Here is a 72089-nt window from a genome sequence, read left to right as displayed (position 1 = left end):
CGTCCCACTTCCAAGTGCTTCGCGCACATGTTGTTGATAGTAGTATCATATCAATCCTATTAACATGTTGGTCGATGTCACATTCTTTATTATTTGAATTCCAAATAATTTTTTTAATAAACAAAAGTAATTATGTAATAATAATATTATCTAAATAAATAAAATTAATTTTTTAATTTGTATTAAAATTAATTATTTTTTAATTTTTTTATATTTTTTTGCCAAACCTAAAATTTGAAAATATTGTAATTTGCTAAAAGTAATAGTAATATTCTGGGATTCAAAAAATCTAATAATTATTAATTTTAATTTTTAAAAATTAAAAAATATATAAAATTCTAAATTTTAGGAAAAAAACTAAAATGTTCCTGCTTTCATATTTTCATTTGGATTTTTGAGAATCTAAAAATTGGCTAACCGAGTAAATCCAGGTGAATTCGGATGTAACTTTTTCCCACGATGATTTTGATATATTATACGTTATATTCCGACGTCGTATGCAAAAGTTAATGCAGTTTTACCATTTTTGAAACTTTTTTTTGCAAAAAATGTCAAAATTTGAATTTCTTAATTTCTCCAAATAGTATATTGCATAACATATAAGAATCTGAAAACATTTTATTTTTTGAATTTTCTATCATTTCCATTTGTATTTTACAAAGCAAAAAAGGCTATCCACCGGGGGGGGGGGTGTGGAGGTGCGTGGAGGGCAGGAAAACCTTTAGTACCGGTTCGTGACACGAACCGGTACTAAAGGTCTACCCTTTAGTACCGGTACGTGACACGAACCGGTACTAAAGGTTCACGAACCCTTTAGTACCGGTTCGTGTCACGAACCGGTATTAAAGGTCCTTTGGAACCGGTACTAAAGGCATGGGCAGTTGAACCGGTACTAATGCACCCTTTAGTACCGGTTCGTAAGGAAACCGGTACTAAAGCCCTAGACGGAAGCCCCTTTTTCTACTAATGCCAGTTCAGTGGTCGATCAGCAACTATGTTCCTCGAAAATGAAACAAGGTTTGGTAGAAATTTGTACTGTTAGAAACTATTGTTTAACTTCTCAAAAGAACAAATAATCTATTGTTATAATGTATTACTTATTATGCTGTAGTATAATCAAATGTTTTCCTTCTTTAACGTGTGAAAAGGAGTAACCACCTTTGGTACTTGTGACATATCTAATTATGACCATTGCATGATTTATCCATCAAATATGTGCCGTGCAGATAATGAAACTCGATTGGCTGTTAGTCCGTCTGGAGTACATGTATCTTCTATTTCTTTTGAAGACCGGTTTGCAGATATTGCATCGCTAAGTAGCGCCCGACGTAAGCGACAACATGGCACTAGCTGGTACTCACGCTTAACTCCTGAACAAATAGAAGCATACTTACAAAGTAATCGTGAGTATTTTTTTTAATATGTTCATTCAATATTGTAGATGTGGATATTTTTTTCCTAACTATTCAGTCAAAGTTAGTAAGATTTGACTTTTGAATTTGAACTTTTGCAATAGTATAAGAAGGGGTATCAGTAGGAATTCACACGTTACCATTATTGTGAATAAAAGGTAGTAGCTACTCACTTTTCATGCACTTGTTCTTCTTGCTCTTCTATATCCTTTTCTTGGGGGTGCATGAGCATCCCCAAGCTTAGACTTTTGTCATTTTCTACCTACAAAATATTATTACTCTCTTGGGCAGCAAGAGATAGATTTTTATAGCACAAAACATAAGCATTATCACTGAAATTTTATGTGCAATTAAGGAGAAAAGAGCTTCTATATTAGAGTTTAGCAGTAAAAGCAAAATTTTCAGATTTTACATCAATAAAAGAGTCCATCTCATTGGCAGCCATATAAGCAACAAATTGCTCTATTTATTTCATCCCTAAATGAGCATGATTCATCTTATGGTAGGTTGCAATTATGTGTTCTATGTAAAAGCCATATTGAAACTGAAAATTTATATCATGAAATCTAAGCAACCTTTCATCTATATCATGCAAAACTCTCAATATTTTTTTCATGTATTCCCCTTCTTCGGATTCTTGATATTTTGATATTAACTTACATCTTTCGTCCATAGAGGTTCTAAGAAGCCCGTCTATAGTTAACCACACTATTTTTATGGGTTTAACTTTTGTGCAACCATAAACGAACTATCTGACAATTTCCATAAACAATTCACTACTGAAAACTAGACATAGAGACACAATAGATAATGGAACACTACTGGAAAAAGGCTTATAGCGCAACCGCACTCATGATGCAAAACCGAATGTCCGCCGGTGGTAAACCGAACCGCTGACGATTCCATCATCGGTTTGTCGTTTTCTGGTCTCTGTGTCGTCTACCCATGATGCTCAAAATAAAAATACTTTATTGGTTTGGTTCGGGGTTCCTGGGGCCCTGAAAAAAAACCCAGTAACAAAGCACTATTTGCAGCAGACACACTAATACTAGCAGCAGGCAGCAGCTAGATCATCGACAAAGAAGAAATCCAACTGTTTCTTTCCCTGCTCAAGAACATTTGTTCTGAACAAAGGCAGAAAGATGATGACATGATACGGAGGGAATCATGGATCTTGATATTACACCGTGAAAATTCCATTGCCACGTCGTTGATCACAGATATATTGGCCATCAAAAAATAAAATCAGAGGCAATCAGAACCAAGATGACCAGAAGCCGGCAACCCAGAAAATCAGAGCCAACCATATCACAGTGTCCTCATCTTGTCATCACAAATTCTTTGAAAAAAAATCACACCATGGTGCTTTTGATGCTCAACAAGGAGAAACGGGGTGCACGCATGATGTCGTGCTCTCCTGTGAAATATACACTTGATTACGCGTAATGCAGCTCGCTGGCAATGAAATCCTGACTTGCCACATTCGTCTCCCCCATTAACCAAGTTCCCTTTTTTCTCTCACACCGATCTCCCTATTAATACTGCCCCTGCAATGCACTAGTAGCAGCAAGACGCCATTAGCAAGCGATTGACCACCAGAGATACTCTTCCTTGGGAACTGAGTTGTGACACACAATGGCGGGTACGACGGTATCTCGCGCTCTCCTCCTGCTCCTCGGCGTCGTCCTCACGGTGCAGCTGTGCGGGTGCACGGCGTACGTTGGTCGCGGCGACGGGTTCAGCGTGGAGTTCATCCACCGGGACGATGTCAGGTCGCCGTACCACGACCCGTCCCTCACCGCGCACGAACGCTTGCTCGGCGCCGTCCGGCGGTCCACGGCCCGCGCCGCGGTGCTCGCGCCCTCCCACGTCCGCGGCGATGACGACGCCCCCGCCCCTTCCACCGACGGCGCCGTCAGCGAGGTCACCTCCAAGCCTTTCGAGTACCTGATGGAAGTCACCGTCGGCACGCCGTCCACCAGGATGCTCGCCATCGCCGACACCGGCAGCGACCTCATCTGGCTCAACTGCACTGACGACAAGGACGCGCCGCCGCCGACCGGCGTGTTCTACCCGGCTAACTCGACGACGTTCGGCCTCGTGGACTGCGATTCCGGCGCGTGCCGCGCTCTCAACGACGCCTCCTGCACCAAATCCAACCATTGCAGGTACCTCTACTCCTACGGAGATGGCTCCCGGACCAGCGGCCTCCTGTCCACGGAGACCTTCACCTTCGACGACGGCGTAGCGAGGCACAGTGACGAGGCCGCCTCGTTGCGGGTGGCCAACGTCAACTTCGGCTGCTCCACTCAAAACGCCGGCACGTTCCCGGCGGACGGCCTCGTCGGCCTCGGCGGCGGCGAGCTCTCCCTCGTCACGCAGCTCGGCAACGACACCTCCATCGGCAGGAAGTTCTCCTACTGCCTCGTCCCCTACGGCTTGAACGCCTCATCAGCGCTCAACTTCGGCGCCCGCGCTGACGTCACGGAGCCGGGCGCGGCCACCACGCGGCTTGTCCGCTCCGAGATCGACACCTACTACACCGTCAAGCTCGAGTCCATCAAGATAGGCAACTCCTCCTTCAAGCCGCACGGGTCCTCCCGCATCATCGTCGACTCAGGCACGACGCTGACGTACCTCGACAAGGAGGTTCTTGACACGCTGGTGGAGGATCTGACCAAGCGGATCAAGCTCCCCAAGGCGGAATCGCCGGAGAAGCTGCTGCAGCTGTGCTTCGATATCAGCCATGTGCGTGAAGGGCAGGTCGAGGCGTCGCTACCGGACGTGACGCTGCAGCTTGGCGGCGGCGCGGCGGTGACGTTGAAGGCGGAGAACTCGTTCGTGGTGGTGCAGGAGGGGACGATGTGCTTGGCGATGGCGGCGGCGTCGCAGCAGAACCCGGTGTCTATCCTCGGAAACATCGCGCAGCAGAACATGCACGTCGGGTACGACCTCGACAAGCGCACCGTGACCTTCGCCCCAGCCGACTGCGCGAGGTCCTACGCCTCCGTTCCTGCACCTTCGCCTTCGCCGCAGTAGAGGATAAATATCTGAATATCTGATCACCATTCACTAGTAGAAACAAGGGCTTTTATCCTGTCCTCGAAAGTGCTTTTGCACCGGATTTGGCACGAACCGGTGCTAAAGAGGTCATTAGCACCGGTTCGTGCGTTCTGCACGTCCAGGGGGCATTAGCACCGGTTCGTGCGGGACCTTTTGCACCGGTTCGTAACACGAACCGGTGCAAAAGGGTTGGCGTCAGCCACGAACTCTTTTGCACCGGTTCGTGTTACGAACCGGTGCAAAAGGTCTACCCTTTTGCACCGGTTCGTAACACGAACCGGTGCAAAAGGTTTTTCTGCTCCCCACGCACCTCCACCCCCCCCCCGTGGATCGCCTTTTTTAACACTGTAAAATAGAAAAGAAAATGATAGATTATTCAAAAAATAAAATCTTTTGAGATTCATGTATGTTATGCAACCTACTATTAGGGAAAATTAACAAATTTGAATTTTCACATTTATTGCAAAAAATGTTTGAAAAATGGTAAAACAGCATTAACTTTTGCATACGACGTCGAAAAAAAACGTATAATATATCAAAATCATCGTGGGAAAAATTTACATCCGAATTCACCAGGGTTTACCCGGTTAGCTAATTTTTAGATTTTGAAAATTCCAAATGAAAATATGAAAGCAGGAAGATTTTAGTTTTTTTCCAGAAATTTAGGATTTTATATATTTTTTTTATTTTTTAAAATTAAAATTAATAATTGCATCCTGCATAAAGATTGCTATTACTTTTAGCAAATTATAAGATTTTCAAATTTTTAGGTTTTAGGTTTGGCAAAAAATATTAAAAATTAAAAAATTGAAAATAATTAAAAATAATAAAAAATTATAAACTTAATGTTTATTTATTTATTCAAGATTAGTATTACAACATTACTTTGGTTTATTAAAATAATTATTTGAAATTCGAACAATAAAGAAATATGACATCAATCGACATGTTAATAGGATTGATATGATACTACTATCACATACATGCGCGCGAAGCACTTGGATGCGGGATGGAAAGGAACTTGGAAGTTAAGCGTGCTAGTGCTAGAGTAGTGGGAGGATGGGTGACCGAGCGGGAAGTTTGAGCACGAGTAAGTAATTGGACTAGAGATAAGGGTAGTTAGAGACTAAACTTGTGAAGTAACTAAAATATTAGAAATTCCGAAAAAAGAAAAAAAAGGAATAGAAAATAATTTGAAAAAAAATGTTTTTCTGCCGCGGCAGCGTTTTGGAACGTTTTTCTGCCGCGGCAGACCCTTTAGCACCGGTTCGTATTACGAACCGGTGCTAAAGGTCCTCCCGCTCGGACGCCCGGGAGCCGCCACGTGGTGCCCCCTTTAGCACCGGTTCGCAACTGAACCGGTGCAAAAGGGGGGGGCCTTTTGCACCGGATGCTTTGCACCGGTTGTGCATCCGGTGCATATGGGCCTTATCAACCGGTGCAAAAGCATCATTTTCCACTAGTGATTAGTTGTTCAAGATGGTGTAAATGAATATAAACGTGTTTCTTCCGTCATTCTTTGCATTAATCCCAGCGGAAAATGCTCTGTCCATTTCATATTAGTTATCGCCAATACTAAATGAAGAACAACTAAAACAAGTAAACATGTCCCTTCGGGGACATCCGATAAAAAACAAGTAAACATGTGAAGCTGGCCTCCGGAGGTCAGTCAGCGCAACGGTGGCCGAGAGCCCCCTCAAAAGCCTGCTAATGGACTAAGACCTGGTCACTGGGCCTACAAGCTAAACTAATCGTGTGGGCATTCTTTTGTGATTTCTGTAATTCACTTCCGGGCTAGCCTTTTCGAGTTTTCTTTTTTTGACATTAGCCTTTTCAAGTTAATAGAATAGAATTGAGGAAAGTTGCACAAAGGGCATGTTTTTCTGAAACAAAACGGATTGTCAAAACAAGATCCTTCCCTCCTTTCAAGATTATAACATGATTACGAATTTGAAGATTTAACTTTTGCCATAGTTTTAAGAAACTACTTCCCCGAGGGTGACTACTAGAAGAAAGCGTTGATGATGAGTGGTCCGATGTTTGCCGGCTGTAAAATGGTCTGGAACTTGCCAAACATTGGCTTTGCCAACTGTCGTAAAGAAAGCACACAACAGAGATTGAGAACTTGGTAAAAGCCGGGAAAAAACATGACAAACATTTGAACTCGGCAAAATATGGAACAAACACAGGACAAAGAACTGGGACATGGCAAACTAGAAAAATCACAAGGCATAGAAATGAGGCACGTGGCCACGTCGCCCGCGGTTCACTGCGTCGTCACTACCACAACCTTTGTCGAGTGTCACGTAAACGTACAGTCCGGCAAAGGTTATGCCGACTGTTTTAGCAAAAACACTTGGGAAAGAATTAATCTCCCAAATTTTTCCTAACCTGAGTGAGTTTTCCCTCCAATTTTTTGCCGAGAGTGTATGTTGGAATACAATCGGCAAACACCCTTTCCATTTTCCTTCCACCTTTTTGTGTGTCGAAATTTCTTCCCGCCCTTTCCTTCATGTCTTCATTTCGCGCCATCTTTTGGCCTATATATAGCCCACCTCCGAGACTTAAAATTCACAACTAACTCAGCAATGTATTTTCTCCCCTCCCCTCTTAGTTATTTTTGTTCGTCGTGTACAAATCATACAGATGAGGCTAAAGGAATTTGATATCCAACAAGCATGGCCTTCGTGGGGGTGATGGATTCTGTGATCATAGACAACTTGAACCTAATCCGTAAAACTTGATGTCAATCTGTGATAAGGATCCCTTCTCAGGGTGTCGAGGGGGTGATCCTAGGTGATAGGTTCAGGTGATGATGAAGATTCGGTGGATTCAACATGATGATATTAGAGCTAGAATTGTTAACGCTCTGTTATCCCCTTTTGAAAATGGTCTGAATAGACGAGCTTCGCTCCCTCCCACTACGGGAAAAAAGCCCAGTGCCGTGCAGGGCTCTTTGTCGTGTGCTGCCAGCGCCCTTTGCCGTGCGAAGCTTCTTTGCCGTGCGCCTCGCGCATGGCAATGAATTCTTTGCCGTGCAGCTTTGGGTCGATGCATGGCAAACAATGGGCTCACGGCAAAGCGCCAGCTCAGCGCTCGGCAAAGGCAGCAGCCCACGGCAAAGAATAAAAAACGCACGGCAAAGTAATCTGCACGGCAATGAGAAAGCCAAGGCGCACGAAAAAAAACGGGCACGGCAAAGAAGCCTTTGCCGTGCATACCATCCCTTTGCCGTGTGTTTTTGCACGGCACAGAGGGCAGTTTTATTTCTTTTCCTTCTTTTGTAGTATTTATATTTATATTCATACTTATATTTGTTGTAAAATTAGTTTTTACTTTTTGTAGACTATTTGTTAGTGTTACTTAATACAATCTGTATACCGATAAAACAAGTAATCTACATCTTCATCGACCCTCGCCCCCAACATATCGTGGTTTCGGAGCAAATTAACGGGGTTCGGTGAATCTACTAAGTGTTATCGCCCCCACATATTTGGTACAATTTCTTGCAGCTTTACACCTTAGACCACACTTCCAAAAATATTCTAGGTCCACATGCAAGTTTCGCTGGGATTCAACTGCTCCGGAGGTCTCCCCCCCCCACCCCCCCCCAAAACAGCGGTCTATGGGCCCCGGCGGTCTACCCCCCTAGATTTCGCCTGAAAGAGAGGAATGTCACACATGGGAGCAATGCCTTACACCATTTTGTGAATCACACCTTCCACCACACTTCCACACATATCCTAGGTCCACATGCAAGTTTTGGTGGCATTCCGGTGATCCGGCGATCGTTCCCCCCCCCGAAAACGGCGGCCTGCGTGCCTCGGGGGGTCTACCCCCATAGATTTCACCGCGCGAGGTTCCACCAACATACTTTTTGATAGGTTTGGTTTTGGTTAGTCCATATACACATGGAAATCAAGGCTTGGCACACTTTGGCGCATTAAAGCCACCGGTATACCCGCAGCGGGACACTTCAGCCTACAAGTCGAAGAATCTTCCAAGTGTTATCGCCTGAAAGAGAGGAATGTCACACATGGGAGCAATGCCTTGTACCATTTGGTGAATCACTCCTTCCACCACACTTTCACACATATCCTAGGTCCACATGCAAGTTTTGGTGGCATTCCGGTGCTCCGGCGGTCATTCCCCCCGAAAACGGCGGTCTGCGTGCCTCGGGGGGTCTACCCCCTAGATTTAACTGCGCGAGGTACCACCAACATACTTTTTGATAGGTTTAGTTTTGGTTAGTCCATATGCACATGGAAAGCAAGGTTTGACACACTTTGGCACATTATAGCCACCGGTATACCCGAAGCGGGACACTTCAGCCTACAAGTCGAGGAATCTTCGAAGTGTTATCGCCTGAAAGAGATGAATGTCACACATGGGAGCAATGCCTTGCACCATTTGGTGAATCACACCTTCCACCACAGTTTCACACATATCCTAGGTCCACATGCAAGTTTTGGTGGCATTCCGGTGCTCCGGCGGTCGTTCCCCCCCCCCCCCCGAAAACGGCGGGCTGCGTGCCTCGGGGGGTCTACCCCCTTAGATTTCACCGCGCGAGGCTCCACCAACATACTTTTTGATAGGTTTGGCTTTGATTAGTCCATATGCACATGGAAAGCCAGGTTTGGCACACTTTGGCACATTATAGCCACCGGTATACCCGCAGCGGGACACTTCAGCCTACAAGTCGAGGAATCTTCCAACTGTTATCGCTTCAAAGAGAGGAATGCCACACATGGGAGCAATGCCTTGTACCATTTGGTGAATCACACCTTCCACCACACTTTCACACATATCCTAGGTCCACATGCAAGTTTTGGTGGCATTCCGGTGCTCCGGCAGTCGTTCCCCCCGAAAACGGCGGTTCGCGTGCCTCGGGGGGTCTACCCCCCTAGATTTCACCGCACGAGGTTCCACCAACATACTTTTTGATAGGTTTAGTTTTGATTAGTCCATATGCACATGGAAAGCCAGGTTTGGCACACTTTGGCACATTATAGCCACCGGTATACCCGCAGCGGGACACTTCAGCCTACAAGTAGAGAAATCTTCGAAGTGTTATCGCCTGAAAGATAGGAATGTCACACATGAGAGCAATGCCTTGCACCATTTGGTGAATCACACCTTCCACCACACTTTCACACATATACTAGGTCCACATGCAAGTTTTGGCGGCATTCCAGCGCTTCGGCGGTCGTTACCCCCCGAAAACGGCGGTCTGCGTGCCTCGGGGGGTCTACCCCCCTAGATTTCACCGCGCGAGGTTCCACCAACATACTTTTTGATAGGTTTGGTTTTGGTTAGTCCATATGCATATGGAAAGTAAGGTTTGGCACACTTTGGCACATTATAACCACCGGTATACCCGCAGCGGGACACTCCACCACACTTTCACACATATCCAAGGTCCACATGCAAGTTTTGGTGGCATTCTGGTGCTCCGGCGATCGTCCCCCCCCCCCCGCCGCCCCGAAAACGGCGGTCTGCCTGCCTCGGGGGGTCTACCCCCCTAGATTTCACCGCGCGAGGTTCCACCAACATACTTTTTGATAGGTTTGGTTTTGATTAGTCCATATGCACATGGAAAGCAAAGTTTGGCACACTTTTGCACATTATAGCCACCGGTATACCCGCAGCGAGACACTTCAGCCTACAAGTCGAGGAATCTTCCAAGTGTTATCGCTTGAAAGAGAGGAATGTCACACATGGGAGCAATGCCTTGCACCATTTGGTGAATCACACCTTGCACCACACTTTCACACATATCCTAGGTCAACATGCAAGTTTTGGTGGCATTCCGGTGCTCCGGCAGTCTTCCCCCTCCCCTGCCCCCGAAAACGGCGGTCTGCGTGCCTCGGGGGTCTACCCCCCTAGATCTCCCCGCGCGAGGTTCCACCAACATACTTTTTGATAGGTTTTGTTTTGGTTAGTCCATATGCACATGGAAATCCAGGTTTGGCGCACTTTGGCACATTATAGCCACCGGTATACCCGCAGCGGGATACTTCAGCCTTCAAGTCGAGGAATCTTCCAAGTGTTATCGCTCGTAAGAGAGGAATGTCACACATGGGAACAATGCCTTGGACCATTTGGTGAATCACACCTTCCACCACACTTCACACATATCCTAGGTCCACATGCAAGTTTTGGTGGCATTCCGGTGCTCCGGCGGTCGTTCCCCCCAAAAACAGCGGTCTCCGTGCCTCGGGGTCTACCCCCTAGATTTCACCGCGCGAGGTTCCACCAACATACTTTTTGATAGGTTTGGTTTTGGTTAGTCCATATGCACATGGAAAGCCAGGTTTGGCACACTTGGGCACATTATAGCCATTGGTATACCCGCAGCGGGACACTTCAGCCTACAAGTCGAGGAATCTTCCAACTGTTATCGCCTGAAAGAGAGGATTGTCACACATGGGAGCTATGCCTTGCACCATTTGGTGAATCACACCTTCCACCACACTTTCACACATATCCTAGGTCCACATGCAAGTTTTGGTGGCATTCCGGTGCTCCGCGGTCGTTCCCCCCCGAAAACGGCGGTCTGCGTGCCTCGGGAGGTCTACCCCCCTAGATTTCACCGCGCGAGGTTCCACCAACATACTTTTTGATAGGTTTGGTTTTGGTTAGTCCATATGCACATGGAAAGCAAGGTTTGGCACACTTTGGCACATTATAGCCACCGGTATACCCGCAGCGGGACAATTCAGCCTACAAGTCGAGGAATCTTCCAAGTGTTATCGCCTCGAAAGAGAGGATTGTCACACATGGGAGCAATGCCTTGCACCATTTGGTGAATCACACCTTCCACCACACTTTCACACGTATCCTAGGTCCACATGCAAGTTTTGGTGCCATTCCGGTGCTCCGGCGGTCGTTCCCCCCCCCCCCCCCAAAAACGGCGGTCTGCGTGCCTCGGGGGGTCTACCCCCCTAGATTTCACCGCGCGAGGTTCCACCAACATACTTTTTGATAGGTTTGGTTTTTGTTAGTCCATATGCACATGGAAATCAAGGTTTGACACACTTTGGCACATTATAGCCACCGGTATACCCGCCGCGGGACACTTCAGCCTACAAGTCGAGGAATCTTCCAAGTGTTATCGCCTGAAAGAGAGAAATGTCACACATGGGAGCTATGCCTTGCACCATTTGGTGAATCACACCTTCCACCACACTTTCACACATATCATAGGTCCACATGCAAGTTTTGGTGGCATTCCGGTGCTCCGGTGGTCGTTCCCCCCCCCCCCCCGAAAACGGTGGTCTGCGTGCCTCGGGGGGTCTACCCCCCTAGATTTCACCGCGCGAGGTTCCACCAACATACTTTTTGATAGGTTTGGTTTTGGTTAGTCCATATGCATATGGAAAGCAAGGTTTGGCACACTTTGGCAGATTATAGCCACCGGTATACCCGCAGCCGGACACTCCACCACACTTTCACACATATCCTAGGTCCACATGCAAGTTTTGGTGGCATTCCGGTGCTCCGGCGGTCTTCCCCCCCGAAACGGCGGCTCGCGTGCCTCGGGGGTCTACCCCTAGATTTCACCGCGCGAGGTTCCACCAACATACTTTTTGATAGGTTTGGTTTTGATTAGTCCATATGCACATGGAAAGGCCGGTTTGGCACACTTTGGCACATTATAGCCACCGGTATACCCGCAATGGGACACTTCGACCTACAAGTCGAGGAATCTTCCAAGTGTTATCGCTTGAAAGAGAGGAATGTCACACATGGGAGCAATGCCTTGTACCATTTGGTGAATCACACCTTGCACCACACTTTCACACATATCCTAGGTCCACATGCAAGTTTTGGTGGCATTCCGGTGCTCCGGCGGTCGTCCCCCCCCCCCGAAAACGGCGGTCCGCGTGCCTCGGAGGGTCTACCCCCTAGATTTCACCGCGCGAGGTTCCACAAACATACTTTTTGATAGGTTTAGTTTTGGTTAGTCCATATGCACATGGAAAGCAAGGTTTGGCACACTTTGGCACATTATAGCCACCGGTATACCCGAAGCGGGACACTTCAGCCTACAAGTCGAGAAATTTCCAAGTGTTATCGCCTGAAAGAGAGGAATGTCACACATGGGAGCAATGCCTTGCACCATTTGGTGAATCACACCTTCCACCACACTTTCACACATATCCTAGGTCCACATGCAAGTTTTGGTGGCGTTCCGGTGCTCCGGCGGTCGTTCCCCCCCCCCCCCGAAAACGGCGGTCTGCGTGCCTCGGGGGGTCTAGCCCCCTAGATTTCACCGCGCGAGGTTCCACCAACATACTTTTTGATAGGTTTGGTTTTTATTAGTCCATATGCACATGGAAAGCCAGGTTTGGCACACTTTGGCACATTATAGCCACCGGTATACCCGCAGCGGGACACTTCAGCCTACAAGTCGAGGAATCTTCCAAGTGTTATCGCCTCAAAGAGAGGAATGCCACACATGGGAGCAATGCCTTGTACCATTTGGTGAATCACACCTTCCACCACACTTTCACACATATCCTAGGTCCACATGCAAGTTTTGGTGGCATTCCGGTGCTCCGGCAGTCGTGCCCCCCCCGAAAACGGCGGTCTGCGTGCCTTGGGGGGTCTAACCCCTAGATTTCACCGCACGAGGTTCCACAAACATACTTTTGATAGGTTTGGTTTTGATTAGTCCATATGCACATGGAAAGCCAGGTTTAGCACACTTTGGCACATTATAGCCACCGGTATACCCGTAGCGGGACACTTCAGCCTACAAGTAGAGGAATCTTCCAAGTGTTATCGCCTGAAAGAGAGGAATGTCACACATGGGAGCAATGCCTTGCACCATTTGGTGAATCACACCTTCCACCACACTTTCACAAATATACTAGGTCCACATGCAAGTTTTGGTGGCATTCCGGTGCTTCGGCGGTCGCCCCCCCGAAAACGGCGGTCTGCGTGCCTCGGGGGGTCTACCCCCTAGATTTCACCGCGCGAGGTTCCACCAACATACTTTTTGATAGGTTTGGTTTTGGTTAGTCAATATGCATATGGAAAGCAAGGTTTGGCACACATTGGCACATTATAGCCACCGGTATACCCGCAGCGGGACACTCCACCACAGTTTCACACATATCCTAGGTCCACATGCAAGTTTTGGTGGCATTCTTGTGCTCCGGCGATCGTCCCCCCCCCCCCCGAAAACGGCGGTCGGCGTGCCTCGGGGGGTCTACCCCCCTAGATTTCACCGCGCGAGGTTCCACCAACATACTTTTTGATAGGTTTGGTTTTGATTAGTCCATATGCACATGGAAAGCCAGGTTTGGCACACTTTTGCACATTATAGCCACCGGTATACCCGCAGCGGGACACTTCAGCCTACAAGTCGAGGAATCTTCCAAGTGTTATCGCTTGAAAGAGAGGAATGTCACACATGGGAGCAATGCCTTGCACCATTTGGTGAATCACACCTTGCACCACACTTTCACACATATCCTAGGTCAACATGCAAGTTTTGGTGGCATTCCGGTGCTCCGGCGGTCTTCCCCTCTCCCCGCCCCGAAAACGGCGGTCTGCGTGCCTCGGGGGGTCTACCCCCTAGATCTCCCCGCGCGAGGTTCCACCAACATACGTTTTGATAGGTTTGGTTTTGGTTAGTCCATATGCACATGGAAATCCAGGTTTGGCACACTTTGGCACATTATAGCCACCGGTATACCCGCAGCGGGATACTTCAGCCTACAAGTCGAGGAATCTTCCAAGTGTTATCGCCTGTAAGAGAGGAATGTCACACATGGGAGCAATGCCTTGGACCATTTGGTGAATCACACCTTCCACCACACTTCACACATATCCTAGGTCCACATGCAAGTTTTGGTGGCATTCCGGTGCTCCGGCGGTCGTTCCCCCCGAAAACGGCGGTCTCCGTGCCTCGGGGGGTCTACCCCCCTAGATTTCACCGCGCGAGGTTCCACCAACATACTTTTTGATAGGTTTGGTTTTGGTTAGTCCATATGCACATGTAAAGCCAGGTTTGGCACAATTGGGCACATTATAGCCACCGGTATATCCGCAGCGGGACACTTCAGCCTACAAGTCGAGGAATCTTCCAAGTGTTATCGTCTGAAAAAGAGGATTGTCACACATGGGAGCTATGCCTTGCACCATTTGGTGAATCACACCTTCCACCACACTTTCACACATATCCTAGGTCCACATGCAAATTTTTGTGGCATTCCGGTGCTCCGGCGGTCGTTCCCCCCCGAAAACGGCGGTCTGCGTGCCTCGGGAGGTCTACCCCCTAGATTTCACCGCGCGAGGTTCCACCAACATAATTTTTGATAGGTTTGGTTTTGGTTAGTCCATATGCACATGGAAAGCAAGGTTTGGCACACTTTGGCACATTATAGCCACCGGTATACCCGCAGCGGGACAATTCAGCCTACAAGTCGAGGAATCTTCCAAGTGTTATCGCCTGAAAGAGAGGATTGTCACACATGGGAGCAATGCCTTGCACCATTTGGTGAATCACACCTTCCACCACACTTTCACACATATCCTAGGTCCACATGCAAGTTTTGGTGGTATTCCGGTGCTCCGGCGGCCCTCCCCCCCCGAAAACGGCGGTCGCGTGCCTCGGGGGGTCTACCCCCCTAGATTTCACCGCGCGAGGTTCCACCAACATACATTTTGATAGGTTTGGTTTTTGTTGGTCCATATGCACATGGAAAGCAAGGTTTGGCACACTTTGGCACGTTATAGCCACTAGTATACCCGCAGCGGGACACTTCAGCGTACAAGTCGAGGAATCTTCCAAGTGTTATCGCCTGAAAGAGAGGAATGTCACACATGGGGGCTATACCTTGCACCATTTGGTGAATCAAACCTTCCACCACCCTTTCACACATATCCTAGGTCCACATGCAAGTTTTGGTGGCATTCTGGTGCTCCGGCGGTCGTTCCCCCCCGAAAACGGTGGTCTGCGTGCCTCGGGGGGTCTACCCCCCTAGATTTCACCGTGCGAGGTTCCACCAACATACTTTTTGATAGGTTTGGTTTTGGTTAGTCCATATGCATATGGAAAGCAAGGTTTGGCACACTTTGGCACATTATAGCCACCGGTATACCCGCAGCGGGACACTCCACCACACTTTCAAACATATCCTAGGTCCACATGCAAGTTTTGGTGGCATTCCGGTGCTCCGGCGGTCGTCCCCCCCCCTCCCCCCGAAAACGGTGGTCTGCGTGCCTCGGGGGGGTCTACCCCCTAGATTTCACCGCGCGAGGTTCCACCAACATAATTTTTGATAGGTTTGGTTTTGATTAGTCCATATGCACATGGAAAGGCCGGTTTGGCACACTTTGGCACATTATAGCCACCGATATACCCGCAGCGGGACACTTCAGCCTACAAGTCGAGGAATCTTCCAAGTGTTATCGCTTGAAAGAGAGGAATGTCACACATGGGAGCTATGACTTGCACCATTTGGTGAATCACACCTTCCACCACACTTTCACACATATCCTAGGTCCACATGCAAGTTTGGTGGCATTCCGGTGCTCGGCGGTCGTCTCCCCGAAAACGGCGGTCTCCGTGCCTCGGGGTCCCCCTAGATTTCACCGCGCGAGGTTCCACCAACATACTTTTTGATAGGTTTGGTTTTGGTTAGTCCATATGCACATGGAAAGCAAGGTTTGGCACACTTTGGCACATTATAGCCACCGGTATACCCGCAGCGGGAAACTTCAGCCTACAAGTCGAGGAATCTTCCAAGTGTTATCGCCTGAAATAGAGGAATGTCACACATGGGAGCTATACCTTGCACCATTTGGTGAATCAAACCTTCCACCACACTTTCACACATATCCTAGGTCCACATGCAAGTTTTGGTGCCATTCCGGTGCTCCGGCGGTCGTTCCCCCCCGAAAACGGCGGTCTCCGTGCCTCGGGGGGTCTACCCCCGTAGATTTCACCGCGCGAGGTTCCACCAACATACTTTTTGATAGGTTTGGTTTTGGTTAGTCCATATGCACATGGAAAGCAAGGTTTGGCACACTTTGGCACATTATAGCCACCGGTATACCCGCAGCGGGACACTTCAGCCTACAAGTTGAGGAATCTTCCAAGTGTTATCGCTCGAAAGAGAGGAATGTCACACATGGGGGCTATACCTTGCACCATTTGGTGAATCAAACCTTCCACCACACTTTCACACATATCGTAGGTCCACATGCAAGTTTTGGTGGCATTCCGGTGCTCCAGCGGTCGTTCCCCCCCCCGCGAAAACGGCGGTATGCGTGCCTCGGGGGGTCTACCCCCCTAGATTTCACCGCGCCGGCGCACCATGATTCTGCCGCGCCGGTGGAAAACACCTTGCCGGCGCACCATGATTCTGCCGCGCCGGTGGAAAGTGATGCCGGCGCACCACTTTGTCGCCGCGCCGGCGATGATGGCACACTACCGGCCGCGCACCAGCAAGGAATGCTGCACCGGCGACAAAATGAATCCGTGTAGTTTCAAAATATCATTAAATAATACACATGTTAAAATACAGGTTTCATATAATTCTGAGATATATTTGAATCTTTAAATGGTGAAGAAAAAAATTATTGTACCAAAGCGCACGGCCAAGGTGATTTTGCACGGCAAAGAGCTCTTTGCCGTGTACGAGCGCACGGCAAAGGTGGAACACACGGCAAAGAGCTCTTTGCCGTGCACAGGCGCACGGCAAAGGTGGAGCACACGGCAAAGGGTTCTTTGCCGTGCACAGGCACACGGCAAAGGGTTCTTTGCCGTGCACAGGCACACGGCAAAGGACAGCCCCACGGCAAAGAGCCATCCTTATCTGCCAGCTCGACCGGCCACACAGGCTTTGAGCCACACACACACACACACACACACACCACGCACGCGCCCGCGTCTCCCTCGCCCCCGGCCTGCTGCCCCCCGCGCGCGCTGCCGCCTCGCCCTGCCCCCCATCGCGCCGCCGTCCCCGCCGTGCCTCCCGGCCACCGCCCCTCCCGCGCCTCGCAGCCTCCCCTCCTGCAAACCCACGCCCCCGACGCGCCTCCCGGCCACCTCCTCCCGTCGCGCCGCCACCGCCTCGCCGCCCCGCTCGCCGGCCCCTCCTCCCGGCTCGCCGACGCACCGGCAGCGTCCTCCTCCCACCTCGCCGCCCCGCGCCAGATCCCCTCCTCCGGCTCGCCGGCATATCGAGTATGTGCGCCCCGGCCCCGATTTCGTCCCTGCATATATGCATCTTAGTTTAGGACCCGGCCTGCAGCTTAGTTTAGGATTTAGTGTATTTAGGATTGATTGGATTTAGTGTAGTTTAGTTTACGATTTAGTGTAGGATTTGTAAAATTAGATTTAGTGTAGGATTTTTAAAAATAGGATTTAGTGTAGGATTTTTAAAAATAGGTTAAAAATAGGGCAATGTAGAAAAAAAAAGATAATGTGCTGCAAGCAAATTATAAGTAATAGTTGTCAAAAAAAATGTGTTCGCTTCCATTAGTAATTTATTTTCTCCATTTCAGGCGATGCTTCGAGGAGGACACGGGGGGCAGCGTCGTGAGGGTCTCTGAGGGGGCATCCTGGATCTTCTTCGAGGTGGTCACGGGGGGCGGCGTCGCGGGGGTCTTTGAGGGGCATCCCGGATCTTCTTCGCCGATTCGCTCACGCGTCAAGGGTAAAAATCTCGCCCCTATGTACCTAGGTTTTTTTTTGGGTCTAGATCACCAAGTATGTCGCATTACCTAGGCGTCTCTTCCCGACCGTAAGGGTTACGCGGATAAATATGCATTAGTGGTCTCGCATATTATGAACCGTAACTCTTACGGCATTTATCGGGACAGTCGGCGGATGCGTAGTTGGGTACGTTCTTCCATGCTCTACCCGACCCGAGTCAGGATTTCGGCAGCGCCTCCCCGTTGTTCTCGGGATGAACACCCCTCTCGGCTTTTTGGCGAGACGTGTATCGGGAGAACAGCGGGGAGGTGCTGCCGAAATTCTATCTCGGATCGGGGTAGAGCAGGGAGAACATACTCAATCTACGGATCCGGCGGCTGCTAGGAGCCCACCCAGTAGAGATTCAGGTTGATGCATGCGTAAAAAAGAAAAAAAATGCGGATCATGTTTGATATAAATTCTAAGTTCTTTTGTTTTTGTGCTGATTAGAGGATGGATAACCGTGACTGGTTGTACGATGGCAGAATCGATCCGTGGAAATATACTGAGGAATGGGGAGAAACGACCAAGCAGTTCGTGGACAGGGCGTTTGACATCCCTAGCAGACCCAGGACAGTTTTTTGCCCTTGTAGTAAGTGCGCTAACCAAAAAACACAGGATAGGGAGTCTTCACCTGATCAAGTCCGGGTTCAAACCGTCCTACAAGATTTGGACTTTTCATGGAGAAAAGGCGACGAAACGTGCTAGGAAGGAGGTGCGGCAGATTCAGCCTACGAGAGAATATGATATCGGGTTTGATAGGTGCCTAGAGAACTTGGCTAATGGTAATGTGCCTGAAAGCCCTCATGTAGAGGCGGAGACACCTAGGGATGCGGAGACAAGTGAGGAGCCGGAGGAAAACACAAAGAAGTATTACGAGGCTTTGTTTGCTTCGCGAAACCCCTACACGTAAATACATATGTTACCCAACTAGATGCCATCGCTCGCCTTTTGGCTTTTAAGTGCCACGAGGAATCCGTGCGGAGATGGGTTCGATGAACTTCGGTCCTCGTTGGCAGCATTCTGCCGAAAGGGCACCTCTTGCCGCAAAACTTCTACTATTCGAAAAAATTGCTCGGTGACCTCAAGATGTCATCTCAGCGGATACACGCTTGTCCAAAGGGATGCATGCTATTCAGAGAGGAGCATGCTAACACAAATTATTGCATCCATTGCAATAGCTCTAGGTACTTTGAGGTTGACACCAATGGTGATGGTCAGAAGAGGCAGACCACGGTTGCCAAGAATATGCTTTGAATCACTTCATTCATCTCATATGCTTTACAATAATGTTGATCAAGATTATGATGGTAGCATGTCACTTCAGAAATTATTGTTTTTATTTTTTACCTACTCGAGGGCGAGTAGGAACTAAGCTTGGGGATGTTTGATACGTCTCCAACGTATCTATAATTTTTGATGTTCCATGCTAGTTTTATGGCAATACCTACATGTTTTATATGAACTTTATATCATATTATGGCATTTATTGGACTAACCTATTAACAAGATGCCACAGTGCCGGTTCTGTTTATTATGTCCGTTTATTGCGGAAAAGGCCCAAAAACCAAAGTGCTCGGAAAAATCCAGAAAAATCACATAAATTCTATTCCGCCAGAATACTCACGGAGCCAGAAGGGCCAGGCCAGAGGAGGCCCAAGGCCTCCTCCCCATCAGCCGGCACGGCCAGGAGGGGGGCCGCCCCACCCTATGGTGTGGGCCCCTCGGGACTTCACCGACATCGCCCTTTCGCCTATAAATTCCCTCGCGACGGAAAACCCTTAATAAATCAATCATACTCCAGAAAGACTCCAGGGGCGCCGCCGCCATCGCGAAACTCCGTTTCGGGGGACAGATGTCTCTGTTCCGGCACGCCGCCGGGACGGGGAATTGCCCCCGGAGCCATCTCCATCGACACCACCGCCATCTTCATCGCCATTGCTGTCTCCCATGATGAGGAGGGAGTAGTACTCCCCCGAGGCTAAGGGCTCTACCGGTAGCTATGTGGTTCATCTCTCTCTCTCCCATGGTGTGATCTTTATGTGATCATGAGCTTTGTATGACTATTAATCTATGTGCTACTCTAGTGATGTTATTGAAGTAGTCTATTCCTCCTCCATGATGTAAATGTGACGATGGTGTGCATCATGTAGTACTTGGCATAGGTTATGATTGTAATCTCTTGTAGATTATGAAGTTAACTATTACTATGATAGTATTGATGTGATCTATTCCCTCTTTCATAGCTATTGGTGACAGTGTGTATGCTATGTTAGTACTCGGTCTAAATTGCAACGGTCTATTATGCACTCTAGAGGTTACTTTAATATGAACTCCGGATGTTGTGGAGCTTGCTTACTCCGGCTTGAGGGAGCTCTTGTAGCCCTACACAATGAATGATGTTTGTTATCCAACAAGAGAGTGTTTGAAAGTAGCGCAAGTGAGGAGAAGTTATTTATTTATTATGTGATCAATGTTGAGAGTGTCCACTAGTAAAAGTAGGATCCCTAGGCCTTGTTTCCAAATACTGCAAATATCGCTTATTTACTGTTTTACTGCATCTTTACTTCCTGCAATATTTACTTCAGATCGCAATTACCGTTTACCACCATCTATACCATCTGTGTTTTACTATCTCTTCGTCGAACTAGTGCACCTATACATCCGACAAGTGTATTAGGTGTGTTGGGGACACAAGACATTTCTTGTATCTTAATTGCAGGGTTGCTTGAGAGGAATATCTTTGACCTCTACCTCCCTGAGTTTGATAAACCTTGGGTGATCCACTTAAGGGAGACTTGTTGCTGTTCTACAAACCTCTGCTCTTGGAGGCCCAACACTGTCTACAGGAATAGAAGCGTGCGTAGACATCATGTCCCCAACACACCCAATACACTTGTCAGGTATATATGTGCACTAGTTCGGCGAAGAGATAGTGAAATACAAGTAATATGGGCGATTATAAGTGGTAATTGCAATCTGAAATAACAATAGCAGCAAGCAAACATGTAGCAGATTTGGTTGTAAACGGTGTTTCAATGCTTAGAAACAAGGCCTACGGATCTTACTTTTACTAGTGGACACTCTCAACAATAATATCATAATTGAATACATAAATATCATCTCTTCACTATGCTACCCTGAACCAATCTCCGGTTGGATAACAAACACCAATTCACCGCGTAGGACTACAAAAGCATTCCTTAAAGTCCGCGTAACAAATATAGGGACACCCCACGTTGTCACTTTGAGCATTCAAAGATAGTACTAACAAAAAACACAATTTCATAGAGACATCCAACTAAAATTATAACTCATGATAAGTATTTCTGTAAACTTTTGCCTAAGAGACACAGACGGTGCGCACATTGTCACCTTCACACCGTGGGACAAGGTGTCTCCAGAGATCACATAATAAAACCACTTGAGTAGCATAATAGATGAAGAGTAACATCTACTTATTCAACTAGATTACAAAGCTCATGATCACATAAAGATCACACCATGGGAGAGATAGACCACATAGCTACCGGTAAAGCCCTCAGCCTCGGGGGGAGAACTACTCCCTCCTCATCATGGGAGTTGGAAACAACGATGAAGATTGCGGTGGAGTCGATGAAAATGGCTCCGGTGGCAATTCCCCGTCCCGACAGGGTGCCGGAACAGGGACTTCGTCCCCCGAAATATATCTTCGATGGCGGCGGAGTTACGGAACTTTTCGTGGATGGAGGCTGTTTGATTTAGGGTTTTCGCATCGGAAGGCAATATATAGGTGGAAGGGCAAGGTCGGTGGGCGCCGGGGGGCCACACCACCCCTATGCGCGACCAGGTGGGGGCCCGTGCCTAGGCATGGTGTGGGCTCGGCTCTTCTCCGTCTCTGCTTTGGACTCCGTCTTCATGTCGGGAAAATAGGAGGTTTGGCTTTTGTTTTGTCCAATTACGAGAATATTTCATGTACAACTTTTCTGAACTACAAAAACAGCAGAAAACATGAATTGGTACTGTGGCATCTTGTTAATATGTTAGTTACAGAAAATGCATAAAAATGCCACGAAGTGTAAATAAAACATATAGTAATTGATGTAAAATAAGCATGGAGTGTAAAAAAATTATAAATACGTTTGCAACGTGTCATATTGTTGAACCAATGGATGTACCGAGGAATCCTGCACACCGCAATCGTTATCATGACCGGAATAGATACTTGCAAATGAGACCAATTTAGATAGAAGCTTATTTACAGAGGAATCGTGAGTACAAACGAGCTAAACAAGATAGCAATGAAATTAGTAGTAATGCACGGTTCACAACTTGGCAAACAAATGTGAACTACAATGACCACGCACACATGTTTAAGGAATCTTCTCAGGCGACAGAAGGTAGCTATCTTGTGGGCTCCTTGTTTAATAATTTAACAATTACTATCTATGCTTACAGAATATTTCTCTTCTTTTTCAGATTGTTGCATGCCCACACTAGTAGAGAAACCTTTAGTAGAGAAATCCCTCTTTAGTACCGGTTCCAAAGCCTCCCAATCTTTAGTACCGATTTCTTACAAACCGGTACTAAAGGTGCCTCCACGTGGGCACGGAGGAGCCCGCGGGGCTGAGACCTTTGGTACCGGTTCGTGTTACGAACCGGTACTAAAGGCTATTTCGTTTAATTTTTTTTATCCATTTTTTTAATTATTTTTCTCTCCCTTTTTTTATTTTTTCTCAGAATTTCTAATATTTTCGTTAGTCTCTAACTACACTTAATCTCTAGTCAAATTAATTACCCATGGTCAAACTTCCCGGTCGGTCATCCATCCTCACACTAATCCAACACTAGCACGCTTAACTTCTAAGTTCCTTTCCGTCCCACTTCCAAGTGCTTCGCGCACATGTTGTTGATAGTAGTATCATATCAATCCTATTAACATGTTGGTCGATGTCACATTCTTTATTATTTGAATTCCAAATAATTTTTTTAATAAACAAAAGTAATTATGTAATAATAATATTATCTAAATAAATAAAATTAATTTTTTAATTTGTATTACAATTAATTATTTTTTAATTTTTTTATATTTTTTTGCCAAACCTAAAATTTGAAAATATTGTAATTTGCTAAAAGTAATAGTAATATTCTGGGATTCAAAAATCTAATAATTATTAATTTTAATTTTTAAAAATTAAAAAATATATAAAATTCTAAATTTTAGGAAAAAAACTAAAATGTTCCTGCTTTCATATTTTCATTTGGATTTTTGAGAATCTAAAAATTGGCTAACCGGGTAAATCCAGGTGAATTCGGATGTAACTTTTTCCCACGATGATTTTGATATATTATACGTTATATTCCGACGTCGTATGCAAAAGTTAATGCAGTTTTACCATTTTTGAAACTTTTTTTTGCAAAAAATGTCAAAATTTGAATTTCTTAATTTCTCCAAATAGTATATTGCATAACATATAAGAATCTGAAAACATTTTATTTTTTGAATTTTCTATCATTTCCATTTGTATTTTACAAAGCAAAAAAGGCTATCCACCGGGGGGGGGGGTGTGGAGGTGCGTGGAGGGCAGGAAAACCTTTAGTACCGGTTCGTGACACGAACCGGTACTAAAGGTCTACCCTTTAGTACCGGTACGTGACACGAACCGGTACTAAAGGTTCACGAACCCTTTAGTACCGGTTCGTGTCACGAACCGGTATTAAAGGTCCTTTGGAACCGGTACTAAAGGCATGGGCAGTTGAACCGGTACTAATGCACCCTTTAGTACCGGTTCGTAAGGAAACCGGTACTAAAGCCCTAGACGGAAGCCCCTTTTTCTACTAATGCCAGTTCGGTGGTCGATCAGACAACTATGTTCCTCGAAAATGAAACAAGGTTTGGTAGAAATTTGTACTGTTAGAAACTATTGTTTAACTTCTCAAAAGAACAAATAATCTATTGTTATAATGTATTACTTATTATGCTGTAGTATAATCAAATGTTTTCCTTCTTTAACGTGTGAAAAGGAGTAACCACCTTTGGTACTTGTGACATATCTAATTATGACCATTGCATGATTTATCCATCAAATATGTGCCGTGCAGATAATGAAACTCGATTGGCTGTTAGTCCGTCTGGAGTACATGTATCTTCTATTTCTTTTGAAGACCGGTTTGCAGATATTGCATCGCTAAGTAGCGCCCGACGTAAGCGACAACATGGCACTAGCTGGTACTCACGCTTAACTCCTGAACAAATAGAAGCATACTTACAAAGTAATCGTGAGTATTTTTTTTAATATGTTCATTCAATATTGTAGATGTGGATATTTTTTTCCTAACTATTCAGTCAAAGTTAGTAAGATTTGACTTTTGAATTTGAACTTTTGCAATAGTATAAGAAGGGGTATCAGTAGGAATTCACACGTTACCATTATTGTGAATAAAAGGTAGTAGCTACTCACTTTTCATGCACTTGTTCTTCTTGCTCTTCTATATCCTTTTCTTGGGGGTGCATGAGCATCCCCAAGCTTAGACTTTTGTCATTTTCTACCTACAAAATATTATTACTCTCTTGGGCAGCAAGAGATAGATTTTTATAGCACAAAACATAAGCATTATCACTGAAATTTTATGTGCAATTAAGGAGAAAAGAGCTTCTATATTAGAGTTTAGCAGTAAAAGCAAAATTTTCAGATTTTACATCAATAAAAGAGTCCATCTCATTGGCAGCCATATAAGCAACAAATTGCTCTATTTATTTCATCCCTAAATGAGCATGATTCATCTTATGGTAGGTTGCAATTATGTGTTCTATGTAAAAGCCATATTGAAACTGAAAATTTATATCATGAAATCTAAGCAACCTTTCATCTATATCATGCAAAACTCTCAATATTTTTTTCATGTATTCCCCTTCTTCGGATTCTTGATATTTTGATATTAACTTACATCTTTCGTCCATAGAGGTTCTAAGAAGCCCGTCTATAGTTAACCACACTATTTTTATGGGTTTAACTTTTGTGCAACCATAAACGAACTATCTGACAATTTCCATAAACAATTCACTACTGAAAACTAGACATAGAGACACAATAGATAATGGAACACTACTGGAAAAAGGCTTATAGCGCAACCGCACTCATGATGCAAAACCGAATGTCCGCCGGTGGTAAACCGAACCGCTGACGATTCCATCATCGGTTTGTCGTTTTCTGGTCTCTGTGTCGTCTACCCATGATGCTCAAAATAAAAATACTTTATTGGTTTGGTTCGGGGTTCCTGGGGCCCTGAAAAAAAAACCCAGTAACAAAGCACTATTTGCAGCAGACACACTAATACTAGCAGCAGGCAGCAGCTAGATCATCGACAAAGAAGAAATCCAACTGTTTCTTTCCCTGCTCAAGAACATTTGTTCTGAACAAAGGCAGAAAGATGATGACATGATACGGAGGGAATCATGGATCTTGATATTACACCGTGAAAATTCCATTGCCACGTCGTTGATCACAGATATATTGGCCATCAAAAAATAAAATCAGAGGCAATCAGAACCAAGATGACCAGAAGCCGGCAACCCAGAAAATCAGAGCCAACCATATCACAGTGTCCTCATCTTGTCATCACAAATTCTTTGAAAAAAATCACACCATGGTGCTTTTGATGCTCAACAAGGAGAAACGGGGTGCACGCATGATGTCGTGCTCTCCTGTGAAATATACACTTGATTACGCGTAATGCAGCTCGCTGGCAATGAAATCCTGACTTGCCACATTCGTCTCCCCCATTAACCAAGTTCCCTTTTTTCTCTCACACCGATCTCCCTATTAATACTGCCCCTGCAATGCACTAGTAGCAGCAAGACGCCATTAGCAAGCGATTGACCACCAGAGATACTCTTCCTTGGGAACTGAGTTGTGACACACAATGGCGGGTACGACGGTATCTCGCGCTCTCCTCCTGCTCCTCGGCGTCGTCCTCACGGTGCAGCTGTGCGGGTGCACGGCGTACGTTGGTCGCGGCGACGGGTTCAGCGTGGAGTTCATCCACCGGGACGATGTCAGGTCGCCGTACCACGACCCGTCCCTCACCGCGCACGAACGCTTGCTCGGCGCCGTCCGGCGGTCCACGGCCCGCGCCGCGGTGCTCGCGCCCTCCCACGTCCGCGGCGATGACGACGCCCCCGCCCCTTCCACCGACGGCGCCGTCAGCGAGGTCACCTCCAAGCCTTTCGAGTACCTGATGGAAGTCACCGTCGGCACGCCGTCCACCAGGATGCTCGCCATCGCCGACACCGGCAGCGACCTCATCTGGCTCAACTGCACTGACGACAAGGACGCGCCGCCGCCGACCGGCGTGTTCTACCCGGCTAACTCGACGACGTTCGGCCTCGTGGACTGCGATTCCGGCGCGTGCCGCGCTCTCAACGACGCCTCCTGCACCAAATCCAACCATTGCAGGTACCTCTACTCCTACGGAGATGGCTCCCGGACCAGCGGCCTCCTGTCCACGGAGACCTTCACCTTCGACGACGGCGTAGCGAGGCACAGTGACGAGGCCGCCTCGTTGCGGGTGGCCAACGTCAACTTCGGCTGCTCCACTCAAAACGCCGGCACGTTCCCGGCGGACGGCCTCGTCGGCCTCGGCGGCGGCGAGCTCTCCCTCGTCACGCAGCTCGGCAACGACACCTCCATCGGCAGGAAGTTCTCCTACTGCCTCGTCCCCTACGGCTTGAACGCCTCATCAGCGCTCAACTTCGGCGCCCGCGCTGACGTCACGGAGCCGGGCGCGGCCACCACGCGGCTTGTCCGCTCCGAGATCGACACCTACTACACCGTCAAGCTCGAGTCCATCAAGATAGGCAACTCCTCCTTCAAGCCGCACGGGTCCTCCCGCATCATCGTCGACTCAGGCACGACGCTGACGTACCTCGACAAGGAGGTTCTTGACACGCTGGTGGAGGATCTGACCAAGCGGATCAAGCTCCCCAAGGCGGAATCGCCGGAGAAGCTGCTGCAGCTGTGCTTCGATATCAGCCATGTGCGTGAAGGGCAGGTCGAGGCGTCGCTACCGGACGTGACGCTGCAGCTGGGCGGCGGCGCGGCGGTGACGCTGAAGGCGGAGAACTCGTTCGTGGTGGTGCAGGAGGGGACGATGTGCTTGGCGATGGCGGCGGCGTCGCAGCAGAACCCGGTGTCTATCCTCGGAAACATCGCGCAGCAGAACATGCACGTCGGGTACGACCTCGACAAACGCACCGTGACCTTCGCCCCAGCCGACTGCGCGAGGTCCTACGCCTCCGTTCCTGCAACTTCGCCTTCGCCGCAGTAGAGGATAAATATCTGAATATCTGATCACCATTAGTTGTTCAAGAATCAAGATGGTGTAAATGAATATAAACGTGTTTCTTCCGTCATTCTTTGCATTAATCCCAGCGAAAAATGTTCTGTCCATTTCATATTAGTTATCGCCAATACTAAATGATCAACAACTAAAACAAGAAAACATGTGAATATATAAGTACAGCACCAAGTGTCGTTGAAGCTGGCCTCCGGAGGTCAGTCAGCGCAACGGTGGCCGAGAGCCCCCTCAAAAGCCTGCTAATGGACGAACACCTGGTCACTAGGCCTACAAGCTAAACTAACGTGTGGGCATTCTTTTGTGATTTCTGTAATTCACTTCAGGCTAGCCTTTTCGATTTTTCTTTTTTTGACATGAGCCTTTTCAAGTTAATAGAATAGAATGGGGAAAGTTGCACAAAGGGCATGTTTTTTTCTGAAAAACAAAACGGATTGTCAAAACAAGATATCCTTCCCTCCTTTCAAGATCATAACGTGATTACGAATTTGAAGATTTAACTTCTGCCATAGTTTTAAGAAACTACATTCCCGAGGGTGACTACTGGAAGAAAACGTTGATGATGAGTGGTCCGATGTTTGCCGGCTGTAAAATAGTCAGGAACTTGCCAAACATTGGCTTTGTCGACTGTCGTAAAGAAAGCACACAAAAGAGATTGAGAACTCGGTAAAAGCCGGGAAAAAAAACATGACAAACATTTGAACTAGGGAAAATCTGGAAAAAACACAGGGCAAAGAACCGGACACAACAAACTAGAAAAATCACACGGCATAGAAATGAGGCACGTGGCCACGTCGCCCGCGGTTCACTGCGCCGTCACTACCACAACCTTTGTCGAGTGTCACGTAAACGTACACTCCGGCAAAGGTTATGCCGACTGTTTTAGCAAAAACACTCAGGAAAGAATCTCCCAAATTTTTCCTACCTTTCCACTCGCGCCGGTGAACCTGAGTGAGTTTTCCCTCCAATTTTTTGCCGAGAGTGTATGTTGGAATACAATCGGCAAACACCCTTTCCATTTTCCTTCCACCTTTTTGTGTGTCGAAATTTCTTCCCGCCCTTTCCTTCATGTCTTCATTTCTATATATAGCCCACCTCTCAGACTTAAAATTCACAACTAACTCAGCAATGTCTTTTCTCCCCTCCCCTCTTAGTTATTTTTGTTCGTCGTGTACAAATCATACAGATGAGGCTAAAGGCATGTGATTTCCAACAAGCATGGCCTTCGTGGGTCACCGTTGGTTATATCCAGTAGATCCCACTAATTGTTCTTTGGAGCTCCTAAGAAATACATAGGTAACAAAGTGATTCCTTAGGTGGTCCCAATTATTTTTTGTTCAAAGAATCGAATGAAATCACCTAAGAAATTTCTAACAATACAATTGTATTTTATTACGCAGTTCTTTGGCCACCATATTTATCCCTCACTCGAAATACATAGCTAATGTAGAAATTTCATAGGTAGTCCCAGTTGTTTTTTGTTTGAAGAATTAATTGAAATCACCTAAGAAATTTCGTAGGTGGTCTCAGGTGGCTGTCTCTTCGCTATCCCAATCTGATCGTGAAGTACCTATTTCTTTACCGAGGTAGTAGAAAATACATATGAGAAACAATATGCCGTCTTTCAAGACACAAGACAATAGTTTTTTTTGCTGTGAGAAACAATGCCAAGTCGCGCGCCTTTGTCGTGTGTAAGAATTTGGCAAAGGCTTTGCTGGAGTTCTCAAAAGACTTTGTTGAGTCTTTGGACCACTCGGCAAAGGCGGTTTCTCCCGTAGTGATTAGCTGGCCTTTTGAAGAAACATGCATTCTTTACTTTGTCAGGTATACAGAATCCTTCAAGAGAGAGAACACATGTAGCGAGTGGGTGCTGGTACTAAAAATTGATATTCCCTTCATCCCAATGCAAGGCGCCTAAGGATTACTAAAAGGTCAACGTTTTCTAAATTTGACTAAGTTTATACACAAAAATATGAACAATTATAATATTATATCAATACCAATAGATATACTCTAATATAGATGTACCTAGACACATTTTAGTTCCAAATACATCCATATTGAAATCAATTAATATGAATCGGAGGGAGTACCATAAAGTATATTTTATTAATATGTTCATTCAATATTGTAGATGTAGATATTTTTTCCTAACTATTCAGTCAAAGTTAGTAAGATTTGACTTTTAAATTTTAACTTTCGCAATAGTACAGGAAGGGGTATCAGTAGAAATTTGTACGTTACCATTATCTCTACCTGTATCTCTATCCGAAAATGCAACAGTGCTTATGAAATGGGGTGCGGTGGAAATACCTGCCGTTCACATGCATAGGGATAATTATCTGTGGGGTCCACCAGCTTGCCCATTCATTGCAAAAGATTCTCTTCTTAAAATAGACTACTAATTCTAAAATGAGTATAACTTTCGCATAATAAATACAAATGATATTTTGTTTGCATATTGACTTCCTCGCGATGAACTCTTCGAAATGAGTGTAATATTTAATTTTTTTAATTGATTTCGTGAACTGTATCTATAGAGTCATCTATTGTTTGCGCATGTAGTCCGTATGCATGTTCATGTAGTCATGCGAAAAGTACTGATAGATTTATAAAGTTCTTGCCAGTTTGTTCCTATGGTACATGCGGTAATACTGTTACTTTTACACACGTGACAGCTGTAGATTCTTTTTTCACGTTGGGTCATGTTGGAACGAATCTCGAGGAACAAAACTAATAACAACGGATGTTATATCAACCGCACCCCATTTCATAAGCACCGTCTGCGGGTCGCCTGATATCCTGATTAATTACATGTAATCCCAATGGCTAGCTACTTAGAGCATCTCCAATAGGCGCGCTGAAACGGTCGCGCGGCAAAAAAACTGCCGGTTTGGCGCGCGCGGGCGCTCGCGCGAAGCTCCAGCGGACGCGGGAAAAAAGCGTGCGCGCTAAAATCTTTGCCGCGTGCGCGAGTTCGCGCTATTCTGCGCGGGAGAATTGCCGTGTCTGATGCCGCGCGCGCTATAAACGCGACACGCGCGAACGCGCCAACGGCCTGAAACTTCCACGCGTCCGCTTCGCCTCAGCGCCGCTCCGTCTCTCTCCCCACCTCTCCGTCTCTCCCGCCGACGCTCCGCCTCCGCCGCGCCGACACTCCGCCTCCGCACCGACGATGCCTCCGCGCCGCCGCCCCGCCTCCGGCTACCATGGCGTTCGGGCGCGACCGAGCGGCCGGTTCGACGCGGAAATCCGCTCCGGCGATGAGCGGATCCGCCTCGGCATGTTTGACACGGCGCACGAGGCGGCGCGGGCGTACGACGCCGTCGCCTGGCGGCTCGGCCGCTCCCGCCAGACCATGAATTTTCATGATGTTTGGACGCGGGAGCAGGTGGAGATGCTCGCGCCGCCGCCGCTGGCCATCACGCGCGAGCAGCAGCGCCGCCAACGGGAGCTGGAGCAGCGCCTCCTCATCGCCGAGCGCGACGAGGCCCCCCGCCTCGAGTGGGCGCGCCGATTCCTGGAAGACGTCGCCGCCACGAAAGCCTTCTACGCGCAGAAGGAGGAGGAGAAGGTGGCGGCGAAGGCGAAGAAGAAAGCCAGCTGCGACAAGCGCCGCGTCGAGTCCGCGGCGAGGAAGGCAGCGAGGGCCGAGAAGGCAGTGAGGAAGGAGGAGGAAAAGAAGAACGACGCAGGGCCGTCCACCATCGTCCTCTCCTCCTCCTCCTCCTCCTTCGAGTGGACGACGACACCGGTGTCGGAGATGACTCCGAGCACCAACTCCTCGGACTTCGACTAGGAGTCGGACGAGTAGTTTAAAAATTAGTCAAATTTCTTATTTTCGTCCTCTATGTCGCGCTGTATCATTGAAATTTTAATATATTCGTATTTTCGATCAAATTTTCATAATTTGTTTGATTAATTTTGAAATGAACGGTCGAATTTAGCAGTTTGCGCCGCGCCGCACGCTGCAAAATAGAGCCTCCGGCGGAGGTGCTTTTTTTTCCGCACCAACGCGCGCTGCAAAATGGAGGATCCGGCGGGGGAAAATTCGGTATCACGTGCGCCAGCGATTTACAGCGCAGCGAAACGAAGATTAACGCGCCGGCTTTTTGTGCGCCTGTTGAAGGTGCTCTTATAGGGGATTTAGTACTGTACGTATCATATATATATGGTAGCCATGGATGATGGGAGAGGAATAAGGTAAGTACAGATTTGCTATGAACTGCTGATTGACAGCTGCATTATGCGTAAATTACGTCCTAAAATCATACATGGATTTGATTGGGAGAGAGTAGGAGACACTGGTAGAAAAAAGGCCATCGGTCGCGGTTCGCAACTGCTATTGGTCGCGGTTGCGCAACCGCGACCAACCAAGCGCGACTAAAGCCCCCCCCTTTTAGTCGCGGTTCCTTACGAACCGCGACCAAAGGCGCCTCCACGTGGCCGCCAGCAGTCCTTCGGGGCGGAGGACCTTTAGTCGCGGTTCTCCTAGCCAACCGTGACTAAAGGCCGCCGCAGGTTTAGGGTTTTTGCCCCCCCCTAAATCTGGTTTCTTTTTAATTTGTATTGTTTTATTTTCTTTTGTGTTTTATTTTAATTTTGAAGGAGTTTCACATATTCTACGGTACTACATACATGCATATGAATGTACAATTTGAAACAAATTTGAAATTAGAACCAAAAAGAATTGTAGAATTCAACGGGGTAAAATATGAATGTTTGTTAAGTATTTATGCTGGACTAGAATCTGGAGGATCGAGCACTAAAATTCTTTAGAAACGATGAACAAAAAAATTTCAGAAACGCCAATGATTTAACTGATTTAGTTTTTCTTTGTTCTTAGAGCATGTCTAGCAGGCCCCTTACTTTTCTGCCCCGTATTTCGCGACTATTTCGCCCCGTATAAAAAAATGCTCGTAGAAACACCGTTCCGTCTAGCAGACCCCGTATTTGACCCCGTAAATTCGTAAATTTAAAAACCTGCGAAACTTGTTCATTCATAGTTCGATCATACATACGGATCGACGTATTTACATACAAAATGCGCGATCATGGATCGCGACTTCTAGTCGGAGAGGTCGATAATGTACCCGTCGACCTCCGCCTCCGCCTCCCGCAACTCCGCCTCCTTCACGGTGGCGATGGCTGCTGCCCTATCTTCCTCTTCCGCCCTCTTCCTCTCGGCGGCGTCCTTCAGGGACTCTTCAATCGCCTTCTTGAAGGCGGGGTCCTCGTCCTCATCCTCCTCCTCGCCGGCGAGCGGAGGTCCTCCGCCGCTGGTGCTCCCGATGCTCGTGTTCCATGCCTCCTTCGCCCACCGTTGGCGCTCCCACTCGGCGCGCCACTCGTCGAACTTGGGGCCGCTCATCGGCTTGAGCGACGGGTCCTTGTTGTACCAGCGGCCGCCCCGCGCGAAGTCGCGGAGCTTCGGCGGGACGAACGAGGCGCCGTCGTACTTGCAGGCCGCATGGCGGCTCTCGGCGGCGGATCTCTTGCATTGGAGACGCACGCATCCTCCACGTTGTCCGGCGAGCGGGGTCGCTTCGATCCGCTCGCCGGCGAGGCGGTACTGCGGCGGCGGGCGTCCATGCCGGAGCTGGGGTGGAATGCGGCACAGGGGAGTGAGGAATTGCTCGCCGGAGCAGGATGGAGGCGGCGGCGGCGCACGTCGGAGCTAGGGTTGCGAGTGAGGGGCGCCCGGTATAACTAGGGGGCGGCGGGGCAGATTTCCTGGGCCCCGTATTCCGCCGAAACGGGCCGGCCCGAATACGGGGCCTGCTAGACGGCCCAAACCGCGCCTGCCCCGTATCTCGCTGGAATTTTACGGGGTGGGCGGGTTATAAGGGCCATGTTAGACATGCTCTTAACTTTTGCTCCTCTGACCCCTTTCAATAATTATATTGTGTTTTCTACGTCCGAAATGGTCCTAATATATGGGAAACTCAATTTTAACCTTTGGCGCGCATGCTTCTACTACCAGGAAAATATTTAAAAATGTTATAAATGATGAACAAAAAATTCAAGCGTATATCTGGAACGATAATCTTGTCCATCTGGACTCTCTGGACGGTTATCTTGTCTGTCTTGACTCTAGAGCCGACGATGATGGCGCTTGCGGGCACCGTTCCTCTCCATGGAGGCATTGACGAGGAGTGCTGACACCTTCCTTGCCCACACGGGGTGGTGTTTGCTGGAGACAAGGTCGACGATGGCGGCATCTTCAGCGTCGTGCCATCCTTGGAAGCGTCGTTTTAGAAGCACACGTAACTTGGAAGCATGGGCTTCGGTTGTGATTCTCTTGTGTTGTTGCTGCTTAAGGCTGAGCCTTAGGGGCGCCATGTACGATGTTACCGCTGACTCTAAAACGGCGCCTTTCTCAGGTATGTCCAAGTCCTGCCACTGAATCGCTAACTCTTTGAGCAAGTCATTCTTCAGTGGTAACTCACATTGTTGGAGAGGTGGTTGTGTGGTTCGCTCTGTGCGAGGCTCTTGTTTGTTATGATTGTAGTGTGTGTGGTAGCTAGTCTTTAGATTATCGTTGTATCTAGCTGCTTGGTTACTTCTTCTATGAATTTGATACACCCTTTTATGATGTGTATCCTCGAAATTACATGGGGAGCTATTTCTGATATTACGGGTATGGATATTGGCTCTGATTATGAATCTATTCCTAGACTTGGGATTGCTCCAAGAAAATATGGGCATATTAATATATGATTCCATCTGCTACCTCGACACATCACACATCGATGAAAAATAATATGCAAAATTGTGCTTAGTGACACTCCGCTACAGTATATAAGGCGCATGAAACGCAAGCATGTATCGTGGAGCCACATCGGACGGCTCTAAACACGTGCGCAACTATGTCCATAGGTAAAAAAAATCGCATCGTTAAAATTAAATCTCGAAATACATTGGGGCTTTAGGGGGAAGTTGGACAGACTATAGTGATTTTATGAGGAAATTCAGAATGTTCTGCCAAGACTTTCATGTTGCATCAGGGCATCTGGCTTGTTTCACGGAAAGTTCTTGTTGGGTTGGTGTGTCGTCTTTCTTTTTCCACCATTTTATTCAGTAGTACCGTCAAGAAGGCTTGTGCCAGGTGAATTACAAAATTAATTAGGAAGGAATTTCAGATATTATGAGCTTCTGACAGGGTTCAGCCGTGCACTGGTAAGGACTTGTAGGAGCTGGCGCAGTCGGCAGGGGCGAAGGTGACGGTGCGCTTGTCGAGGTTGTAGCCGACGTGCATGTTCTGCTGCGCGATGTTCCCGAGGATGGACAGCGGATGCTTCTCCGTCACCGGCGCCACCGCTAAGCACATGATCCCTTCCTGCGCCTCCACGAACGTGTTCTCCGCCTTCAGCGTCACTGTCACGCCGAAGACGGCCAAGTACAGCGTCACGTCCGGGACGCTCTTGCTGAACGAATACTGACGAGCCGGCCCGCCCACTTCGTAGCACAGCTGCAGCGGCTCCTGTGGCGACGGCACCTTCGGGAAACCGGTCCCGATCCGCCGGGTGAGCTCCTGCGCCATCGGGTCCACAAGCGCCTTGTCGAGGAACGTCAGCGGCGTGCCGGAATCGACGATGACGCGGGAAAGGTGCTTAAAGGAGGCGTTCCCGATCCTCACGGACTCGAGCAAGACGGTGTAGTACGCTTCGAAGTCCGACCGGACCAGCGCCGTGGTGGCCGCGCCCGGCTCCGTCACGGTGGCACGGTCGCCGAAGTTGAGCGCCGACGAGGCGTTCTTCACGGTGTAGGGGACCAAGCAGTAGGAGAACCTGCGGCCTAGGGAGGTGTGGGCGCCAAGCTGGCCGATGAGGGAGCTGTTTCCGGCGCCGAGGCCGACCATGGCGTCCACGACGAACGTGCCGTTCGTTGACGTGGAGCAGCCGAAGCTGACATTCGGCACCAGCACGTACGGATGGCTGCGGCACCCCGGGCAGCCGCCTGGAATGCTTTCGAAGGTGAAGGTCTCGGTGGAGAGGAGGCCGCTCGTCTTGGAGCCGTCGCCATAGGACCGGAGGTACTGGCAGTTGGAGCTGGCGTCGCAGGAAGTGCCATCGAGTGCGTGGCACGCGCCGGAGTTGCAGCCCACGCGGCCGAACGTCGATGAGGAGGACGGGTTGAAGACGGCGGCTGCCCGAGGTTCGCATTGGAACCAGACGAGGTCGCTGCCGGTGTCGGCCATGGCGAGTATCCGGGTTGGCGGCGTACCGACGTTGACGGCCATTAGGTACTCGAATGGCCTCGAGACGACCTCGGACACAGCGCCTTCGCCGCTGACGTAGGAGCGCGCGAGAGCCGCGGCGCGTGCCGTGGACCGCCGGACGGCAGCGAGCACGCGGTCGTGCTCGGTGAGCGCCGGGTCGTGGTACGGAGACTTGACGGAGTCCCGGTGGATGAACTCGACGCTAAATCCGTCGACGCCAACGTACGCCGTGCACCCGCAGAGCTGCGAAATCAGGACGACGACAGCCAGCAGGGGACTGCGACATGTCCTCGCAGTCGCCATTGTATCTTAGTAAGTCCTACTGGTCTTTTTCTAATGCCTAATGGCGCCTTTTGCTAGCTGCTGCTGCCGCCGCTGCCACTGATGCAGCGTAGAGTATCATCGATTGGTAGTGTAAGGCAGAGCAGGCGTATTATAGGGCGATGAGTATAGCATGTAATTGGTAATTAATTAATGAGAGTTGTTTTTCTTTGACCAGTAGTTAATATGGGGAGCTGAATTAATGGGGAGTGGAGAGGAGGATATCATACGGGCGGTTCCTACTGCTTTTGTTTGTGAAACTGAAGATAATGCGATAATTAAATTCGTGCTAAAAATGAGGGGCGTAACTGGCAAAATATTTACTACTAAACAAGATACGCTCCTTAATTGGCAGAAAGAAGATACCCTCGTTAATTAATGGAGTGGCGATTTTCTCACCCCACTCCATTAATTCGTGTTAAAAATGAGGGGCGAATTAAAGAGTTTATCTTAAGATATGTTAGACAAATCTAGCATATCTTAAGATAAGCTCGTTATTCGCAGAAAAAAGATACGCTCCTTAATTAATTGAGTGGCGATTTTATCATCATCTGAGTTTGGGGGTTGTTGCCTACACAACGGTTAGATCTTCGTCCTTGCGATCAATCTGCATGTGCCAGCTGTAGATCCCTAGTGTCCCTACAATTGTTAATGACAACTTAATCTTTGTTCCAAGAGCCGAGGGATCTCTTAAGATCCTGGCCCACCTGTTACGGCATTGGATGATCGGGAGGAAGTGTGGCTAGGTTGGATCGCATGGAGCTCATAAAGGAGGACGTGGTGTACATCTAAACAGTGACAATGATGCGGGGAATCTGTTCAAAGCGGGACTTCCAACTAGAGAGAGATGTGCATGTGCTCGATGGCACCTCATTGCTGGTTGTTGGTGTTTTGCAGAAGTACAATGCAAATCTAAGAGCAACGGATGCACTACAAGAAATCTGCCATAAGTTGACAAAATAGAGGTGTCACTGAAACGTCAATAATGGCTACTTGTGACGTTACTGTGACGCCTTTCAAAACGTCGAAAGCTAGGAGTCAGCAGTGAGTGCTTAAGACGTTCCACTTGAAAACGTCGTAGAGCTTTGTGACGTTTTAAAATGTCACTGCCGGCATGACGTTCCCAAAACGTCATGGGCACCTGCCCCCGAGTCCAGCGTGGCAATCCGACGTGGCAAAATTGTGACGAATTTGAAACGTCGTTATCTGAATTCAGCCCGGTCCATTCAGCTCCTTATGTGGGCTGAGCCCATTAGTTTTGATTATTTTTTCAGCTTTGTTGGGCCTTAGCCCGTAACAGTTTGGACCATTATTTTCTGACAATTGGCCTTTCACAAAGCATTTCTATTTTATTTTTGGCCTTTTTATTTTGATTTGATCCCACCAGTCAGTGGGTTCCAATTGTCAGAGTAGAACCAACATTTAACAATAAATTACAAAATCGAAAATACATGAAATTGAAGAATTTTTTTGATAACAGTCATAGTCAACGTATATTACAACATTTCCGGTCTCAATTTACATCACGGTAACTTACAACACAATAATATAAGGTTAAAACGAAACAAACAGAGTGCACAGTATCCTTCCATCGAGGGAACAGACTTTGCTCGGAACCTCCGAGTCGGTTCTTGCTGTTGCACCATCCAAGGCCCCTTGTCTGCTACATCGCCCCGAAACTTCGCCGTAACTAGACACAATAGTGTGCCATCGCCCATGAACGCTAGAACTGCCCTGAGCAACGCCTCACCGCGGAGGTGCACAAGATTGCACCGCGCCATCTGTACCTCACCACCGCGGGAAATAGTCTTTGCACCATCAGGAAATAATGCTGCTGCAGGTTATACCAATTAAAAATAAGGCCCAATAGATTCATGTCAACGAAAATTAACAAGTGTGGATCTGGTGCAAACAGATTTGGATAAACCAATATAGTTCTAGTTGCTAGTTGTAAATTTGAAGAACAAATACGTTTATATGAGACTAGGTGAACATGTGAGCTTCGCCTCGCCGACTGCAACACATCTTGCACATCGTGAACAGCTGAGCAAACAAAAAATATAGGGTATCTGTTCTACGGTGGTCAGCCCCTAACAAAAAGTTCAGGTGATGACACTTAGAGGACGAAAATGAAAATGTGGTGCATAAACAAACAGCCTAATGCCATGTGTAACCTGCAACCACGGCCATTTTGGCATTAAATTCTACGGTATTGGTCTACAACTTTGAGAGCTTCACAGTTCTCGCTCTAAATATCCTTTATAGTTGTCTTGCTAGAATGACACAAGAACCTATGCATGAATGAATATCATCGCACAATAAGAAATGTCGCCGTAGACACCAGATTTGAAGGACATGTTTACCATAGAGGAAAGCAATGTGAACCTTCTATCACTGAGTCATCAAGTTCTCTTTGGCACTGGACGACCTTTAGCACCAATGTTGACAATAGGCAAAATACCAGTCACCATACCAATGACATCTGCGTAGCCATAGAAGAGTGGACTGTCAGAGAAAAGCAACAGCAAAGCACTGCATAGTAGGCATACAAAAAAGTGTATCTTAAAGACACCAGTTCCCCTTTCTCTATTTACTTGCAAGGTAAGCTATGTCGTTAATATTACTCAAGAAACTCTAGAAAGTGTTGATCTTGTAAACTTAAGTGTATGATTGATCTTTGTAATGTTCATCCTTTTCGTAACCAGGCCTTGGACCAATGTTGACATTAGGGAAGCCATATCTTGCTGGCTCTATCTATAAGAATTCTAATCAGCTGATGCTAGCATTAGAATGCCAGAGAAAAAAGGTAAAAAAGTTGGGATCGTGAAAATGAAGCAAGCTAGGATCTCAAATTTTTCTGCTGATATTTATTAGTTCGTGTGATTGAAACCAACATAATCGGCAATCTACAAATCTTGTCATATATGTTTCAGGATGAGTAGTTAAGTGTGATACAGGGATAAATTCAGAACTACTGATAGTTAGCCAAACCCTTACTTTGATAGGTATTCTAAAGCTTCTAATGAGCACGCCCCAAGCTAAACAACAGAACATTCTTTTTTTCATAATATATACATACTCTTTGTTCGCATCAGGAGGAACAAAAGATAGAAATCAGCGGTGTTAGATTGTTTTCAAATGGGACATTCTAACTATGAAGACTACGCACAAACCTGCTTAGCTTGACATAGGGCAACATAATCATAAGTTGGCTCAGCCAAAGTGTTTTCCTTCTCTAAAATATCTGGATTCCAAGATACCATCTCACTCACGTCTAGATAGCAAAAAAAGGAAATACCAAGTGATCATATTTTCTCCCAGCATCAGCAGACTCCTAGCAGCTGAAACAACATTGCGTAAAATCAGTTGACCTCTACAACTATTGCTACCACATGGCTCAAAAATAAAAAATTTGCTTAAGAAACTTGCAATTCTTAGCTAGCTGCTACAGTGAGACAACCACAAATGCAGCACAGACTATTTTTTGTTTGTTTCCGAGTTAAGCTTGAGTAGTTAAGGCTACCGAAAATAGATCTCATATATCTAAAGGCATCATCAATGGATATATAGAGTTACAGGAGTGAAATACCTCATTCATATGCTTGATTGCTGGCCTAATTATATCCCTTTCAAGTACTAATCTACAATGCTTCCTAAATAGAGCAAGCTGAGCACCAGCAACCAATCTCTGAAAACCCAGAATTCAGCTCATGAAGCGCAAATTATCAATCCAACGAATAAATCATTGCCAAACAAAATACATTTCTTGCCAAAAATCTAAACTGTGTCACATGCTATTGATCTAAATGGTTCTCCTGTCATAATAAGATATTCAAAAATGCTATTGGTCTCTATACTGCAGCCTAAATGCCACGAACCAGAATAGATCTGACAAATAAACTGTGAACATTTCGAACCAAACCCGACTCCCGACTCAGATCCACAAGCCCCGAGACGGAAAACCCTTCTCCGACCAATCGACCAGAGAGACGAACAAAACATCGGGACGCGAGGAGAAGGAGGAAGGAGACCTGCGTGTGGATGCCGAGTTCGGAGAGGTCGGATCCGTGCGGTGCGTGGGGATGCTGAGCTGGGAGAGGCCAGATGCGTGCGGGACTCCACCTCCCACCAGTCACACCCACGCTCCCGTGGAGGCTCCACCCTCGGATCCGAGGGCACATGCAGAGAGATACAGAGAGATTAGACGGGGGAGAGAGAGCGCAGAGAAAGTAAAGAGAGGCACGTGGGGAATATCAGGACGAGGACGTCCACGGACATGTCGAGGAGGGCATCAAGGTCCGCTGCCGAGGCGCCGCCGTTGCCATGCCCTCCTGCTCCTCTTTGTACAGGCGGGATCCTGGGCTAAGTTTTGGGAAGATGTTGTATGGTGTAAAATATATAACTTTATAGCTCGTTGGCTTATTGTTATTCTTTAAAGATTGAACATCGTGAAACTTTTTGTGACAATGAAAAGAAGAAAAGCAACAAACTCCAAAGTCGATGTTAGTTTTATCACCTATATGCTCGAGGACGAGCATAAATTAAGCTTGGGGATGTTGATGCATGTAAAATGTATGCATGAACTTTGTAGTTTGTTGACTGATGACTGCAAGTATACAGATCTGTTGTAACTAGTTTCGAAATAAGAGTATCAAACTACGAGGAGCTACTAGTAATGATCTTGATATCCCTTGCTACTTTCCACTAAGGATTACTTAATAACTATTTTCTAATCTCAAAATTATAAAAAGGGTGATGTTGTAAATGGTGGCAGGAAAAATAAATAAAGCAGTAAAAACCGTTATGAAAAGGGTTGGAACTTTATAAGACAAAGTGTTCTCAGAGATTATTGGATCCACCACTAGCACTAGAACTCATGTTAATCAAGATGAAGTATGTTTTCAAGCATGTTGTGTGTGGGAGAGCTCCATAATAAGATGCGCCAAGAAAGACATCGGTCATCGCATATCTAAATAACCACATCATCTAGCCTTCTGCGGCCACATATGGACTAGTGCTATTAAGGGGTAAACCCCATGGTCATCGGTATGAGATTTATGAATTCCTCTTATCCCCCTTATCCATGTGTCAAAGCGCCGATACGGTAATGTCACTTCTCGTCGTTCGTGTTACCACACTTCAAAGAGTAGTTCCCTCTCAATACCAATAGGCAATATTACATGGTGCACAACATGTAATAACAAGAGAGAAAACTAACACACATTAATACTTGAAAATATAAATCAGCTTAGATTCATCTCATATTCATGCTAGGGTTTCCCCATCTCGCCAAGAACTAATAAGACTACTCACACATGGAGACAATCAAGAACATCATCATAATCTTGTGGAATGAATAGGGGGAATGGAACGAATTCGAATACAAATCCACAATAGCAATCTAGATTAGAACTATGGTTGGAGAATGATGGTGATGACGGTGCAGCGGTTGATGATGATGAAGGGGATGCTTCCTTTTCCTCTGATGATCCACGTAGCAGCCCAGATGTTGTCTTCTTTTCCAAAGTTCCTTCTTGAGATATGATCTGGGGCGGTGTTTCTTGGTTTCACGGAGCTGTGTGTCTGACGAGGCGGTGCTCCTGGAGGATGGTACGTACGGGCGGGCCTTGCCAGTTCCGATGCCCCTTAAACTCCCTGAAAGTTGTCCTCGCATTTTCCTTTCGCCTAAACGCATTATTAAGTGCAAAAATGATTTATATCGCGTAAAAATGCCAGAAAATGACAGTTTTCATTGATATTTCATGATTGACTTATTATTTTAGGATCCTGCTTAGACAAGCATAAAAGGGCATGGTAGCAGAGTGAAATACAAAGATCCTACCACTACTTGATGATAACTTGATGAAATAGTGATGCAAAAACATGCTAAAAATGCACTCATCAACTTCCTCAAGCTTAGACTCTTGCTCACCCCGGAGCAAGATATGAGCTTAATGGACAGATTCATCTTTGTTCATGAAGCGAGAGCCGTTAAAACAAATGAGGAATTTTTCAAGAACAAGGATTATAACAACGGATGTAAAATTAGAGCATGAACGAAACCACACTATTCTCAAACTCAAATGACTTAAAGGCCTCCAGACCTTACAAGGTTTAATAAAAGACAATAATATTACTTTATCTAAATAAAAAAATCAGGAAGTTAGCTTTTCTTCATGGTTCTTGGTAATAGCTTTTCTCTTTTTCGCACTTCCTTTTATTTCACAATCTTCTTTTCTTTCTTGGAAATACATTTGTACACCCAAGCATGAGTGTGGGTGTATTCATCACCATTCGTTCACTTTGAGATTCGGACAAAGAAAGTAAGGAGGAATCTATGTTTCCAGTACTCTGTGCATTTCCAACCATTATATCCCATCAGCTTTTCCGTAAGACAGGGCCAAAAGCGAGTCAGACGCTGGAATCCCGGGACGAACGAGCGTTGTTCCTGTGACTTGCATGTCATGGGTCAGGATACAACTTTCCAGGACACCCAATATTTTACTCCACGTGACTCCACCAGGGTGGGTCACTACTCTCCTTTCTTCTCCACGGGAATCCAGCTATTCCTCTCATCTCTCTTGTTCTCCAGCGTCCTCCGCGGTGACGAATTCGAGTCGCTGGACCCGCGAGTGATGGAAATTCATAGCGCATTCCCGGATGAGAGCTGGAGAGGAGGCGAAGATTGATGCTCTTCATTAGCTTCCTGTACTGAATCATCCGAGTAAATGATGGAGAACATGATGTTTTCTTAATTGCAAGAGTTTGCAAGGCATTTCATTGATCAGTAAAAAAACAGAACCACACCTGCCGGGCAGGTTTGGTACAAGACGTGATTAGTTGCTAGGTGTCATCGGCCAAAAAGAATCCCCCAAAAAATATTGGTCACTAATTGCAACCTGACGACTAACTAGAAGAACATCCAGCTGACACCTAGTCTGAACTGCTAACTAAACACTACATGCTAGTAACTGACGACTAACTGTTGTCTGAAGACCAAATCAGAATCAAACGAGCCGAACGCGGAGCCATCGCTGCATCATGTTCCGGACGCCGTCATTACCGGTGGCTAGCACCTCGCTGTTGCCATCGTCGCCCTCGTCGACGGCTTGGTACCCAACATCTAAAGAAGGGCCGCCGTCTTCGAGCGAAACCAAAACGGCTGCAAGCTCGACGCCGCCCGGGGTCATATTCTCCGCTACCTGCTCCTCCTCAACGACTTGGTCATGAGAAACCTGCGTTTTAGTGTTGGAATCAAGTCACTGAATCAACTAGAAAACAGCTTTTGGAATCCATGTAAAATCCAACTCACCTTATCAGCTAGAAACTGCAGGATCCCTTCGTTCTCCGCCCCGTCGGCAGGAACTTCTTCTTCAGGGTTGTCATGGCCATCGAATCAAACACTCACCTCGTCGTCTGTAACCTGAATCCCTGTGGCCTAATTCTCGAGCAAAATTTGCACGCCTGAAATTCTGCTATGCTCCCCATCCCAGAGCACAAAATAGAGAACAGGAGAGATCATGAACAATTTCGTACGACTCAACATTTTGAACACTATGATACTGGAAGTGTACTCGAATGTTTTACAAAGAGAAATGGATTGGAAGATTTCCTCAAAAAGAAAACAAATGGTAACTCGTTGATACCTGAGAAATCCCAAATACGAAAAGGGAACTGGCAGATTTCTCTCGCAGGGTAACATGATGCCGGATTCCAAGCTAATGTTCAGGCCACTAAATGCACTGATACTGCCCTCTCCACGCGGTCTTTCACAATAAATTCTGAACACATTCATCCAGATGAACCGTGATCTAATATTTGGATCAATCCTGAAGAAGAATTAGGATAAAGAAGCACACAAATCGCAATGAACAAAATCGTGCAAACACAGAAACAAAATTCAAAGAAAAATCAGCCAAGACTCGTCCCTAGGCTCGTCGGGGCATTGGGGGCTCCGGATCCGCCCATCAACGTCGAAGGTGAGCCTGCCGGGTGGCGTGGGGAGCTGAGAGAGAGGGGGAGCGTGTTAGACCCTATCTCTATTCTGGCGTCATCGTGGGAGGCTGGCGAGATCCACGCATCGTAAGAACTAAGAAGACATCATGGGCCGATACGTTTCTCCCATTGATGGCGACGAGAAGGCACATCGACGAGCGGGTCGTCGGAGATGTTGGTGCAGACGGCGAGAAGCCGGTGGTACATGAACGTACTGTACCTGTACCTGCGGGTCGGCGGCGCGGTGTAGACGGCTCGCTGGCGACGGCGAAGGCGTACTGAACCTGCGCGTCGGCGACGAGGTGTAGACGGCTCGGTGGCGACGGCGATGGCGCACGGCGACGGCCACCTTGCGAAGCACCCGGAGGAGGAATTAGCGAGCCGATGTCCTCGGGTACAGGGGACAAAAAAACTTGACGATTCACCCCCTTCCAAACAATGGGGAACTGTCCGCGCCTGGTGTTGCCTTCCCGGCCATTGCCTACACGCAACACGCGTCGCCATTAGTACAAGCTCCAAGGAAAAGGGGGAGAAGGCGACGGCGTACTGTACCTGTACCTGCGAGTCGGCGGCGCGATGTCGACGGCTCGCTGGCGACGGCGACGGCGCACAGCGAAGGCGTACTCTATCTGCGCGATGTGGCCGGCTCCCTGGCGCCGGTGGCGCGGTATGGACGGCTCCCCGACGCCGGCGGCGCGCAGGGCCGGCTCAACGATTTCAGAGGCCCCAGGGCGAACTCTATAAGTGAGGCCCAACGGAAAAAAATGACTTCATACATAAGTAGATAAAAATGATTGAACTTATAAACATCGATAATTTTTCAGTAGCAGCATATAGTGAATAAATTTTCTTCCCTTTGTTCTAAACCAGAATGCCGATTGCCAAAGCTAATACTGAATGACCGAAGCTAACTATCTGTCTATTTCCACAAACAAACAGAGCAAACTGACGACAAATTAATGGAACTTGGTAGCAGCCTGCAAATAATGAAAAAAATAAACACAACAATTCGTATACCCTGACTGGATTCATGATTCGAGATCAAGACTCAAGAGTTACCTGTAACCTGTTGAAGTCACGCCTGGTTGAAGTGTATCCCCTCTCCAACTCTCCGTCAGATACTTAGATCAGATCCTCCATGAGCCGTGAGTGTTTGTTTGCCTTGATTGTTTAGGAAAGGGAATTAGAGAGTAGACTCCACGCTCCAGGCTCTAGGACTCCAGAAGACCAGAAGGCTAGCAGGCGAGAGTGCGAGACGCTAGAGGCGATCGAATGAGCGAGGTGAATGAGAGCGAGGCGTTCTTCTCGTCTTCCGTTCCGTGCATCGACTCGGCGATCGAAAAGAAAACGAACCGACGACGCGCGTTGCTTCCGTGTTGGCATTGAACGTCTGGCCTTTTTCTGGGCTATTTTTTTCCTCTACTCTTCAATATATATACTGTACGTACATATATAGTGGGCCCCTATTTAGAGCGGGCCCGGGGCCGTCGCCCCTTTTGCCCTGGCCTAGAGCCGGCCCTGGCGGCGCGGTATGGACGGCTCCCCGACGCCGGCGGCGGCTACAACGAAAAACAGGGGACAGAGGTTGGGGATGGAGGACCGGGCCCCTACTACTTTCTGGATGATATCAGCGCGTCTCTGCCTGGGGATGTCCCCGACACGAACAAAGACGGACCATGACTGAGGGGCGAAAAGCCGGTAGAAAAGGAGCCATCGACGCGACAGGAAAATAAGAGAACTGGACGAAAATGTTCCATCGACCCAGACTTTGCACGAATCTCCAACTCCAAATGAACGGCAAATAGTACACCCACACCCATGCTTGGGTGTACAAAATCCACACTCTTTCTTTCTTTCTTTCTATGTTTCTCTTTTTCACACGAAGGAACCAATGATCATAAAATACTTTGTAGGTAATTTTCCTATATCCTATCAAAGCTTTTTGGCGTGGATGACTATAAAATCATTATCATGATGCAAGTACAATTATACTCATCCTAATTCATACATCTAATGCAACAATCATAATTCAATCATACATCAAATAAGATAATGGCTTAATATTCATTGGATAGAAATCCTTCACTCTCCAAGGGAAACATCACAAGTGCTAATGCAATCCTTATCGATATTTGAACTAAATGCATACTGAAAGTAAATACTCGAACTAAAGGGGATAGATTACAAGGTGTTATAGATATCCCCAAGCTTGGAATCAAGCCAGGTGGGATCAAATAATCCTTGTGATTATTTGATACCGTTGCAGCTTGATGGTGGAGGGATGGCACTGGAGAAGGCTGCATAGAGCTTCCTGTTCGACTCCTCTAGAGCAGTTATGGGACGGTTAGAATTCTGTAACTCATAGCGCGTCGAGTTTACTGCTTCAGTCATTGCCTTCACCACTTTATTAAGTTCCTTTTTCTCGGCCAAGTTCTCAGCCAAGTCCACGAGACGCCGGTGCACAATATCCCGATGGAGAAGCTCATTGTCTTGATGCTTCTCCAACAGGCTAAGACGCAGCTTGGTCCTCATAGGTAGCTTGACTGGCAAGGCAGGTTCATCGTTAAGCACGGGAACCCCCATTCATCTAGGGGCTTCACACTCATGTGAGCATGCAGTGTCATCTTCTTGGTTGTGGAAGTATGGGCAGTCATAAGTTACTGCATCAACATCATTGTGCTTACGTTTTTGCGACGCGTAGTGGGTCGAGATGAGCTTGAGGGATTCCACGCGCCCCTCCCGTGCGGCTTCTTGGCTTCTTCTTCATCTTCCGGAGTCACCATAGCTAGGTATGGATGTGTCCATCCACGTGAAGCGGGAGCCATGAATTGCAGATTGTTTTCATCATCCGTGTCATAGTATACTTCACGCATCCTTGGAACGAAGCCTCGGCCTTCACGCTTGTCGTCTTCTTGGGACGAGGTCTCGGAGTTGTCCCATGACGGAGGCTACGTAGCGCATAATATGGTGAAGATCTGCAAGAATGGAGATGGAGAGGCTTTGGGAGGCCTTATTAGGGGTGAAACAGAAAGAAATCTCGTGGGTTCGGAGTTTATAGGTGCAAGGAAGAAAAATCTCAACAAATTGGAAAGAGATAAATTTGAAAAGGAAATTCTGGGCAGCACGACGGTTCGTGGTACAGGCGCGAGCCGTACCGTCCGTCCGTACCCGATGTCCTGCCAAAATTCACAACAAACGAAGTCGGTTCCGGTCATTGGTACAGGCGGATTTTCACCGTACCGTCTGGCCGTACCTAGTTACCGACATAAGAAAAAAGGAAATATTTTTTTATAGATCTTGCGAAGAAACGTAAAACAAAAGAGAAAACCTACTGTAACTTTAGCGACCGTTCGTACGGGAAGATATGACTGTACCAGCCGCCTATACGGTGGACAAGGTCGGGAACAAAATTCGTCGGGGTCTCCAGTGGGTTTGCCGACCACTGGTACGGGCAGGTCCGTTCGTACTGTCCGCCCGTACCGATGTCGCGAGAACTCCAATCTTCCCATAAAATTGTGAAGACCTCAAAAATGCAAACGAAAAACCAAAAATCTAGAAACTTCAAACCTATAAAATCACATAAAAACTCTCTTAAAGTAGTTATGAGTAAAAAGATACCAAATCACCTGGATCATCTTATTGTTCTTCTCCCTCTTCCGTAGATAGTGGACAACAAATGCTTGCTTGCACCATCACAAAGAACATGGGGAACTTCTTTTTCACAACGGCAAAGTGTACATGTAGGAATAAAGACTGTAGATATGCCGCAAGGCAATGCTTCTTTGTCAACGGAACCTTGTTCTTCGAGCTGTGCTTCCCTTCTCTGTATAATCTGCAAATCAAATTCTTGCAAAAGCAAAATCCACCGAATCATCCTGGGCATGGCTTCAGTTCTTTTAAGAATTTCTTTCAAACCCATAGGATCAATATAGACTATAACTTTTTTTTGAAATGTATAGACTATAACTTTTGAGTCAGTGATATATGATCTAAACTTTTCATAAGCGAGGACAACTTCAAAGAACTCCTTCTCCACTAAGGGATAGTTTATTTTTGCATCATTTAGAGTCCGGATATCATGATGGATGATACTAACTTCATCACCATCTTGTTGGCACAAAGTGGTTCCAACAGATTCATGGATTACTTCACAAACTAAATCAAAAGGTTCCCTCCAGTTAGGCGGTTGTATTATAGGAGCCTTAAGTAAAGCTTGCTTAAGAATGTTGAAAGAAGTAAGACATTTTTCATCAAACTTAAACCGAACATCTTTCTGTAAAAGGTTAGTTAGGGGTCTTTCTATCTTAGAAAAATTTCTAATGAATCTCCTGTAAAACCCGACATGACCAAGGAAACTTCTTATACCTTTGATGTCTCGTGGAGGTGGTATTTTCTCTATAGCCTCCACCTTCGACTTATCAACCTTTATGCCCATTCCTGAGATCTTGCGCCCAAGTACTATCCCTTCTTGAACTATAAAGTGGCACTTCTCCCAGTTCAAGACTAGATTAGTGTCTTCACATCTCTGCAACACTTTATTCAAATTACTCAAGCAAACGTTAAATGAAGATCCATAGACGGAGAAGTCGTCCATGAACACTTCCATTATATGCTCAATATAATCGGCAAATATGGTTGTCATGCATCTTTGAAAAGTAGCAGGAGCATTACATAATCCGAAAGGCATTCTTCGATAAGCATATAATACAAAAGGACAAGTAAAAGTTGTTTTTAGTTGATCTTCCGGATGAACAACTATTTGGGAGAACCTAGCATATCCATCAAGATAACAAAAATGTGAATGATTAGCAAGTCTTTCCAGAGTTTGATCTATAAAAGGCAATGGGTCATGATCTTTCCTAGTTTCCTTATTGAATTTTCTAAAATCAATGCACATCCTATGTTCTACTACAGTTCTGGTTGGGACCATTTCATTATGTTTATTTGGTACTGCAATAAATCCCCCTTTCTTAGGAACACGGTGAACGGGACCCAACCAATCACTTTCTTTGACATGGTAGATGATACCTGCATCGAGAAGGCGGATGATTTCCTTTCTTACCACTTCCTTCATTCCAGGCTTGAGTTTCCTCTGAAAATCCGCAACTGGTTGGGCTCCATCCTCCATGAATATTCGATGAGTGGCTATTGAGGGACCGATCCCTTTCAAGTCATCCAAAGAATACCCAAAGGCCTTGCGATGCATTTTAAGTACCATCATTAACTTCTCTTCCTCCCTTTTTGAAAGGTTAGTACTTAAAATAACTGGATATATGTTAGTGTCATCTAAAAACTTATATTTTAAGTCTGGAGAAAGATGTTTCAGTTCTGGAGGTGGTAAATCTTCATCTCCCTTTCTTTCGGGTATTTCATACTTTTCTTTAGTTGAACCATTAGACATAGGGAGCTAGAGATTCCAAATATTCCACGATATCATTTTGATTTGATCCTATAATATTATCATCATTTTCAAGTAAACTTACCTCTAAATCATCTTCATGAGTATTATAAAGTATTGTCGAAAGAGTTGCAAGATCAACTTCCTCCTCGAAGTCTTCTTCTTCTTCAACAATTGGCTTATGAGTGAACTTCGAGAAATGGAAACTCATCACTTCCTCCCCAAACTAAAGAGAGATAGTTTCCTTTCTACAATCAATATTAGCTCCTGCAGTGTTTAAGCAAGTTCTTCCAAAAATTATTGGACAATGAGACTCAATTGGCATATCAATAACAACAAAAACAATGGGATAAGTGTAGGTTCCTATTGTAATAGGCACATCTGTTATCACTCCGATAGGAACACTAAGAGTCTTATCAGCTCGCATTATTGTCATGTCTGTGTCTTCTAATTGTGATTGGTCAAGTTCATTTTGAATACCAAAATAAAATCTAAGTGGAATAACATTAATGGTTGTACCAATATCACAAAGTCCATAGTAAGAGGATCCACCAAAAGTACAAGGTAAAACAGGTTTACCCACACATGTGGCTTTGACCATACCTTCTACAAACTGTGAAGCTTCGGAATCAAGCTCGACTACATTGCAGTGTGCAAACATAGCTAAGATACCTTACTTCATTACCTCACTTTCATTTGTAGCTTCATGAGTAAATTCCTCATTACTAATTTTTAACTCTTGTTCTTTTACCTTTCTTTCCTCCTCTTCCTTTTGTTTAGCAAGAAGTTGAGCTCGGATATGCTTTGTCGTTGCCATTGGGTACGGTAGTGGCTCATTGAAGTTGGCATTTCAATGGGTACCAATTTGGGAACTTCAGTTTCAACTTGCATTGCTTCAACAGCTTGAGGAGGCAGAGTATAATGGAGCCATTCTTTCCTTGGTACTTCAATGAATTGTGTAAAAGCTTGAAGACAATCTAACACCATAACATCATCAAGATTTAGTTCGTTAGTAGTTTCTTTTAGTTTCCCGGTGTTTTTATAAGCATTTAGATAGTCATGTTCTATTTCTATTTCTCCCTCACTTGCAAGATCAAAGCCCCAAGATACTCTATTTCTATGAACTTTATCTAGATGTATCAAAGCTTCCTCGGCCGTGAGTTCCATGAAAGATCCACCGGATAACAAGTCTAATTCTCTTTTATTATCTTGTTCTAGCTCTCCATAAAAGACATGTAAAATATACCAAGGTGGTAAATCATGATGGGGACATTTTTGAAAAGTACCTTTGAACCTAAGATAGGCTCTCATTAAGCTTTCACCGCGATGATTCTTGAAATTGGTTATATCTCTTCTTGCCTCCGCGGACTTGACTTTGGGATAGAACCGAAATATGAATTCCTTCTTCAGATTCTCCCAAGTATCGATCTTTTCTGCAGGGCAAGTTCTATACCAAGATAATGCAGTGTTGGTTAGAGATTGACTAAACAATTTAAGCTTGAATTCATCATTAGTATAGTTTCTCAATTTGATTGTCCAACACAACTCAGTAAAAGAATGCAAATGAGTGTAGGGATCCTCATCGGGATCATCTCCTACAAAACTCCTCTCCTTCATAAGAGCAATAAAGCATGGATGAATGGAGTATTCAATATCATTCCCATTTGGGAATTCCTTAACGAACCCTCGGTTGAACCTTCCGAGATATTCAGCTGTGTCAAGCTTATTCATAAGCCCAAGAGCATCCATGGTGCTATCTGAAACTATCAAACAACTTTAGTAATAACAATAATAGATAAGCGACTTAAAATAAAGACAAAAAGCCTGAGCTCCCCGGTAACGGCGCCAGAAAATAGCTTGATGACTACAAGTATACATATCAGTTGTAGCTAGTTTTGAAATAAGAGTATCGGACCACGAAGATCTACTAGTAATGATCTTGATATCCCTTGCTAATTTGCACTAAGGATTACATAATAATTGTTTTCTAATCTCAAAATTATAAAAAGGAGGGTGTTGTACATGGTTGCATGAAATTTAAATAAAGCAATAAAAACGTTATATGAAAAGGGTTGGAACTTTATAAGACAAAGTGCTCTCAGGGATTATTGGATCCACCACTAGCACTAGAACTCATGTTAATCAAGATGAAGTATGCTTTCAAGAAATTGTGTGTGGGAGAGCTCCGTAATAAGATGCTGCCGGAGATTCGTGTCCGCGAAGGAACACGGTTATCACCGAACCCAAGAGGTTCGAACATAGGGGACTCAGAAGCACGCCGAAAAACTCACGACGTTGGTACCGCAGAGCTGAACATGGTAGTTACCCAGGTTTAGGGTCCTCGGAGAGGTAAAACCCCTACGTCCTGCTTTGGTGGATGTATTGCAGGTCACAATGGAGAAGATGATCGTATAGATGTCTAGGGTTTGTGATCCCTTGGACCGTCCCTCTCTATGCTAGCAAGGCTAGTCCTTTTATAGAGGAGTTGGTCATCTTCCCGCGAAATATCTTGAGGGGGAAGGGTTGCCACATCTCCAAACCGAGGGCGGGAAACTCCCGCGCCCTTTACAGAATGGACATAGTCTATGATCGATTAAAGTGCCGATCCATGGCAGACGCTGAGGTCGTCGATGACGCCTCCGGTGGCCGCTTGTGCTGCACCCCCCCTCCCGTTCTTGCACCAAAGTAGCAAGGACAGGGTCTTGGTTCTTTAGCCCTCATCGAGCTTGCTTTAATCACCGAAGAGGCAATGGCATCTCGCCTCCTCGGGACGGAGCTTTTGAGCTCAGCCATGACGTGCGCAACGTCAGTCGGCCTTGTCTTGTAGCCTGCGGAGCCCGTTGCTTGCACATGAAGGCAGGGCCCGCGTGGGTGGCATCCGATGCTCCCTTGGTTGGTCTTATCACCTTCAAGGGAGGCTCTCTAACTCGGAGAGGCTAGTAGCTCGGGAACCTCCGGGAGGGAGTTCCTCCCCGAGCCTTTCTTTCGCCCCCTCTCGGTGTCTCCAGGAGGATTTTACACCTCATGGAGCCTCACTCGGGAGTAGCCTCCTCGAGCGATTGCTTCCGGGTAGTTACTATGGGCCCAGCAACCATAGGTCCATGGCACCCTAGTTGCTAGGGATCCCACAGATGCGCCCAGAAAGCCATCGGTCATCACATCTCTAAATAACCAAAGCATCTAGCCTTCTGCGTGTAGGGTTCCTTGCATAGAAAACAAAAAAATTCCTACCGCAGGAACGAACAAAAATCAAGATCTAATCTATTAATTGTAGCAACGGGATTGGATCAACAAACCCTCAAAGATCGATAAATGTTTAATGAGATGGATCTCGTGGATGATGTTGTCGATCACGAGCTGCTCTAAGGAGCGAGTAGAAGATCCTGTCGGTGCCGCAATCGGGCAGCACCTCCGCTGTCGGTCACACGTACGGTGTTGATGAAGACGTCCTTCTCCAAGTTCTAGCGGGCAAAGGAAGTAGTAGATCCTCCTCGGAATAATCCCGGCAGCACGAGCGCATGGTGACGGTGGTGGTGGAGATCTCCTGCAGGGCTTCGCTGTCGCTGTGCGGGAGAGGGATGGAGGAGGGTGGCGCTAGGGTTTAGGGAGAGAGAAGGGTGTGGCCAAGGTAGCCAAGGTGTGGCCGGGCAGCCCCCTCTCCTCTTCTTTATATAGGTGGAACACCCAAGGGTCCAAACCTACTCCTCCTAGGAGTCCTAGTGCAAACCTACCATAAAATCAAATAGTCAAACCTAGTCAAAGGTGGACTTGGGGTGGGACTTCCACCCCTTCCTTGTTGGTTGGCCGGCCAAGATGGTGGAGTTCGCATGGACTCCACCTTCCCCTTTAGTGGGTCGGCTAGGGTTGGTGGAGTTCTTCCGGGACTGCACCTTCCTTAGTGAATATTTTGGACAGCCCTAGAACCTTCTAGAACTTTCCAAACCTCCGATAAAAAATCACCGGATTATTCCCAAACTTAGAATTCGACTTTCTATATATGAATCTTATTCTGCGGACCATTCCGAACCTCCTCGTGATGTCCTGGATCCCATCCGAGACTCCGAACAATATTTGGTCTCCATCTAATATTTCATATCTACTTAAACAACATCGAACCTTAAGTGTGTCAACCTACGGTTCATGAACTATACATTCATGATCGAGACACCTCTCCGATCAATAACCAATAGCGTGACCTGGAAATCCATAATATTCAACGATGACTTCTTGATCGAAAGAACCATTTACATACGATATCGATTCCCTTTGTCGCGCGATACTTTACTTATCCGAGGTTCGATCATCGGTATCTCCATACCTAGTTCAGCCTCGTTACCGATAAGTACTCTTTACTCGTACAGTGATATGACATCCCTTGTGATCCAGTCACATGCTTGCAAGCTAATTGGATGACATTCCACCGAGAGGGCCCAGAGTATATCTATCCGTCATTTGGATGGACAAATCCCACTCTTGATCCATGCACTTCAATCCATACTTTCTGAATACTTAATGCCACCTTTATAACCACCCAATTACGAAGTGGTGTTTGATGTCATCAAAGCATCCATCCGGTGCAGGTGATTAACATGATCTCATGGTCGAAGGTTTGGGTTACTATGTATCTTGAAGCTTGTAGCAAAACAATCTTAATGACTTGGTCATATCCTATGCTTACTATGGGTGTGTGTCCTTCATACCATTCTCCTAATGATATGACCTTGTTATTAACAACATCCAATGTTCATGATCAGGAAATCATCATCATCTATTAATCAACAAGCTAGTTTAACAAGAGGCGTACTTCGGGCTCTTTTATGTTTACAAAACACAGAAGTATTAATGTTTCTGGTTAATACAATTATAGAATGGGATGTAAACATTTATCATGAACACTAATATATAACAATAACCACTTTATTATTGCCTCACGGGCATATCTCTAACACTGCGGCCACATATGGACTAGTGCTATTAAGGGGTAAACCCAGTGGCGGCGGCAGAAAGAAATTCTAGGTGTGGTGGAGTCAATAAATGAGAAAATGCAGGACTATATATACTATATTTTTTGTGGGTGACTATACTATATAAAAGTATTACTTTTGTTCATCACGTACCATATAACTTCATAATGTTAAAATAAAGTATCACGTCAAAAGTACCGCAAATTCTCCGTGTCTTCGGTTCTTCTCCTTTTGCAGTAGCAACATCAGGTGCGAAGCCAGTTTAATTAGGGTTGGTAGTCACAGATGCTTTGGCAAAGAAGCTCTTTATATCTGTAGAAAATTTCAACAATATCACGGGAGCCAACCGAAAATCAATCAATTGATCATTGAGAACACTATAGACTTGTACTGGATCTTATTTCAGTCAACAACGAGATTGATTTCAGAATTTAAAGTGCGGTTTTAATTCCTAAATCAAATAGTACCTTATGTTATGCAATTGGTGTTCTTATTCGGTGCCATTTCCTAGTCGTCCTCGTGGCCTCGCCGGTCATGGCCCCCGCCTCCACTCGTGTCTCCGCACGACCACGACGGCGCGAACAAGGAACAAGGAAGTTGTCGAGCGGAATGATGGCAGCAGCTTATATCATTTCTGATTTGCCACTGTGTTTTACGGATGGAGATCATGCCCAACAGTCACCAAAGGGCAACCAGGCCCAACACGGGACTGCATCGATGGATCGTACCTGTTCGTTGTTCTGACTGCTGAAGCGTACAACAACGATGGCATCTGAAAACAAACCTGAATAGAGACGAGAACTGCAGCATATAACCTAGTATTAGTGCTAAATTTTAGGTATGGCGGCCGCCAAATCTTGCCATATTGCTGGCTCCGCCCCTGGGTAAACCCCATGGTCATCGCTATGAGCTTTATGAATCCCTCTTATCCCCATTAGCCATGTTTCAAAGCGCCGATACGGTAATGTCACTTCTCGCCGTTCGTTTTACCACACTTCAAAGAGTAGTTCCCTCTCAAGAGGCAATATTACATGGTACACAACATGTAATAACAAGAGAGAAAACTAACACACATTAATACTTGAAAATATAAATCATCTTAGATTCATCTCATATTCATGCTAGGGTTTCTCCATCTCACCAAGAACTAATAAGACTACTCACACATGGACACAATCAAGAACATCATCATAATCTTGTGGAATAAATGAGAGAAATGGAACGAATTCAAATACAAATCCACAATAGCAATCTAGATTACAACTATGGTTGGAGAATGATGGTGATGACGGTGCAGGGGTTGATGATGATGAAGGGGATGATGCCTTGTCCTCCGATGATCCACGTAGCATCCCGGATCTTGTCTTCTCCAAAGTTCCGTCTTGAGATCTGATCTGGGGCGGTGTTTCTCGGTTTCGCGGAGCTGTGTGTGTCTGATCTCTGATCCGTCTATGGGAGGTGAAAGTATTTGATGAGGCGGTGCTTCTGGAGGTTGGTACGGGCAAACGGTATGGGAGGGCCCTGCCCGTACCGATGCTTGTTAAACTTTCTGGAAGTTGTCCTCACACTGTCCTTTCGCCCAAACACATTATTAAGTGCAAAACTGATTTCTATCGCGTCAAAATGCCAGAAAATGCTAGTTTTCATTGATATTTCATGATTAACTTATTATTTTAGGATCCTGTGTAGAGAAGCATAAAAGGGCACGGTAGTGCGGTGAAATACAAAAATCCTACCACTACTTGATGATAACTTGATGAAAGTGATGCAAAACATGCTAAAAATACACCATCATTGACACATATTCCCACATATTTGCAACATATATGATTTTACATCCATGTTTTATTTTAATATTTGGGATTTACCAATGATACCATTTATTTTAGCTATAATCCTACAGGACATGAAAACCCTATTTTGTGTATTTTAGCTTTCAGGGACCTAAACAAAGTCAAATGGAGCTAGAATTATGGGGATGTCAATATTTCATCAAGAGAAGCATCTGGAGCACTTGGACCTCACGAGAAGGGCCAAAAGGGCCAAAAGAGGCCAGGTGGCGTGCCCAGTTAGGGTGGGTGCGCCACCCAACATCTTTTCTTCCTCGACTGTCCGATTCGCTTGATTCCTTCTCCCACAGATTCCGTCTAACCTTAAAAAAACTCTATATAAAGGACTTTCCGAGGCTTCTGCGAGGAGAGCGCCGTGGAAACACCAAAAATGAGCAAGAGCCAGTGAAAATTGGACGGGGAAACTCTGACGGAGCCGCCACCGGAGGGATCTCCACCTTCTACAATGTCTCCATCATCATCACCATGATGAAGAGGGAGTAGTCCACCTCTGGACTATGGGTTTGTGACAGTATCTTACTCTATTTCTATCTTGCTCTTCATAGATCTAGTACCATATGAGCCTATCAACATGATTATGGTCATATATGTAATTCATATATGGTGGATCTTTATTCTATGATATTGATATATGAGATTGAAACCTATTGTTTGTAAGATGTATTGATAGATATACATCATGTACCCTGTTCTTAAGTACTTGTTCTGATCCAACTTGTATGCAAGAGCATGTGTGGTGAGAAGTGTATATTAGATGGAGTACCATGGTTGTAGTGATTAAATAGTGACAACAAATTCAAGACCTACTATGGTATCCATCTTTCTCTTCCTGCCTCACTAGGGATAAAGTGAATCCATGTGCTATAATTATCCTGTGATAGCTTGATAATCTTGTTTTTTCAAGATAGCATATTTGAGATTCAAACATTATGTCAAATTACTTAAGGCTACACTTTTTTGGTTCTTAATTAAAGATTTCTTGGAATTTTCCCTTTCTTGAGGAGCATAAGAGAGATGTGTTGCTCTATGTTAGGACGTAATGCCCATGTGAAAGCTTATCAAACACATGTTGAAGTTCCACCAATATTATGACTTCCATGAATTGCTCGTGTTCACTACAACTCTCGTCCATTTTAAATCATTATAAATACATTTCCAACACAATTAGCAAACTTTACATATACTACAATTTACTAATCTAAAAATACCAGAAATACTTTCTCCACTTGCAAACACACACAACCCAAAAACCATTATACTTTTACCATTTTTTCTTAGTTAGTTTAGTTTAGTTTACTTTAAGTTATATTTATATTTCTTATTACTAATACGAAATCTTGTGCTTGACAACCACATGGTGGATTTGGGGACACAAGGCAAAAACATTACTTTGCACATTGCTAGAAGAGGAGGAGAAATAACTTCTTGCCAATTCCCCGAGAGTTTGATATAAACTCTTGAGTCACCCTTGTGGGGAAAAGATGCTTGCTGCAACACTATGCACTTGGAGCGCCTACAAGTTGGTACACACAAAGTTGTTGCCATCACTATGGCGTGTAGATGGCATGCCATGTATCTTATACTTGAAGCTCTTCGATGCTCAAAATGATATATCCGTAGAGGGGATACTTCAGTTTGTCCCTAATATAGTAAATCAAATGAGGAATGATTATCTTTGCTAGTGCCTGATGGCTGTGAAATATGCCATTTTTCCTCACGTTTAAACTCTTTGCCAAGTCAAGAAATTGACTAAACATCTCTCTAATTGTGCCACTAATGACTAATTATTGCAAAGATGTGCAATACCTTCTCATTTTCTGTGATGTGCAGGAAATCATGTTTAAGGCAAATGGACCCGCAATTACTGAAGATAATCTCGTCACAAATGCATCAAAGTCAACCAGGGCCGAAAAGTCGGTTCCAGGAGCAATAGCGGACACTGGTAAGGGCAAGGCCCGCCCGTACCGTCTACCCGTACTAAGTGCCAGAGGACCCCTGAGGTCTAACCCTATAACTTTCGTGAAGGGAGCCATTCCAGAAAAAGAGCCATTCGTCGGCGAAGATAGCCGCCATCCACCAGATCGGAGATCCAACACCAAAGTTCATCCATCTCCTCTCAAATCCCCTCCATAGTCATAGTCATCACCATAGTCATAGTCCTCTCAAAGCCCAGTAAACATGCCTCCCACCGGATAAATAGAGGAAGGAGACCAATTATTATTACAAGACTACATTTTTGTGTCTCTTTGATGCCCACTTATTTACTTAATCTTCAACATTAAAATTGTCTACACCTAATTTCTGTGTATGTTATATCCAACTTCATTGCCAACCATTTTGAAACCTATTGTTCAAGCAAAAAAATATTAATTAATTCGATCAATTTAAGTATGTTCTTAAACACAGCCCTCATATTACATGGTTTGCTAGTTTTGGATTAAATCTACACACTAGCTAGTACCACATTTCCGAAGAACACCTAACTATGTTGGAGATCAAGGAGCGAAGCTGGAAGCCAGGAACCTCCTGCCAGTCACGGCAGCTTTTTTTTTAGCACCAACTTAACTACGGTCATTTTTTTAGCAAGAACTTAATTACCGTGTTATCTCCCCATTAAAAGATATCCCTTATCATTTCTCTTCGCCATTCAACTCCCATTAATTAATTACAAATTACTATATACCCATCCCTCCATAAATAGTACCTATTCTCGCCGGAGAAGGGGCGGACGCTGGCCAGCACGGTGCCGGAGTTGCGGCCGGAGAGGGCAGCCGGAGAAGGGGAATTTTTGCACGGGATTTCCGTGGTGAGCTAGCACGAACGGGTGGCGTTGGGAGGGGAGATGGCGCGGGCGTCGGAGTGGTGACGCGGGGAGGCGGCAGGGCGACCTCCTCCTCCATGGCGCGACGACATCGAGCGGCGACGCGACAAAGGTCAAGTCAGATGAGGAATGCCATCCGAACTCTACTAAACTACCCTTCTATAAAATTAAAACAAACGAGAATTCCCAGTACTTTCCGGTACTTAATTTCTAGTACTTTTGATTTTCCAACGTTGGATCAACTAGCTTGAACGGCTTCTAAATTCCTCAACCACAGTAAAGGTTGTTTTTTTTAGCACCAACTTAATTACGGACATTTTTTTAGCAAGAACTTAATTACCGTGTTATCTCCCCATTAAAAAATATCCCTTATCATTTCACTTCGCCATTCAACTCCCATTAATTAATTACCAAATACTATACAGTACTCATCCCTCCATAAATACTACCTATTCTCTGTGTTATTAATTACAGTATATATCGATCGACCGTACTACGCTGCAGCAAACAAGTAGGAGTTAGGATACACAGTGGCAACTAAAGACGATGTGTCGCGCTCTCCTGCTCTTTGCTGTCACCCTGACAGTGCAAGTGTGCGGATGCATGGCGTACGTCGGCGTGGGCGACGGGTTTAGCGTCGAGTTCATCCACCGGGACTCTGTCAAGTCTCCGTACCACGACCCAGCGCTCACCGCGCACGAGCGCGTGCTCGCTGCCGTCCGGCGGTCCACGGCACGCGCCGCGGCTCTTGCGCGCTCCTACGTCGGCGGCGAGGGCGCTGTGTCCGAGGTCGTGTCGAGGCCATTCGAGTACCTAATGGCTGTCAACGTCGGCACGCCGCCTACCCGGATACTCGCCATCGCCGACACCGGCAGCGACCTCGTCTGGTTCAAATGCAAACCTCCGACAGCAGCCACCGGGGCTGCGCCGCCGAGCGCCGTGTTCGACCCGTCCTCCTCGTCGACGTTCGGCCGCGTGGGCTGCAACTCCAGCGCTTGCCACGCGCTCTCCAGAACCTCCTGCGACGCCAGCTCCAACTGCCAGTACCTGCTGTCCTACGGCGACGGTTCCCAGACGAGTGGCCTCCTCTCCACCGAGACTTTCACTTTCGAAAGCATTCCCGGCGGCTGCTATGGGTGCCGCGACAATCCGAACGTGCTAGTGCCGAATGTCAACTTCGGATGCTCCACGTCAACGAACGGCACGTTGGTCGTCGACGCAATCGTCGGACTCGGCGCCGGAAACAACTCCCTCATCAACCAGCTCGGCGCCGATACCTCCCTAGGCCGCAGGTTCTCCTACTGCTTAGTCCCCTACACCATGAAGAACGCCTCCTCAGCGCTCAACTTTGGAGCCCGCGCCACCGTGACGGAGCCGGGCGCTGCCACCACGGCGCTAGTCCGCTCCGATTTTGAAGCCTACTACACAATCGAGCTCGAGTCCGTCAGGATCGGGAACGCCTCCTTCCAGCACCTTTCCCGCGTCATCGTCGATTCCGGAACGCCGCTGACGTTCCTCGACAAGGAGCTTCTGGACCCCATGGTGAAGGAGCTCACCCAGCGGATCGGTCTGCCAACGGTGCAACCGCCGGAGAAGCGGCTGCAGCTTTGCTACGACGTGAGGGGGGTTTTGAGCCGGTATTTATTCAACAAGAACGTCCCGAACGTGACGCTGCAGTTTGCTGTCTTCGGCGTGGCAGTGACGCTGAAGGCTGAGAACACGTTCGTGGAGGCGCAGGAGGGGATCATGTGCTTGGCGATGGCGCCGGTGACGGAGGATCGTCCGCGGTCCATCCTCGGGAACCTTGCGCAGCAGAACATGCACGTCGGCTACGACCTCGACAAGGGCAGGATCACCTTCGCCCCTGCTGACTGCGCCAGCTCCTACAACTCCCCATCCGTGCATGGTTGAAGCACATGATACCGGAGATTCATTGCAGTTTTGTAATTCGCGTCTCAAATAATATAGATTATTATAGGTTTTTGCTATCTTACACCCGAGTGTTTTTCAATTCGGCAACAATCGTTTTATCCCTGCCCGTTGGTTGTCTTTGGTTGGATCGATGACTTCCGATTTTGTTGTGTACGGTTTTTTCCGGTTCTGTTCTCTGGTGGCCCACATCCCCACAGCTTACAGCCTGGGGTCGTGCTCATGTAGATTAAGGATTTTTTGCACTTCTGCTTTCGTTTTACTGTGGCCTCTTCAATCTACATGAGCACTTTTGGGAGATGCAACTGTATTCAGTTTGCCACATCGTCAGACCGCCAATCTACCTAGTACATAAGTCACACGACTTTTTCTAGCCATTTTTGCATCTGTATATGCAATGTATGTTCATGTGTTTTCGGTGTATATACTCTGTAATTGCAATGTATGTTCAGGTGTTTTCGGTGTATATGGTACATGCAGTGTATGTTCAGGTGTTTTCGGTGTATGTACTCCGTACATGCAGTGCATGTTTAGGTGTTTTCGGTGTATATACTCTGTACATGCAATGTATGTTCAGGTGTTTTCGATGTATATGCAAAGTTATGTATATAATCTGTATACACAATGTATATATTTTGTATATGCAGGTTTTTTTGTCACAATGTATCAAATACACAATGTATATAATATGTATATACAGTCATTTTGCTAGTAGTATTAATTGGGAATTGGTAGTATATAATATGCATATACACTGTAAATTACTTGGCATTTTTTAAGTGCATAGAAGTGTCACACTCTAAGTAGTAGTGGGATTGACAGTGGAAATGCACTATATGTTAAATACCCAAGGTGAATCCATGTTAGCATTTTATTTCACCTTTGCTCAGTTTTTGATAACTTGCTTCAGGTTCAGATGGAGGAGTAACAAAGGTTGTCATGGGGTAAAAGAATCAGGGAAGTTTTCACCTGAGATCCCTGATCCATGTGAGTTTCTTCCATGGCCGATCTAGATCTTCGTTCTTCCCCATCTATTTCTTCCATCTTCTTTTCTTGTTTCCGGACAGTGAGGAACAGAGCCGATTCCCTAGTTCCAGGTTGTTGAGAGAAAACACAAGCAACTACATGCTGTGCAAGAAATAAAGAAGATGCGTGATGGTGATGGGCTTTTAGTATTGTTTGGCCCATTACTTATCCGGTAGAGAGATTCATTACAGCCCGGTTTTTCTGCTTGTCTGGTTTTTTTAGCCAAGGAGGAAACATAGAGAAACAAGCCAGGGGAAGAAATAGGGAAAACAAAGCACGTTTCCTGATTGGTCAAAAGAAATTCGAGTGTTGACGAAAACAAAAACACTCGAGTGCCAAATAGATAGTCCCTTATTATAATAAGATATTATGTCTATTTTAAATGGTTGTCAACACATTCATAGATTTCTCAAAAAACACCATGCACCAACTTAGTCCCCAACTCCATATTTTCCATAATTCACATTGCAGCATAGTATAGAAATAAGTTAAACGATGAGCATGCTCATAATTATAGTTTACAAAACCATAAAGCAGTACTAACCTTCGGACATTCATTATTTCTCGTAACTTAAATACATTTAATATTTTTCTTTTCAGTTGCCATAACCTGGTCATCTTTTCAGCGATGCTATGCACCTTCGGTGTAATTCAAAAACCATCGATGCATGGGATGGCACCCGCAGGGTATGGGTACGGGTAGAGCCATCACATACCCGTACCCGCACCTTTAATCTTACCCATTACCCGTACCCATACCCGTCTACAGGTACAAGTTTTTCACATACCCGTCACCCGGCAGGGTAAATGGGTACCCGCCGGTAAAAATACCCACGCTTACAACACATCAAATTGATCAAAAAATATGAGAGGAGTTGAAGCAATCCTAAATAGGGGTCTAATTCTCACTGACCTACAACCAATTGTGAGATCGGAAAGCGTGAGGTTCAGCCTAGCAACATGAAGGCATGAAGCATGATTAGGGAAAAATAAGTAGTTTAGAATATTACAACGACCAACTTGTTAAATTTAGATGGGTACATGGGTACGCGGGTATGGGTTCTATGATCCCATACCCGTACCCACTCTATCCGCAGCTCTGCTTAAGAGGGAAATTTGACCGGTTTATAAGGAAAACTGACTGAAATCCGATACAAACAAACACCCCTGTCCAGTTTATAAGGAAAACCAGACAAGAAAAACCATACAGCACAGTTTTCAGGAAGAAACCGGCGAAAACCACACACCTGGCCACATGACCTATAGCAACTAGGTCTGGAGCGCCGCCGTATGACACAGCACGACAACAACGGCGAGCGCCGCGACTGCCCGGTCCACGTCCCTGGAAAGGAAGTCAGAGCCGAAAGTACGGCTAGGCCTTTCAGGCTTCGAGGGGTGAGTTAGGCCGCAAAAGCAAGCCAGCGGCACTCGCGCACCGACGGATACCCGAAAACGTCGACCCAAGTAGTAGCCAAGGCATTGCCATGATGGCTCCCAAACATTCCGAAAAAATGATGCCTCCAAGGAGGTCACGACATCCAAAGAAGCCGCCGTCATCCAATCCGGCAAAGCCGGATTTGGGCTTTTACCCTGGAATGGTGAACGGAGGGGTGACGGGACTCCACAGCAACGCCTCCAAGGAGGAAAAACGAAGCCCTCGAGCGCCGTTGTTGCCAGCTCCGACCAAGTCAGGCAGGACTTTCGTCCGGAGACCCGCACCACCTCCACTGTCCCAAGGATAGCCCAAAACACCGGACGAGCACAGACTACCGACCAGAGGGACACCGTCCACGCCACGGAAGCATGCCCTGCCGCCCACGCAGCCAGAGGCAAACCATCAACACGACCACGATTCCGGAGCCGCCGCTCCGGCCTCCACGCACAACAGGCCAACACCTCACGTCAACCTTGCCGCCGTCCCCAAGGCGCTGTTGCAGTGCTTGGCCAACCAAAAGTAGCTCCGCCGCACCGCCGTCCTTGTACCGTGGCACACCTCCACCATGGCTTGCAGATGCTAGCCGGGCCACGCCCCCACCGGCCTACCACACACGGTGGTACACCATAGCCACCAAGCTCCAGCAGATCAGGGTGCGGGGACCTCGATCCATGGCCTCCATACAACCTCCGTGCAAAGGAGAAGCTAGGCCGCCAGAACCTCTGCCACCACCGCGTCCCCGGGGCCGCCGCCCCGGCCTGCCTGCGCCGGGGCGCCTCCAAGCCCGAGCATGCCCAGATCGGGCCCTTCCGAGCCTAGAGCGGGCCCTGGCCGCGCCACTGCCACCAGCCACCAAGCTTAGGTGCTGGCACCTCCTGCCGCGCCACCCAGCCCACCGACGCCCGGGCGCCGCCGGAAGACCCGCAACCAGCTGCCGCCGAAGCCCCTCCGACACCCCACGCCACACCGGGCACGCCAGGCGCACTGCCCGAGCCGCACCGCACCCAGCGAGCCACCCCCGCGACGACGTCGGCAGCAGCGGCGAAGGGGTAGCCGAGTGGGGGGATCTGGCCGGCGGCGCGGTTAGGGTCCCCCCCGAGTCGCTCCGCTCAAGCGACGTGGGGGTCGTGAACTCCCTTTTCCTACCCATTGCGACCAACAACTATTATCCACCTTTTCTGTTTTTACTACCCGGCAGCAAACAAGACAAGTGCCATTATGGGGAGCACGAGGCAAGGAAATCATATCACCATGGGACGCCCCAGTACTGTCCCAAATCAATCCCCACTCGAACGCTCGATCCTCCGGATTCTGGTCCAGCATAAATACTTGACAAACATTCGATATTTTACTACCCCGTTGAATTCTAAAAGTTTCAGGCTCAAAAAGGCAGTAGAAGATCTCCTCCTACCCTCTCCATTCAAATCCATGGATAATTTTAGGATGTAATTTACGCATAATGCAGCTGGCAATCAGCAGTTCATTTCAAATCTTTACTTACCTTATTCGTCTCCCATCACATGGTACGCCAGTAAAGCCCCTATAAGTAGCCAGCCATTGGGGGTTGTAATCAGGAGATCAGGACACAACAATGGCGGGGACGACGGTAACTCGCGCTTTCCTGCTAATTGGCGTCGTCCTGACGGCTCAGCTCTGGCGGTGCACGGCGTACGCTGGCGACGGGTTTAGCGTGGAGTTCATCCACCGTGACTCTCTCAAGTCGCCGTTCCACGACCCGTCGCTTACCGCGCCGGAACGCATGCTCGCTGCCGCGCGACGATCCACGGCGCGCGCCGCGGCGCTCACACGCTCCTTCGCCGCTGGCGGCTCCCCTGACGGCGCCGTCTCTCAGATCATCGGCAGGCCATTCGAGTACCTAATGTACGTCAACGTCGGCACCCCGCCCATCCGCATGCTCGCCCTGGTCGACACCGGCAGCGACCTCCTGTGGCTGCGTTGCAGCAACGACACCACCGCTCAACCTCCGAACGGCGACTTCAACCCGTCCAACTCTTCCACGTTCGGCCGCGTGGGCTGCGACTCCGCCGCGTGCCGCGCGCTCACCGGCACCTCCTGCGGCACCGACGGCTCCAGCTGCATGTACGACTACAAATACGCCAGTAGCTATGATGTCATCGGCGTCCTCTCCACCGAGACATTCACCTTCGAAGACGCCCCCGGTGGCTGCGTGGGGTGCCGCGATCGCCCGCAGCTGCGGGTGGCGAACGTCAACTTCGGCTGCACCACGTCCACGTTCGGCGTGTTCGGGGGCGACGGCGTCGTCGGCCTCGGCGACGGAACCTTGTCCCTCGTCTCCCAGATCGGCGCCGACACCTCGTTCGGACGGAGGTTCTCCTACTGCCTCGCGCCGTTCTCCGCACCGAACGCCTCCTCCGCGCTCAACTTCGGCTCCCGCGCCGCCGTCACGGAGCAGGGCGCGGTCACCGCGGTGCTGTTCCCGTCCCAAGGGGACGCCTTCCACATCATCGCGCTCGAGGACATCAAGATCGGGAACGCCACCTTCGCGCTTCCGAGCCGGAAACGGTACGATGTCGTCCTCGACACAGGCTCGATGCTGACGTACCTCGCAAGGGTGCTGCTGGACCCGATGGTGGAGGAGCTCAAACGGCGGATCAATCTCCCGACGGTGCCGTCGCCGGATCATACGCTGCAGCTGTGCTACGACGTGAACGATGCGAACCGTAGGTCCCTGTTCGAGAAGAATGTGCCGGACATTACGCTGCAGCTAATCGGCCAAGGCGCACCGGAGCTGACGCTGAAGCCGGAGAACATGTTCGCGGAGTTGCAGGAGGGGTTTATGTGTTTGGCGGTGGCACCGGTGACGGATCAGCAGCCACTCGCCCTCATCGGGTGCATCGCGCAGCAGAACTTGCACATTGGCTACGACCTGGACAAGGGCACCGTCACCTTGGCCAACGCCGACTGCGCGAGCTCCTACCAGCAGTTACCATCGGCACCTGTGTAGCTAGAATGATTACCACCCCATTTGTTGGGAATAACTACTTCCTCCCTCCCAGTTTATAGACCTCGTCTGTCGAGTCTGCCGTTTTGGAGGCCGAGCTACATGTAGCTATTTATTTGAAACACTTAAAACTCGTATTTTAAAGTTTTTTTTTTTAAAACGGAAACAATGGAGATAGACAATGATAGATGCTACAATCGTGTAAAATCCCAATGCAAACAGATTTGTATTCTAGGCTACATGAAATTGACAAAATCTGAGAAATTTCATAGTATTGAAATGTGCAATAATCAATATAAAATTTGTTAGAATTTATTATTTTCGTGTAGCCTAGAATATGAAATAGTTTGTATTGAGATTTTACACCATTGTAGTATACATCATTGGCTGTCTCTAGAATTTTATTTCAGATTTTTTGAAACTTTGAAACACTAATTTTGAGTGTTTCCAAATAAAGTGTATAGCTTGGCCTCCTTAATCGGAAAAAAATAAGCTTGGCCTCCATTTTAAGTTTTCCTTGTCTACACCCCTATATCGTTGATTTGATCAAAATAATATAAATTATGGAATATAAAAATTATATCATTAGAAAGTAATAAACCATCTAATTTTTTTAGTGATATATGTTTTGTACTATTATTGCTACGGAAACCAGCCAAAACTTGGGTGGGACCGTCATATTCCGCAAAATTGCGGAATCGTCGCCTATATTGGTTGTTGTTTCTGCTACGATCTTCCTCGGGTGAACGAGGTCGTTTGTTCTAGACAGCATATTCGCCATCGGCCTACTTGTTTGCTATTTCCATGAGCTCCGCAACTGTTCTCGGGTTTGCTCTTCCCAGCTCTTCCACCAAGTCTCTTTTACGGATGCCGCCGATAAAATGCGTCGATTGCCCTCTCATCAGACACATACTTAGTCGATTTTTTATGAGACTCCACCGCTGTATGTATGCTCGCATTGACTCGCCTGATTTTTGCGTGCAAGTTCTCAACTGCTTAATCGACGATGGCTTTTTGCACGTGGATTTGAAATTCTGCACGAACAGCCTCTCGAAGGTTCCCAGCTGTTTATCGACCCCTCTGGCAATTTCCTCATCCATGATCTTACGGCTTCGTTAAGGTGCATCTGGATGCTTTGCATGGCCGTCGCTCTTGAGCCGCTAGTTAACTTTACTATCTCCAAGTAGTCGACCAGCCAATCTTCTCGATCTTGGAGTCCGTCGAACTTTTTTTAACTGTCGGATAGTTTGAAACTAGTAGGTACCCGAGTCTTGCGAACCTACGGGTAAATCAAGAGAGTCCGCATGATTCCTCTTCACTATTATCTATTGTCTGGCGATTTTCTGGGCTCCTATCTTCGCGACCTCTTTCTTTCCGTGCTCTATCGACTCGTTCTTGAGCCGCATTATTCCTTGCATCGCCTTCTCTTTGAATGTTGTGAGTTCCTACCGCTGCCTGCCGAGGGCTATGTTGCCTTGGAGATCTTGCGGGTTGTTGAATAACTTCTCTATCGGCTATTGCTGCTCCCATAACACCGATACCTGCCATAGCAGTTTGATACAAAGATGCTCGGGGATCGCCCTGAGGTGGCCTCGTTGCCATCAGGTATGTGTGTGTCACCATGTAAGCTGCTTCTGGCGTCTTGGGCGTTAGATGCCCTCTCGAATCTATTGGCATGAAGGACATGTCGAGATCTTGAATCAGACGTTCTCCTCGCTCGTGTTCTGGTATGCCTGCCATCCGAGACCTTGCTCTTCCGCGGGGTTCTCTATGGTTGTTTGTTGAGTTCCCTGAGTTCGCGCTCAGGTTAGCTCTGCGTTCGCTGGATGCGTCTGCCGCTACTTTCCTTGCATCAAGTTTTTCTTCCATCTTCTGCAACTCGCGTTTTGCATAGCTGAGTTTATATTGATATGTTGTTAGCTCCTCTGCCGATGCTTGTGTTGACATTGGTTCTATACCGTTTATAGCCCTTGTGGCTCTATCCCATGCACCTTGAGAAAGCTGCACCTGCTCTCTTTGTTGGGCTTCAGCATACTTGCTTCATGCTCCTTTCGTGAGATTACTCATCTTCCTCTACTCGCGACCCGGCTCCGTGAGCACGCATATCTGATGGTGTGTGATACGTCTCCGACGTATCGATAATTTCTTATGTTCCATGCCACATTATTGATGATATCTACATGTTTTATACACATTATATGTCATTATTATGCGTTTTCCGGAACTAACCTATTGACGAGATACCGAAGGGCCAGTTCCTGTTTTCTGCTGTTTTTGGTTCCAAAAATCCTAGTAAGGAAATATTCTCGGAATTGGACGAAATCAACGCCCAGCATCCTATTTTTCCACGAAGCTTCCAGAACACCCGAGAGAGGCCAGAGGGGGGCCACTGGGCCCCCAGATGACAGGGCGGCGCGGCCCGGGGGGGGCGCGCCCCCCTAGTGTGCCGTCGCCTCGTCGACCCTCCGACTCCGCCTCTTCGCCTATATAAAGGTCCCTGACCTAAAAACCTCGACACGTTCGACGAAACCAGAGAAAACCTTCCAGAGCCGCCGCCATCGCGAAGCCAAGATCTGGGGGACATGAGTCTCTGTTCCGGCACGCCACCGGGATGGGGAAGTGCCCCCGGAAGGCTTCTCCATAGACACCGCCGCCATCTCCATCAACGCTGCTGTCTCCCATGAGGAGGGAGTAGTTCTCCATCGAGGCTCGGGGCTGTACCGGTAGCTATGTGGTTAATCTCTCTCCTATGTACTTCAATACAATGATCTCATGAGCTGCCTTACATGATTGAGATTCATATGAGTTTTGTATCACTATTCATCTATGTGCTACTCTAGTGATGTTATTAAAGTAGTTTATTCCTCCCGCACGGTGTAATGGTGACGAGTGTGTGCATCGTGTAGTACTTGGTGTGGGCTATGATTGTGATCTCTTGTAGATTATGAAGTTAACTATTGCTATGATAGTATTGATGTGATATATTCCTCCTTTCGTAGTGTGAAGGTGACGAGTGTGCATGCTATGTTAGTACTTGGTTTGGTTATGTTGATCTGTCATGCACTCTAAGGTTATTTAAATATGAACATCGAATATTGTGGAGCTTGTTAACTCCGGCATTGAGGGTTCGCGTAATCCTACACAGTTAGTGGTGTTCATCATCCAACAAGAGGGTGTAGAGTCTAGCATCTATCTATTTATTCTGTTATGTGATCAATGTTGAGAGTGTCCACTAGTGAAAGTATGATCCCTAGGCCTTGTTCCTAAATACTGCTATCGCTGCTTGTTTACTGTTTTAATGCATCTTTACTTCCTGCAATATTACTACCATCAACTGCACGCCAGCAAGCACTTTTCTGGCGCTGATACTACTACTCATATTCATTCATACCACTTGTATTTCACTATCCCTTCGCCGAACTAGTGCACCTATTAGGTGTGTTGGGGACACAAGAGACTTCTTGCTTTGTGGTTGCAGGGTTGCATGAGAGGGATATCTTTGACCTCTTCCTCCCTAAGTTCGATAAACCTTGGGTGATCCACTTAAGGGAAACTTGCTGTTGTTCTACAAACCTCTGCTCTTGGAGGCCCAACACTGTCTACAAGAATAGAAGCACCCGTAGACATCAAGCACTTTTCTGGCGCCGTTGCTGGGGAGGAAAGGTAAAAGGCACTCATACTCCGGTCCCAGGTAAAGTACTTCTCTGTTGCCATTGTGTGTGTGCTCGAAGCTATTTCCTTTAGATCCTGCAATTGCATCTTTTTGTTTCTTGTTTACACTAGTTAGGCATAATGGACAACAATGAGCTTCTTATTCTATTTCCTGATTTAAGACATGGATGGCTTGATGCGAAAATTAAAAAACCCATGGAACATATTAGTATGAACACTTTGAATACCATTGTTGCTAATGATATAGAAAGTTCTAAGCTTGGGGAAGCTGACTTTGATGAGCATGATCTTTTTAGTCCCCCAAGCATTGAGGAGAAAATTTACTTTGATGATACTTTGCCTCCTATTTATGATGATTATAATGATATTGGTCTTTTAGTACCGCCTGTTATGGAGGATAAATTTGATTATGATTACAATATGCCTCCTATATTTGATGATGAGAATAATAACGATAGCTACTTTGTTGAATTTGCTCCCACTACAACTAATAAAATTGATTATGCCTATGTGGAGAGTAATAATTTTATGCATGAGACTCATGATAAGAATGCTTTATGTGATAGTTATATTGTTGAGTTTGCTCATGTTGCTACTGAAAGTTATTATGAGAGAGGAAAATATGGTTGTAGAAATTTTCATGTTACTAAAACACCTCTCTATGTGCTGAAATTTTTGAAGCTACACTTGTTCTATCTTCCTATGCTTGTTACTTTTTTCTTCATGAATTTGTTTATTTACAAGATTCCTATGCATAGGAAGCATGTTAGGCTTAAATTTGTTTTGAATTTGCTTCTTGATGCTCTATTTTGCTTCAACTACTATTTCTTGCGAGTGCATCATTAAAACTGCTGAGCCCATCTTAATGGCTATAAAGAAAGAACTTCTTGGGAGATAACCCATGTGTTTATTTTGCTACAGTACTTTTATTTTGTATTTGAGTCTTGGAAGTTTTTACAACTGTAGCAACCTCTCCTTATCTTATTTTATTGCATTGTTGTGCCAAGTAAAGTCTTTGATAGAAAGGTTCATACTAGATTTGGATTACTGCGCAGAAACAGATTTCTTGCTGTCGCGAATCTGGGCCTAATTATCTGTAGGTAACTCAGAAAATTATGCCAATTTACGTGAGTCAGATATGTACGCAACTTTCATTCAATTTGGGAATTTTCATCTTAGCAAGTCTGGTGCCATTTTAAAATTCATCTTTACGGACTGTTCTGTTTTGATAGATTCTGCCTTTTATTTCGCATTGCCTCTTTTGTTGTGTTGGATGGATTTCTTTGTTCCATTACCTTCCAGTAGCTTTGTGCAATGTCCAGAAGTGTTAAGAATGATTGTGTCACCTCTGAACATGTGAATTTTTTATTATGCACTAACCCTCTAATGAGTTTGTTTCGAGTTTGGTGTGGAGGAAGTTTTCAAGGGTCAAGAGAGGAGGATGATATACTATGATCAAGAAGAGTGAAGAGTCTAAGCTTGGGGATGCCCCCATGGTTCATCCCTGGATATTATAAGAAGACTCAAGCATCTAAGCTTGGGGATGCCCAAGGCATCCCCTTCTTTATCGACAAATTATCAGGTTCCTTCTCTTGGAACTATATTTTTATTCGGTCACATCTTATGTACTTTACTTGGAGCGTCTGTGTGCTTTTGTTTGTGTTTTTGTTTGAATAAATGCTTGTGTGGGAGAGAGACATGCTCCGCTGGTTCATATGAACACATGTGTCCTTAGCTTTTAATGTTCATGGCGAAGGTTGAAACTGCTTCGTTCATTGTTATATGGTTGGAAACAGAAAATGCTACATGTAGTAATTGGTAAAATGTCTTGGATAATGTGATACTTGGCAATTGTTGTGCTCATGTTTAGGCTCTTGCATCATATACTTTGCACCTATTAATGAAGAAATACATAGAACTTGCTAAAATTTGGTTTGCATAATTGGTCTCTC

General features: G+C 46.5%; 5 protein-coding genes and 1 long non-coding RNA gene across 6 annotated transcripts; 4 read left to right on the top strand and 2 right to left on the bottom strand.

The window, feature by feature from the left end:
* The first annotated feature begins 3047 nt into the window (after positions 1-3047).
* On the top strand, positions 3048-4451 carry LOC124664772 (aspartic proteinase CDR1-like). Its single transcript, XM_047202213.1, has one exon. It carries the CDS (start codon positions 3048-3050, stop codon positions 4449-4451), a length of 1404 nt encoding a protein of 467 aa, XP_047058169.1.
* A 21640-nt stretch (positions 4452-26091) lies between these two features.
* On the top strand, positions 26092-27495 carry LOC124664771 (aspartic proteinase CDR1-like). The gene has a single exon (XM_047202212.1). It carries the CDS (start codon positions 26092-26094, stop codon positions 27493-27495), a length of 1404 nt encoding a protein of 467 aa, XP_047058168.1.
* A 7192-nt stretch (positions 27496-34687) lies between these two features.
* Positions 34688-36046, bottom strand: LOC124664768 (aspartic proteinase CDR1-like). Its single transcript, XM_047202210.1, has one exon. The coding sequence runs from the start codon at positions 36044-36046 to the stop codon at positions 34688-34690; it is 1359 nt and encodes a 452-aa protein (XP_047058166.1).
* A 2015-nt stretch (positions 36047-38061) lies between these two features.
* LOC124660111 lies at positions 38062-39267 on the bottom strand. Its single transcript, XR_006989796.1, has 3 exons — positions 39238-39267; positions 38428-38546; positions 38062-38107 (listed from the first exon to the last, which is right to left on the bottom strand). It is a non-coding gene; the product is annotated as an uncharacterized LOC124660111 (long non-coding RNA).
* Positions 39268-59638: 20371 nt separating this feature from the next.
* On the top strand, positions 59639-61003 carry LOC124664767 (aspartic proteinase CDR1-like). Its single transcript, XM_047202209.1, has one exon. It carries the CDS (start codon positions 59639-59641, stop codon positions 61001-61003), a length of 1365 nt encoding a protein of 454 aa, XP_047058165.1.
* A 4070-nt stretch (positions 61004-65073) lies between these two features.
* On the top strand, positions 65074-66468 carry LOC124664766 (probable aspartic protease At2g35615). Its single transcript, XM_047202208.1, has one exon. The coding sequence runs from the start codon at positions 65074-65076 to the stop codon at positions 66466-66468; it is 1395 nt and encodes a 464-aa protein (XP_047058164.1).
* The last annotated feature ends 5621 nt before the right edge of the window (positions 66469-72089 follow it).

This window comes from Lolium rigidum, chromosome 6 (assembly GCF_022539505.1).
Source record: "Lolium rigidum isolate FL_2022 chromosome 6, APGP_CSIRO_Lrig_0.1, whole genome shotgun sequence".
Classification (NCBI taxonomy): domain Eukaryota; kingdom Viridiplantae; phylum Streptophyta; class Magnoliopsida; order Poales; family Poaceae; genus Lolium; species Lolium rigidum.
This window is presented reverse-complemented; position numbering and strand designations above follow the sequence as displayed.

Coding starts and splice junctions, on each gene's coding strand:
- LOC124664766 (XM_047202208.1), top strand. CDS start 65,074: ATGGCGGGGACGACGGTAACTCGCGCTTTCCTGCTAATTGGCGTCGTC.
- LOC124664768 (XM_047202210.1), bottom strand. CDS start 36,046: ATGGCGACTGCGAGGACATGTCGCAGTCCCCTGCTGGCTGTCGTCGTC.
- LOC124664771 (XM_047202212.1), top strand. CDS start 26,092: ATGGCGGGTACGACGGTATCTCGCGCTCTCCTCCTGCTCCTCGGCGTC.
- LOC124664767 (XM_047202209.1), top strand. CDS start 59,639: ATGTGTCGCGCTCTCCTGCTCTTTGCTGTCACCCTGACAGTGCAAGTG.
- LOC124664772 (XM_047202213.1), top strand. CDS start 3,048: ATGGCGGGTACGACGGTATCTCGCGCTCTCCTCCTGCTCCTCGGCGTC.